The following is a 72,089-nucleotide window of genomic DNA, read 5'->3' as shown; positions in this document are numbered from 1 at the left end:
TCCCCCCCCCAACCTCTCTCTCTTCCCTCCCCCCCCACCCTCTCTCTCTTCCCTCCCCCCACCCTCTCTCTTCCCTCCCCCCCACCCTCTCTCTCTTCCCTCCCCCCCACCCTCTCTCTCTTCCCCTCCCCCCCACCCTCTCTCTCTTCCCTCCCCCCCACCCTCTCTCTCTTCCCTCCCCCCCACCCTCTCTCTCTTCCCTCCCCCCCTCGCCTTTGGTCCGGCCTGACTTACCCGAGCTCAGCTGACGCTGCAGCCCGCCGCCGCTCACCGGATCTCAGCTGCCGCTGCGGCCGATCTGTTACTCCAGGCCCCGCCATCCGCCTGCTCTCCGGGGCAAGGTAAGAGCCAGGCTCCGGCCCCACACCGCCAGGGATCAGCACCCGAGGAACCCGCCCAACGTGAACGAAGACCCTCCTTACCTGTCAGGCGTGCGCCGGGCCTCTTTCCCCGCGCATTCAGGAGACGCGAGCTGGTTTCACCTGCTCCTGCTGCGCGCGCACCCTGACCCTCGTGGCTGACGCCGCCCCGCCCCGCACTGCCGAGAGCCGCGCTCTCCGAGCCCCGCCCCCCCCCCGGCCGAGAGCCACGCTCTCCGAGCCCCGCCCCCCCCGGCCGAGAGCCCCGCTCTCCGAGCCCGCCCCCCCCAGCCGAGAGCCCCGCTCTCCAAGCACCAGCCGCCTCGCCCCGCTCTCCGAGCCCCGCCCCCCCCCACCGGCCGAGCCGGCTTGAATTCGCTGATTGCGGCTCTGGTTGCCGGGGTAACCCTTCCCGCTCACCAAGGCCGAGATCCGACGCCGCGTCTCACCTGCTCCTGCTGCGGCGCGCACCCTGACCCTCGTGGCTGACGCCGTTGCCCCGGGGTAACGTGACGGGGGGGGCGAGGAGCTTAGCAGAAGCCCTAGCTCGGGCCTGGCTGGGCACGAAAGTCCCAGGCTTTCAGGCCTAACAAAAAAACGGGAAAAGGTAGGAAAAAGAATGTTCAGTTTAGAAAAAATATTTACAAATGAATGAAGTTTTTTTTAAAACAATTTAATAAATTCAATTTTATTTTGCTGGAAATGTATATTTGAAAAGAAAGACGCAGAAAGCAGGAAAAAGAATGGAAGCAAGATGGCGGCCACTCACCTCGGTTCAGAACGATAAGGCCCGCCCACACACGCACCGATTGGTCGACCGGTCAGGTCACCGAAGCGTAGGATTGGTCAATCGTCGAGTCGCTCGACACTCAACTGTAGGATGGCACGCGCCAGGAACCCGCCGTACGATTGGTCGACCTCGATGTCACATGGTCGCTAATGAGATGCTAATGAGCGGAACGCTGAATGTTTTTTGGATACCACGGGCGCGATTTTTGTCCGGCCGAAACGTAAATACGCCTATGACCGGTCCGGAATCGCAAGCTTTCTTTTGAGGCGACGCGCGCGTCGGTACGCTCTATAACTTTCAAACGTATAGAACACGGACAGACAGACAGACAGACATCGGGACAGACAGACAGAAGAGCCACTTTATATATATAGATAGATAGATAGATTATAGACTCTAATAATTTCCTGACAACTGATATTAGGCTAACTGGTCTATAATTCCCTGGTTTCCCTCTCTCGCCATTCTTAAATAGCAGAGTGCCATGCGCAATTTTCCAATCTAAAGGAACGGTTCCTGAATTGAGAGAATTTTGGAAGATTAGAGTTAGGGCATCTGCAATGTGCTTACCTGCTTCCTTTAAAACCCTGGGATGGAAACCATCTGGTCCTGGGGATCTGTCACTCTTTAGTGCCATTATTTTCTTCATTACTGTTAATCTACTTATGTTAATTTTATTGAGTCCCTGTCCCTGATTCAATATTAGTTTCCTTGGGATTTCTGGCATGCTAGCCTCTTCCTCTACTGTAAATACTGACACAAAGTAATTATTCAACATGTCCACCATTTCCTTATTCAGAGTGACTGCTGTCAATGACCGGAAGCTGCGCAGAAGCATACTGCGCACTCCAACAACAGGAAGCACGATGCTTCTGCTTTTTTTTAAATGATCACGCTAATGAGCTCGCTCCCTTCCGGCTTCTTCACCAGCTCACTCCCTTCCTGGTTTCCCGGCTTCCTGCTTTTTCACCAGATCGCTCCCTTCCCGGCTTTTTCACCAGCTCGCTCCCTTCCCGGATTCCTGACTTTTTCACCAGCTCACTCCCTTCCCAGCTTTTTTACCAGCTCGCTCCCTTCCTGGATTCCCGACATTTTCACCAGCTCGCTCCCTTCCAGCTTTTTGACCAGCTCGCTCCCTTCCTGGATTCCCGACATTTTCACCAGCTCGCTCCCTTCCAGCTTTTTGACCAGCTCGCTCCCTTCCTGGATTCCCGACTTTTTCACCAGCTTGCTCCCTTCCAGCTTTTTCAACAGCTCGCTCCAGTCTCGGCTTTTTCAACAGCTCGCTCCCTTCCCGGCTTTTTCAACAGCTCGCTCCAGTCCGGCTTTTTCAACAGCTCGCTCCCTTCCCGGCTTTTTCAACAGCTCGCTCCAGTCCGGCTTTTTCAACAGCTCGCTCCCTTCCCGGCTTTTTCAACAGCTCGCTCCAGTCCGGCTTTTTCAACAGCTCGCTCCCTTCCCGGCTTTTTCACCAGCTCGCTCCTTTCCCAGCTTTTAAAATTTTTTTAACGAACCCGCTCCTGTGACGATCCGGCAGCGCGTATACGCAGACCGCTTCCGGTTTGTTGGCAGCAGTTGCGTCCTTCCTTATTATTGAGAATATCACCGCTTTCAGTTTTTAAGGGGCCAACATTGCTCCTGACTACCCTCTTTTTCCTAATATAATTGTAAAATTCTTTGTGCTGATTTTGATATCCCTTGCAAGTTTCTTTTCATACTCCCTTTTTGTAGCTCTTACTATCTGTTTTGTGACCCTTTGCTGTTCTTTGTATCTTTCCCATTTGCCGGGATCTGTGCTATTTTTTGCATTTTTGTATGCTTTCTCTTTTAGTTTTATGCGGTCCCTCACCTCTTTAGTCGGCCATGGCTATTTTTTTTGGCAAGTAGAGCTCTTGCCCCTCAAGGGTATAAACTGTTTCTGTATTACATTAATTTCTTTTTGAACATCTCCCACTGACCTTCTGTCATTTTACCATTAACAGATTTGCCCAGTTTACTGTGGACAGTCTCTGTCTCATCCCGTTGAAGTCGGCCTTTCCCAAATCTTGAATCTTAGTAGCTGCTTCACGTTTCTCCCTTTCAAACACTACATTGAACTTGATCATGTTATGATCGTTATTGGATAAATGTTCACGCACCATTAGGCTGTTAACTAAATCTAGCTCATTACTCATTACTAAATCTAATATGGCATGCCCCCTTGTTGCTTCTAGGACATATTGTTGTAGAAAACTATCCCGGACACACTCAAGAAATTCTCTACCTTTCTGACAGGCACTAGTCTGCTTATCCCAATCTATATAAAAGTTAAAATCCCCCATTAAAACCACTCTGCCTTTACTACATGCTTGTCTAATCTCTGCATTTATACAATCTAGCACTTCACAGCTGCTACCAGTGGGCCTATACACAACTCCCACTACAGTCTAAAATCCTTTCCTATTTCTTAATTCTACCCATAAAGTCTCGGGGGAACCGAGGGGAGATAAAGGAGGAGGTCCGCAGACACTGGCCGTGTCCAACAGGTACAATTGATACCTGTGAGGATAAGGAGAAAGACTGTGGGGAAGAAAGCCACAATGCTGACCTGGGCACCGTAGAGCAGGAGGCGTCCCAAGGGGAACACAAAAAGTTTTAACAATTATATTAGAAATAAGAGTTAACGTTTCAGGCCGATCAACTTTCATCAGAACTCACAACCTTCTGATGAAAGGTCATTGACCTGAAACGTTAACTCTGTTTCTCTCTCCACAGATATTGCCTGACCTGCTCAGTATTTCCAGCATTTTCTGTTTTTATTTCATCTGCAGTATTTTACTTTTGTACTTGTTGAATAATTACTTTGTGTCAGTCTCCACAGTAAAGGAAGAGAATAATATACCTGATATTCCAGGGAAATTAATAATGAATCAAGGACTGGAATGTAAGCAAGAAAACAGTATTAGAAAAAATAATGTCACTAAAGACTGACAAATCCCCAGGACCTGAAGGTTTCCACTCCAGGGTTTTAAAGAAAGTAGATGAGGAAATTGCAGATGCTTTAGCCATAATCTTCCAAAGCTCTCTCGATTCAGGAATTGTCCCTTTTAGATTGGAAAATTGCAAATGTCACTCCATTATTTAAGAAAGGTGAGAGAGAGAAACCAGAAAATTATAGACCTGTTGGTCTAACATCTGTTGTGGGGAAATTATTGGAATCTATAATTAAGGACAGAGTGACTGAGCACTTAGGAAAATTAGAGCTGATTAGAGAGAACCAACATGGGTAAAGGGTAAGTCACGTCTAACAAACCTAATAGAATTTTTTGAGGAAGTAACTAAAGTAGTCGACAGGAATGTAGTTCCTGAATGTTTCCCATGCCTCGGTTTCCAAAACTGGACAAGGTATTCAAGTTGCAGTCTGACCAGTGCACTGTAATGTTTACTTGTATTCTAATGTTTAAGCTGTGTAGCATTTCATTAGCATTATTGATTGCTGCTCTTCGTTGGTTGTATATTTAGTTTTGAGTCTACTGGGACCCCTAGTGGTGGCAAAAACAGGAAGGCAGATTATTATTTGAATGGCAATAGATTGGGAGAAGGGGAAGTGCAAAGAGACCTGGGTGTTCTTGTGCACCAGTCGCTGAAGGTAAGCATGCAGGTGCAGCAGGCGGTTAAGAAGGCAAATGGTATGTTGGCCTTCGTAGCAAGAGGGTTCGAGTACAGGAACAAGGATGTCTTGCTACAGTTGTACAGGGCCTTGGTGAGACTGCACCTTGAGTATTGTGTGCAGTTTTGGTCACCTTACCCGAGGAAGGACATTCTTGCCATGGAAGGAGTGCAGCGAAGATTCACCAGGCTGATACCTGGGATGGCAGGAATGACGTATGAGGAGAGATTGTGTCGATTGGGCTTATACTCACTGGAGTTTAGAAGATTGAGAGGGGATCTCATCGAAACCTATAAAATTCTGTCAGGCCTGGACAGACTAGATGCAGGAAGGATGTTTCTGATGGCCGGGGAGTCCAGAACCAGGGGTCATAGTCTAAGGATAAGGGGTAAGCCATTTAGGACGGAAATGAGGAGGAATTTCTTCACCCAGAGAGTGGTGAACCTGTGGAATTCTCTGCCACAGAGGGCGGTGGAGGCCAGTTCATTAAATATATTCAAGAAAGAGTTCACAGAATCACAGAATCTACAGTGCAGATAGAGGCCATTTCGGCCCATCGAGCCTGCACCGACACATATCCCACCCTATCCCCGTAACCCCACGTATTTAATCCCCTAACACTAAGGGTCAATTTATCATAGCCAAATCAACCTAACCTGCACATCTTTGGACTAGTTGGATATATTTCTTAAGGCTAAAGGGATCAAGGGATATGGGGAGAAGGCAGGGACAGGGTACTGAATTTGGATGATCAGCCATGATCTCATTGAGTGGCGGAGCAGGCTCGAAGGGCCGAATGGCCTACTCCTGCTCCTATCTTCTATGTTTCTATGTCTGCTTCAGCTTCAGCCTTAGTTTTCTCAACACCATTCATGGAGTATGTGTGTCACCTATTTTCCCTTCCTATTTGTAAAACTTTACACTTATCTGTATTAAATTTAAATTGTGATTGTTCTGCCTACTTATATATTTTGTCCAAATCATATTGTAGTTTCTAAGCTACCTCCTCTGATTCTTCTGCCCCTCATAGTTTGGTATCATCTGCCGATTTGATCACTTTGCATTGAGTTTCTGAATACAGGTAATGTATGTACATTAGAAACAGTTGTCGTCCCAACACCAAGCCCGAAATATGATTGATACACAAAATAGTCCCAAAAAATATGTCACATTTCATGCACATTTATCTATGATGTATTTAAAGTTTTGTGTAAGGCATACACTTCCTGTCTATTTCACACTTTACTTCCTGTATCAAGATTTTGTGTCACCTATGTGATATGCTTGGGTGTCATCTCTGGGTATTACTTTTAACCTGCATATAAAGACTGTAAGGTACTAGAGGGGCGAGCATCATTGGACTGAATGACCTTGTTTTGTCTTTGACTGTTCTTGTGTTCTAAGAAACTTCATAAAAAGAGTGATAGAGTCAGAGCCAAACATAGAGATAGCGAGATGACAATGACAGAAAGTGTGTCAGAGCCATACAGAGAGAAAGCCAGTGAAAGCAACTACAAAGACAGACAGAGCCAGTCAGAAAGAATTAGAATGAAACACAAACAGAAACAGTTACAGTAAGGGAGAGACTCAAGTTCTTTTTAATCCATAGGCATTGCCATGTTAACTCATTCATATAAAGTTTAAATACAGCTGGTTGAACTCCCATGCCAATGCTTAAGGACAAATTTTTTTTTAAATCCACTCTTTCTGTCTTCCTCTTTCTGCATGACTCTTGCCCACTTTCATTGTCATCTTTCTATGTGTCTAATGGAGTCATTTTCTATTTTTATGTTGGAAAGATGTCATGATTCATGGCGTGATTGTTGTATCTCAGTATTCATACTTTGTCGAGGCTCACACGTGAGAGATCATTTTCTGAGCCTGCACCATCGGTGGGAGCCTTGTTCACTGGTAACATGAAGTCTGAAAAAGCCTTACAACAACAACAACAACAACAACTTGTATTTATATAGCGCCTTTAACGTAGTAAAATGTCCCAAGGTGCTTCACAGGAGTATTATAAGACAAAAAATTTGACATTGAGCCACATAAGGAGAAATTAGGCAGATAACCAAAAGCTTGGTCAAAGAGGTAGGTTTTAAGGAGCATCTTAAAGGAGGAAAGAGAGGTAGAGAGGTGGAAAGGTTTAGGCAGGGAATTACAGAGCTTAGGGCCTAGGCAACGGAAGGCACGGCCACCAGTAGTAGAGCGATTATAATCAGGGATGCTCAAGAGGGCAGAATTAGAGGAGCGCAGATGCCTCGGGGGGTGGGGGTGCGGTGTTGTGGGGCTGAAGGAGATTACAAAGGTAGGGAGGGGCGAGGCCATGGAGGGATTTGAAAACAAGGACGAGAATTTTGAAATCGAGGCGTTGCTTAACCAGGAGCCAATGTAGGTCAGTGAGCACAGGGGTGATGGGTGAACAGGACTTGGTGCGGGTTAGGACACAGGCAACACAGTTTTGGATGACCTCAAGTTTACGTAGGGTGGAATGTGGGAGGCCAGCCAGCAGAGCGTTGGAATAGTCAAGTCTAGAGGTAACAAAGGCATGGGTGAGGGTTTCGGCAGCGGATGAGCCGAGGCAAGGGCGGAGACGGGCAATGTTACGGATGTGGAAATAGGCGGTCTTAGTTATGTGTGTCGGAAGCTCATTTCAGGGTCAAAAATGACATCTAGGTTGCAAATAGTGTGGTTCAGCTTCAGACAGATGTTAGGGAGAGGGATGGAGATAGTGGCTAGGGAACGGAGTTTGTGGCAGGGACCGAAAACAATGGCTTCGGTCTTCCCAATATTTAATTGGAGAAAATTTCTGCTCATCCAGAACTGGATGCCGGAGAAGCAGACTGACAATTTAGAGACCGTGGAGGGGTCGAGAGAAGTGGTGGTAAGGTAGAGCTGGGTGTCGTCAGCGTACATGTGGAAACTGATGCTGTGTTTTTGGATGATGTCACCAAGGGGCATGTAGATGAGAAATAGGAGGGGGCCAAGGATAGATCCTTGGGGGACTCCAGAGGTAACAATGCGGGAGCAGGACGAGAAGCCATTGCAGGTGATTCTCTGGCTACGATTAGATAGATAAGAATGGAACCAGGCGAGTGCAGTCCCACCCAGCTGGATGATGGTGGAGTGGCGTTGGAGGAGGATGGAGCGGTCAACTGTGTCAAAGGCTGCAGACAAGTAAAGAAGGACAAGGAGGGATAGTTTACATTTGTCATAGTCACAAAGGATGTCATTTGTGACTTTGATGAGAGCCGTTTTGGTTCTGTGTCGAGGCGGAAACCTCTTTGGAGGGATTCAAACATGGAGTTGCGGGAAAGATGGGCACGGATTTGGGAGGCGACGACACATTCAAGGACTTTGGAGAGGAAAGGGAGGTTGGAGATGGGGCAGTAGTTTGCAAGGACGGAAGGATCAGGGGTTGGTTTTTTGAGGAGGGGGTGATGACGGCAGATTTGAGGGCGAGGGGGACAGTACCTGAGGAGAGAGAACAGTTAACAATGTCAGCTAACATGGAAGCCAGAAAAGGAAGTTGGGTGGTCAGCAGGTGTGGGAATAGGGTCAAGGGAGCAGGAAGTGGGTCTCATGGACAAGATGAGTGCAGAGAGGTCATGAGGGGAGATCGGAGAGAAACCAGAGAAAGATGTGAGTTCAGGGCTAGGGCAGGGGGGAATCTTAGAGGAAGTTTGGCCTGGTGGGCTAGGGGAAGGAAGGGAAGTGGCAGAGGCAGCTGAATGAATGGCCTCAATCTTAGAGATAAAGAAGTCCATGAGCTCCTCACACTTGTTGTCGGAGGTGAGGGTGGAGGAAACAGGGAAGACAGTTAGCAGTAGAGAATGGAAGCCGGGGTTTATCTTTGCATTTCAGAATGATTCTGGAATTTTGACAGATGTTAGCAGGACCCAATAATGCATTATGTGGTCCAGCCAGATCTGGTGGTGAATGGCTAAACCAGTTGTCTGCCATATCCGTTAAAGTCTGCGTCCCTTGGACTTAAGGGAGCAAAGATGAGGGCTGTAGCAGGGAGAATGGCCAGGATTAGCGAGAGTAATTGTTCTAATAGGGACTAGGGCATCATAAGTGGTGGTGAGGGTGTGGTTGAGCAGATCAGTAGCTGCAGAAATGTTGTGGTGAATGGAGGGCCAAAGGCTGGACAGTTGGGATCTCGTAAGTGCAGTTGTAAGAGAGTTGGGAAAGAATTTTTTCCAGTGGCAGACACAGAAGCAAGTAGGGTTGCTCGGGGGTGGGGAGGGGGATGTGGGTGGAGAGCGATACGAGGAAGTGGTCAGAGATGGCCTTATCTGCGATTGACACGATGGGAGTAGCGAGGCCACGAGAGATGGCAAGGTTGAGGGGGTGGCCATGAATATGGGTCGGGAGTTTACATGGAGGGAGAGATTAAGAGAGGATAGGAGGCTAGTGAACTCAGAGGCGAGAGAGCATGATGAATTAAGATGGAGGTTGAAATCACCGAGGATGAGAAGTCGCTCGGTGCACAGGCTGAGGGAGGAAAGCAGTGAAGATATCTCAGTAATAAAATTTTTATGCTACTTGGGTGGGCGGTAGAGAATGAGAATTTTAAATGAGAGGTGAGAGGGGTGGAATAAGGTGAGGTGCTCAAAGGAGGAGAAAGTGCCAGAGGAGTAGGGGGACAGACCAAGGTGTGATTTGGTGATGAGAGCCATACTGCCACCACGGCAGTCTGGGCGGGGCAAGTGGTGGAAGGTATAGCCAGGTGGGGAGGCTTTATTTAAGGGTAAGGTGTCATCACCCCTCAGCCAAGTTTCCGTCAGGGCCATGATGTCGATGCAATCATCCACGATAAGCTCATGGATGGCAAGGGCCTTGTTCACAAATGAATGGACATTCTGGAGGGAGATGTGGAGAGGGTCGGTGATGGCTGACCCACTGCCAGTGTCCACAAGGTCAGCGCTGGGAGGGGTGAGTTGGACGGGGAGAAGATTGGCAAGATTAGTCCCCAGCGGGCGAGCTGGGCACGAAGGTCGGCGAGAGAGTAGGATGGGACAGTTGGGGTTGCTGCTCGTAAGGAGGCAGCGACGAGTGCCTTGATGGGCCCTTTGTAGGATGCCAAGAGAGGCACAGAGGGAAGCTGTAGGCTTATCTAAGAGGGAGTCAAGCCTGGGACAGCGGCAGGAGAGTAAGAAGGTCGAAGAGTAATGAAGGATTGGGGTGGGGAATTGGGAGGGCAGAGTATCCGAGAGAGGAGAGATGAAGGGTGGCATGACGACTGGAGAGAGCAGTCAAGGAGGGATAGAGAGAAAAGGAAAAGGGGAAGAAAAAAGTGGAAATAAAAGTGAACGGCTCGTGTCTGGAGCGGCAGCCAAAGTGCACACACGAATGTACACTGAGGAAAGCTCAGCTTATATAGGCCTGGTTATGTAGCAATTAATGGGATACATATTTCCTGGTAGCAGGGAGTAGGTTGGAGACAGTAGTAGGGAGACCAGAGTCAAAGTCAGAGTTCCCATGGAGGGACAAAGCTGACGTAAGCAGGATGGAGCCGGCACGGAGCATTGACGAACCGCTGTCTAAATTAAAAGACAGGTGTAGCAGGCGAGTGAAGTTATTTGAAGGGTAGAGAGCTGGAGGATGGAGGTTGTTGCCGTAGGAATGAGAATCGGTAGCGGTGCAGAGAGATGATGGTGAAATTGACGCAAGTTGGAAGTCACTTCAGATCAAAAGTCGCAGAGAAAGTGTAAAACCACAAGCCAGCGACCAGCAAAGCTGAAAAACCAGTAGAATGAGTCACCGGACAGCAACTGAAACAGCAGCTGCTAGCCAGAAGCCAACAAAGCTGAAAAACCAGTAGAACCAGTTCAGCAGAGAGACAGCCACAGTTTAAAAGTTATTTTTTAAATCTTTTAGCAGCAGAGTTAGAGACACAGCAGGTAGGTTTTACAGTGTAATCCAGTGTAGTCCAGTGCAGAAGCGTAGCGGTGTAATCAGTGTAGTTCAAAGCAGAAACATAGGCCGAGATTTTGCAGGGCGTTAGCAGGCGGGATCAGTGGTGGGTCAGGAGGGAAAATGTTTTTTTTTTGACAGCGGATCGGGAACCCGCTGTCAACCAGCCGCAACGCGCCTTTCCCAATGTTGCGTCTGTCAACGCTGGGCAGACCCGACCGGCAGCGGTGGGCGACCCAATTAAATTCATTAGCATCTAGTTGACAGATGCTTAACAGGCTTTTTTAAAATTACCTTTTGACTTTCACTGCATGACCATGGGAACTACACTTCTTTTTCTTTCGTATGGTAGTAGCAAAGCAAATCAGATGCCAGATATCCAGGCCAAAGCTTCTGGTGTAACAGTGTGGATATCTTGTAGACTGCCTGTGAATTTCCTCTGAGGGCAGTGCTTAATGATGTGCTCCAGGGTCTGATCAGGAGCTCCACAGTCGCATGATGGGGATGCTTTAATCTTCCATCTATGCAGAGGGTGGCAGCATCTACCATGACCAATTCTGAGGTGGTTGATGGTTGTCCACTGTTTGCGAGGAAGGTTTGATCCTTCAGGTTGTACTGTGGGGTCCTCCATAAGGAATCCATTCCGTATGTCACAGTTCTTCCAAGCATTTCACCATCGCTCATCAAGGCTGAGGGGAGATCGCTGAAGAGCGTGCAGGACTGTTTTCGGGCAGGTCACTGGTGTAAACGTTGGCTAACATGGGTGCCAGGACAGAACCCTGTGGGAGTCCATTGTTCAATATGCTATATCTGCTCTTCTGGGTGCCTGTGTAAGAAAGAAAGAAAGACTTGCATTTCATGACCACCGGACATCTCAAAGCGCTTTACAGTCAATGAAGAACTTTTGAAGTGGAGTCACTGTTGTACACACGGAAGCGTCGGTTGCTAAGCATGGAGTTGAGAAGATGGATCGTTGTTCTGCAGGATAAAATGGTGGAGAGCTTGAAAAGCAGTCCATGCTTCCTTACTGTGTCATACGCCGCTGACAGGTCCATGAGTGCTACTTGAGCTGGCGCTGGAAGCCTGCCCTGATGTGCGTTGGTAAAGCTACCAGTTGGTCACAGCAGTTACGGCCACTCCGGAAGCCCGCTTGCTCCTTAGGGATGGTTGGCTCAATGATAGGGGCTATTCTGTGGAGTAGTAGCCTCTCCAGCACTTTATAACAAGTGCAAAGTAAGGAGATTGGGCAGTAGCTGGAGGTTTCACAAGCATTCTTCCCCTGCTTCAGGAGGGCAATTATTTTAGTCTCCCTCCAAATAGATTAAATTTTACTGGTTATCAGTACCTCAGAGAAGAAGGAGGTCAACCATCTCTTCGCTTTGGGTCCCAGTGCTTTTAAGAATTCTGGGTAAACACCATCTGGACCAGCATCTTTTCCAGATTTGGTTGTCGACAGGGCTGCATTTAGTTCGTCCCAGGTGAATGGATCAGACATAGTTGACGATCTTGCTGTCGCCATCAAGTTTGTCGAAAGCTGCCGCTTCACCTGGCATCAAAATTCTTTGTCCACCAGAGCCTTTGATGTTTGTATCAAGTGGGATGCAATGGCGTCTGCTCTGATGGTCGTCCTGTGTTTATAGGTGGGGTTTGCCCCGCCAAGTTGACGGAGCAGGGCCCATGCTTTCCTGCTGGAGTGAGTGAAATTAGTCTTCTCCACAAGGCTCCTCCACCTTTCATGTCTTGCCGAGTTCAAGGACTCCAGCATTGTGGTGGCTGTGGCTGGAACCACACTGGTCGGGGACCACGGCTGTCAACCTGAGGCATGAGTTCCGTGGCCATTGCTCCAGCTGATTACTTGACAGCTTCAAATGTACAGTAAAAGCATCCACCTGACAGGCCATCACTTTCCTCAGCCACAAGCTGTTTCTCAGTCCATTTCCAACACAGATTCTGCAGGCTTTCCACTCTCCATCCACTCTCACCTCATTGGAAGAGCTCTCTCACCATTGACAGAATGCTTCTGTCATTTCTACTTCACCTGCCATCTATTCCATCAACATGGGTGCCCTTTATTCTGTCTCACCTTGGTCCTCAGAATCTGACCACGATCAGCCCCAACACCAGCAGCACCAGGCACACCAGCAGCACCAACAACACCACCAACCTTCTCCCCAATCACCTGATGCTGCACAGGACAGAGGGCATCGGCACCCGAGCGCATTGCTGCCCAGGAGGACAGGGATGGCCTCAGCATGGCCAGATTTACTTCACTTGATGCTGTACACCCTGGCTGCCACATGATGAGCCAGGTTTGCACCACCCAATGCCAACACCACAAAGTATAGTAATCTGGGATGTTATGATTAAGGTTATCCACCAGGTGGTGCTGTAGCTAGTGCTGCTGCTAGCTAAGGTCAGGGGGTTGCTTCCTGTCAAGGTCAGCAAAGGTAAAATGCCAGGATGCAGGCCTGTATGTTTGCTACGCAGTTGTTAATAAAGGACACAGACTAATTCTAATATCTCGCCTCTTCGAGTTCTTGTTTCACTACATGGATTTATCACATAAAGCATCCCCACAATGTCCAAGCCATTCCTTTCACACTCACCACCATTGCGGGGGGTACCGTTATGGCTCACCTTTCACTGCAACTCACTGAGCCACTTCCAAAGGTGCACACAAATCTATCCAAGAACAGAAATTGTTGAAAATAAAGGTTTCAATGTTTGACAGCACATTAAGAGAAACTTTATTGGATAAAACACCCAAGTGGCTACCCTTGTGTATGTTTTTAGTTGGTATGATTGCACTAGGATGAGGGTGAGTGTGAGAGATGGGGATGTGATAATGTAGATAGCGAGAGAGGGATCGGTGAAGGTGCAAGGTACGTTGATGTGAGTGAGGATGTGCAGGAGTAGGGTAGGGTAGGGAAGGTAGAGTGATGGGGATGTGATGAGTGGCACAGCAGGATGAAGGTGAGTGTGGCTTTGTACTAACATTTCATGATCTAATGAGATAATTGAAAGGTTTGCGCCACTGCACCCTGGTCCTCCTGACGACATCCCTGCTTGTGCCCTCCTGTGCAATGTGCAACCAGGCTGTGTTGGTCTCCTGGGGAGGTGTCTTCTGCCCATGGGAAGGGAAGAGAACCTTCCTGTGTGCTGTGACTCCCTCCATAAGTATATGGGGGGGTGTCACGGGAGAACCTGGGTGCAGCCCTGCACCTCTGTGCAGTGCTTGTCAGTGTTTGCAGCACTTCAGTGCTGTAGAACACTGACAGCACAAACGTCCAAGGTAAGGTGGCCGTGGTCCCTTAAAGGAAACCGGCTCAAGACGCGTCATGAATGACATCACCAGACCCGCTCCTTCTAATTGGGCCGGGAAACATGCCAGGTGGGCTTAGCAAGCCCCATTAAGATAAGTTCATTTTCCAGAGCAGGATGAAGCCAGCAGCGGGGCTGTGACCCGCCACCAACATCATTTGCCCCGGGCCCACCGAGGTAAGGAAAATCTCGGCCGTAGTCTAGATGTCCAGAGAAGTCCAGGAGATCAGAAAACAATTTGCGAAAAGAGTTCAGCAGCTTAAAATTTGAAGTGACTGAATAGCAGAGCAGAGTCACAGTAGCTGAGTCAAACAGTATAATCAGTAGAGCAGCGTAGTCCTGTTGGCAGAGGAATCCAGGTGATAGAAGTCAAATTTCAGCAGAGTTAAATAAGTATCCCATTAGATGAGGTACTGAAGGGCTACTCGCAGCCATTGAACCATTAGTCGCTATCTTAGGAAGTGGAAGAAAACAGAAGGAAGAAGAAAAAATCCCATCATACTAGAAATCTACAATCACACCACTTCCATTATTTTACTACTAATCTCTCTGACCCGATTGACAGCATCAGCTGGAGGCAGTAACAAGATTCCCAGTTATAAAGCCTGAAATCAAATCTCTCATAATTCTTATATTCCTAGCTATAAAATACTCTTTATTGTTATACTAATAGCTTCCAACAGAGGATGCTGCTCCATTATAGAATGAACATTAGGAATTGCAACTTTTAAACAAATACACCATAGACACTACGGTAAATTCAGGTCACTCTAACATGTATGATCATATCAACTGTGTAATTATAGGAGTAATATTCTGACTTTGTGCTCCCAGACAGGAGTCTCATTCGCTGGGAGCACATATCAAAATTTCGTACACGCGCTGTGCTTGATTTTCTGACCATTTAATATTCAGGAATGTGATTTCTTGCTTTGCAATGGCTGTTGATTGTTCATTGTTTGCTTTTTGGATGAATGGAATTTTAGTTTATAAAAAGGCAGGAATTTTTTTTTTTGAAATAATGAGGGCAATTTTAGCCTCCCAGGGTGGGTGGGGGCTTAAAAATAAAAACACGGGAAACCTGACGCCAAGCCGCCCACTTCTGGTTTTAATCGAGGCGGTTGGTGGCGGGCAACCAATCCGCTCTTGGGAGGCGATCGGCTGGCCCCACTTCGATTCCCCCACCCCTTGCGATTCTTGATTCCTCACCCCCACAATGTCAGATTCCTCCCCATTCCTGTGATGTCCAATTTCCCCACCCCCCATGTCCGATTACCCCACCCCCCAATGTCCGATTTCCCCCACCCCCCAATGTCCGATTTCCCCCACCCCCAATGTCCGATTTCCCCCACCCCCCAATGTCCGATTTCCCCCACCCCCATGTCCGATTCCCCACCCCCATGTCCGATTCCCCCACCCCCCATGTCCGATTCCCCCACCCCCCAATGTCCGATTTCCCCCACCCCCCAATGTCCGATTCCCCCACCCCCCAATGGCCGATTCCCCCACCCCCATGTCCGATTCCCCCACCCCCCAATGTCCGATTTCCCCCACCCCCCAATGTCCGATTCCCCCACCCCCCAATGTCCAATTCCCCCACCCCCCAATGGCCGATTCCCCCACCCCCATGTCCGATTCCCCCACCCCCCAATGTCCAATTCCCCCACCCCCATGTCCAATTTCCCCACCCCCCAATGTGATTCCCCCACCCCCAATGGCCGATTCCCCCACCCCCATGTCCGATTCCCCCACCCCCCAATGTCCGATTCCCTCACCCCACAAGTCCGATTCCCTCACCCCACAAGTCCGATTCCCCCACCCCCATGTCCGATTCCCCCACCCCCCAATGTCCGATTCCCCCACCCCATGTCCAATTTCCCCACCCCCAATGTGATTCCCCCACCCCCCCATGTCCGATTCCCCCACCCCATGTCCGATTCCCCCACCCCCCATGTCCAATTTCCCCACCCCCCATGTCCAATTTCCCCACCCCCCATATCCGATTCCCCCACCCCCCATGTCCGATTCCCCCACCCCCATGTCCGATTCCCCCACCCCCCATGTCCAATTTCCCCACCCCCAATGTCCAATTTCCCCACCCCCCATGTCCGATTCCCCCACCCCATGTCCAATTTCCCCACCCCCAATGTGATTCCCCCACCCCCCCATGTCCGATTCCCCCACCCCATGTCCGATTCCCCCACCCCCCATGTCCGATTCCCCCACCCCATGTCCGATTCCCCCACCCCCCATGTCCAATTTCCCCACCCCCCATGTCCAATTTCCCCACCCCCCATGTCCAATTTCCCCACCCCCCATATCCGATTCCCCCACCCCCCATGTCCGATTCCCCCACCCCCATGTCCAATTTCCCCACCCCCAATGTCCAATTTCCCCACCCCCCATATCCGATTCCCCCACCCCCCATGTCCGATTCCCCCACCCCCATGTCCAATTTCCCCACCCCCATATCCGATTCCCCCACCCCCCATGTCCGATTCCCCCACCCCCCATGTCCAATTTCCCCACCCCCATATCCGATTCCCCCACCCCCCATGTCCAATTTCCCCACCCCCCATATCCGATTCCCCCACCCCCAATGTCCAATTTCCCCACCCCCAATGTCCGATTCCCCCACCCCCCAATGTCTGATTCTCCCACCCCCCATGTCCAATTCCCCCACCCTCACGATGTCCGATTTCCCCGCCACCCCCGCGATGTCCGATTTCACTTACCCCCGCCCCACGATGGACTTACCTGGCATCTGCTCCCCGGTTGCTTTCCAGCCTGACAGCCAGGCTGTGAATCTGGCCGACAGACAGCCAGGCTGTGAATCTGGCCGACAGACAGCCAGGCTGTGAATCTGGCCGGCAGACAGCCAGGCTGTGAATCTGGCCGACAGACAGCCAGGCTGTGAATCTGGCCGGCAGACAGCCAGGCTGTGAATCTGGCCGGCAGACAGCCAGGCTGTGAATCTGGCCGGCAGACAGCCAGGCTGTGAATCTGGCCAGCTGTCTGGCAGGAAACTTGTTGCGATAATTTAAAACAGGTCCTTCCATTAAATTCGGCAGGATCTGCAGGAAACTCTTGCTTCCAGGTTTCCCAGCCGCAATCCTGCCCCCGCTGGTCTCTTCCCTCTTCCGAGTTATTATTGTGCCCAATATTTTTGTTTAGTTCTTAGTGAATGTCACAAGCAATCAAAAACGCTCCAATGTATTTTTTAAATAAAACTTGCCCTACATATACTTTTGTCCAACCCAGATGGAAAACATTTAGATAAATAGATAGATAAGTAGATAGATAGTCTGCCTATAGACTACAAAATAGAATAACTTGTAGACTTCTTGTTGACCACTTGGGTGCAGTTGTGTACTGTACATTTGTTTTACTAGAATTACAAATAAGAACATAAGAATTAGGAGCAGGAGTAGGTCATACAGCCCGTCGAGCCTGCTCTGCCATTCAATAAGATCATGGATGATCTTCGACCTCAACTCCAAATAGTCCATTATTAGTGCTAATTTACTTTACTTAAATGATGTTTGACATCATTAGTTTTTAACTTATATTTCCATAAAGCATTCTTTAAGTGCAGGGTTTGTTTCAGTTGCTTTAACCTTGCTTCTTTGTGTTCAGCTTTTTTAGGTGTGTGTGTCTGACTTTAAACTGCTGTCGAGAAGCCTAACCCGTCAAGCAAGCAACACAAATTCCGATGCGGCTGCATGTGATTTTTCAACTACTGAAATGAATGGTTAGAAAATTGTTTTCTGTACATGCTCAAACTTCCAATATGATATGCAAGACTCCCCACCGGAAGCAAGAAGCTGGAAAATTACCCTTGTAATGCCCGATGTTAGGAATCACAGGCAATCAACACAAAATGTGCAATAGGCAAATTCAATTCATTAATTTCATCATGTAATTTTTACTGATATATAGTATTTGAGATAGTGTTCAGTGCAGTACTGTGGGAGTGCTACATTGTTGAAGGTGCCATAATTTGAATGAGATTTGTAACTGAGGTGGTGTATGCCTATTACTGTGGTTCAAGTGGATGTTAGAGATCACATGGCCCGATTTGAAGACAGGGAGTTCTCCTGTTATCCTGGCCAATGATTTTCATACGATCAGAAACAGATTAACTGGTTATTCATGTAATTGCTCTTTTTGGGATCTTGCTGTACGCAGATAGGCCATCATGTTTCCCTAACTAACAACAGTTGCTTTATTTCAAAATAATTCATTTTGTGTGTGTGTGTGTGAAGCTTTCTGGAATGTTTGTGAGAAATGTGAAATGCTATATAAATGCAAATTTTTCTTTTATATTTACAGTCTTCATAAACGTTTCTTATAATCATACTATTTTACAAGAATCCACGTAAAAACCTTTTTAATGGCTTTTAGACAAACAGAGAAATTAAATTACATGGATTTTTGGATCGCACTGACCTGATGTTTAACCGAATGAAATATATTAACTATACATTTTTATTATTTACAATCCAGGCTTCCTAATCTTTCTTTTAACAGTTGACTCATAAAGAAGTTTCCAAACATTTTTAGTAAATATGATGCCTTTAATATTTTCTTGAAAGGATAGATCTTACAAGACCCTGTGCTGCCAGTGCAGCCTCTTGTGCAGCTCGTGCATAGCAAAAAATCATAACATATCAAAAAAGTATCGCATAGCAAAAAATCATTGCATAGGAAAAAAATCATAGCACAGCAAAAAATCATCTGCATGCTACCTGTGAATTTCAATGAACAGGTAATTGTAGGCAGTGTGTCTGTCATTTTCCTATATGCGCTGACTGTGCGCATGGCCTTGCAAAATTTACCTTTAAAAATAATCTTTAAAATTACCAGCCATACCAGCTTTCTAAATCAACCATAATTCAAATAGTGAAGACAGAATGAAAGGTTGTGCAGCTTCCTACCACCTTGGCTATACATTTCTTCACTTTTGTTCGTCGCTTACTCACTCTGACTCTTTGATCTGGCTCGATTGCCCGTACTCCCCTTTCCTTCTAGCTCACCACTTTCTGCTCACTTCTGTCACCTCTCGTCACTCCCATTTGCTACCCTGGATGACCATGCTTTTCCCCTTGCACCCTGCCTACCTCAACAAAAGCTCCTATGCCACATTCCTGAGCATGGCTCAGGAATCAGGATTCACAATCTAGTAATCCAATACCCACAATCTCCCTCTCCAGTACTCCCACACCCCAAGAACACCCTCCCACCCCACCACACCCTCACTCATGCCACCATCACTTTCTACTGCTCCCACATCCTTAGACCACCTTCTCAGCACTAACACTAATAAATAGATTTCATTCTCCCACTTGCTTACTTCTACACACCGCCTACCTACCTACAACCTGGAACATCTTTCTTAAAAGCTAGTTATAGATTTTGGACTTTATAAAATCTAAGACATAAAATTCACTGCACAGCTAAACAAATCTATAATTGCAATTGAGGCCACTGATTTACAATTCCCGTAAAAATATAGCGATAATCACATAACCTGAACCCAAGAATACTGCTACCATTCCCATAATACTTGGTGATAAAAGTGCAATGTCATTGAATCAATCAGTGTACATCAGTTGCCCTACTAATATATTGTACATTTTATAACATAAAGCAATTTATTCAGTGATTCAATGTGAGCAATACCACAGGAAATCCACGTAATTTATAAAAAATCTTTAACATGAGCTATATGTTTATGAAAAAGAGTGAATAATGACAGCTTGTATCAGACCCAAGACCAGATGGGTGCAGCTGCAGAAACCACACTTGCTAAAAGCTGTGCATATTCTGTCTTAACAGCAGTTGCAATCTGTGGACTCCTGAGTGAAGGAACCCAGAAGAGGTTACTCTCAGAGAAAGAGCTGACGCTAGATAAGGCTTTCAGCGTGGCAGTATCGTACGAAGCAGCAGCAAGGGGAGCTGTGGAAATACAGCAAAAGCCACAGGAATACGGCACCCACGAAATGACATGGGGATTTGAAAAATGTTATCGCTGCGGCAGAACAACCCATGACCAGAAGGACTGCTGGTCCAAGGACAAAATATGCAGGCAATGCGGAAAGATGGGACACATTGCATGAGTTTGCAGGTTTGGGAAGAAGACGAACGACAACAAAAAGGCTACTAAGGAACAGTACAGGAAAGTACAAAAGATGACGGACAGTAGTTCCGAAGACCAGATGAGCGATAGTGAATCCGGGAACAAGAGGCTAAGCTGTCTCAAACTTCACAACGTAATTGCAAAAGAGGACCACCGAACCATTTGGGTCACCCTCACGATAGCAGGGTCCCAAGTCAAAATGGAATTGGATACAGGATCAGCCCTGACCGTCATGAATCGACGAGACTACGAGCGGCTATTCTCACACATACCCTTGAAAGAAACATCCATTGTCTTGAAGACGTATACGGGGCAAAAAGTATACCCCAGAGGGAAAATAAGGGTGCCTGTCGAATACAACGGCAAGGAAATACAGAAATGGTATCTGTACATACTGCAAGATGGTGGACCACCGTTATTGGGACGTGAATGGATCAGAAAGATAAGTTTAGACTGGCACTCCATTCAGGCACTGACGGTGGCTGGTAAAAAGGATGACGACGTCACACCTGGGCGATTGACAAAAATCTTAGCTAACGCCAAAGAGGTATTTCAACAAGAACTGGGAACTCTTAAAGGCGTAACCGCCTCGATAAAAATAGAAGAGAATGCAATTCCCAAGTTTTTCAAAGCAAGACCGGTACCATATGCAATTCGCCCAGCCGTCGAGGCAGATCTGGAGAATCTGGAGAATGCAGGCATGTTATCTAAGGTAGACTGGAGTGAGTGGGTGACACCCATCATTCCTGTCATGAAGAAAACGTTAAACAATAAGTCTGAGGAGCCAAGGAAGGTTCGCATCTGTGGGGACTTCAAGGTGACGGTGAACCCAGTCCTTCACATAGTACAATATCCTCTCCCGAGGATAGAAGATATTTTCACCTCACTATCTGGAGGGAAGCGTTTTACAAAAATTGACCTAGCACAAGCATATTTGCAGATGGAGGTTGAAGAATCCTCTAGGAAGTATCTCACGATAAACACTCACAAAGGTCTTTACCAGTATAATCGACTGGTATTCGGAGTAGCATCAGCTCCGGCGATATGGCAAAGAGTGATGGAACAAGTCCTGCAAGGGATTCCGGGGACTCAGTGTTACTTGGACGACATCCTAGTGACAGGTGAAGATGACAGTGAACACCTTGCCAACCTAGAGCAGGTGCTCACTAGACTAAGAGAACATGGGCTACGAGCCATCGCCCCAAGTGCGAGTTTTTTAAGAAACAGATATCATATTGTGGTCACGTGATTGACGAAGAGGGGTTACATAAGTCCCCTGACAAAATTGAAGCGGTAGTTAAGGCTCCAGCGCCTGAAAATGTGTCGCAACTGAGGTCATTCCTCGGATTGGTGAATTATTACCATAAGTTTTTGCCGAATTTGTCCACAATTCTGCACCCACTGAACGCCCTACTACAAACTGGAGTAGCATGGAAATGGAGCGATGAATGTAAGCGGGCCTTTCAGAAGAGTAAAGACCTAATCACTTCAAGAGAAGTATTGGCTCACTACAACCCATCACTACCGATAAGACTGGCGTGTGGTGCGTCTCCCTACGGCATTGGAGCGGTACTGTCACGTAAATTCCTTGATGGTTCAGAGAGGCCGATAGCTTTTGCGTCACGCTCGTTAACTTCAGCCGAGCGTAACTACGCCCAGATTGACAGAGAGGCCCTCAGCCTGGTGTGGGGGGTGAAGAAGTTCAATCACTACCTGCACGGTCAGAAATTTACTCTACTAACTGATCATCAACCTCTTGTCTCCATTTTCAACCCTCAGAAGGGCGTCCCGATAATGACAGCACAACGGCTACAGAGGTGGTCCCTTTTCCTAGGGGCACACCAATATGACATCGAGTACAAAGGAACTAAACAGCATGGGAATGCTGATGGATTGTCGCGCCTACCGTTGCCGACGGTGGAAGAAGCACCTGCAGTGGATCCAGTGGAGATATTCCACTCGACCATAGTCGAATGTCTCCCTGTGACGAATGCAAACATAGAAAAGGAAACACGAAATGACCCGACACTCTCCTGGGTCTATGATTTAACGGTGAAGGGATGGCCAGCACATGGCGAACCACTGTTGCCAGCATTCTCGCCGAGAAGAGAACAGCTGTCAGTGTGCAGAGGAACCTTGATGTGTGGATCCAGAGTAGTAATTCCACCCAAATTGAAGGATAGAGTGCTCAATGAGCTTCATGAGGGTCATCTGGGAGGGGTAAAAATGAAGAACTTAGCCAGAGCGTTTGTGTGGTGGCCAGGAATCGATAGAGAAATCGAAGAGATGACCAAGAGCTGTACAGGATGCCAGAAGGTCCAAAACGCCCCACCACAAGCCCCTCTACATCCATGGGAGTGGCCCTCATCTCCATGGCAAAGGGTGCACATTGATTTTGCTGGTCCATTTATGGACTCGATGTTTTTAATTGCGGTGGATGCACATTCAAAGTGGCCAGAGGTAATAAAAATGTCCTCAACCACCACAGAAAAATCTATCACAGTCGTACGAACCATATTCGCCAGAAATGGACTGCCTGAACAGATTTGCTCCGACAATGGACCACAGTTTGTGTCTGAAGAGTTCCGGAGGTTCTTAAAGAACAATGGTGTTAAGCATTACACATCCACCCCATATCATCCAGCCACCAATGGATTGGCTGAGAGGTTCGTTAAAACATTCAAGAAGGCTATCAAGGCAATGTGTAATGAAGACATACCCCTACAACACAAGGTGGATAACTTCTTGTTTGCCTACCGGAATGCGACACATGCGGTTACCAACCAAACTCCAGCCATGATGTTCTTCAATCGAAGACTACGATGCCGCTTGGATTTGGTTAAGCCAAACATCAGAAGAGATGTGGAGAACAGGCAGTTTCAGAATATGAATGAAAGGCCGACCAGGAGTTTTAAGATAGGTCAACCAGTTTTGGCCCGGGACTACCGCACAGAGAAATGGCAGCCAGGAACGATCTGTACATGGCAAGGACCTCTAATGTATACCGTGGACGTTGGAGAGAGCATTGTAAGACGCCATGCTGACCAGATTCTAGAGTCACTGGAAAACGTCAATTCCACACCACGATCCGATACACCTGGTGATGAAACCGAAGTACCAATTGCATGTACCTCAGAATCGGTGATATTGGAAGCAGACGAACCAAACAACGACGTTGATCCCGAATCAACTTTGCCAGAAGAACCTGATACCCCAAAGAGGCATTATCCAGACAGAATCAGGAAGCCTCCTCAAAGACTGAACTTATAATTGCTTAACTTCAGCTAATGTATCTAGCAACTGTAATTGTAAATATGTTATTTAATTATTAATCGAATGTTATGTACTGTTTAGCTAAAAGGGGAGGAATTGCAGTGTATGTACTTTGCAGAAGGAACTACATTCTGCAGCCCCTGTATACTGCAGTACCAGTAGTGACCACCCCTGTATATAAGCCTGTGTAGTAACTTTTGCATAGTAGTTCCAGTTTGTCTCCACTCAGTAAAGACCTGTTATAACCAACTCCTGCAGTCCGTATCTCAATTACACACGGACATAATAAATACCTTGCCCCCAATCCCATGTGCCTTAACTTTACACGCTAATCTCTTATGCGGGACCTTATCGAAAGCCTTCTGAAAGTCCAAATACACCACATCCACTGGTTCTCCCTTATCTATTTTACCAGTTACATCCTCAAAAAATTCCAGTAGATTAGTCAAGCACGATTTACCTTTTGTAAATCCATGTTGACTTTGTCCGATCCTGTCACTGTTTTCCAAGTGCTCTGCTATTACATCTTTTATAATGGACTCTAGCATTTTCCCCACTACCGATGTCAGGCTTACCGGTCACATGTCTTTTCACTCATAGGTGTTTCTTCAACTTTCAGCATCTCAAGATTACTTTTCTGCTTGTACAACAAGATGACACCAGAAGGGCAAAAGCCCAACCTGGAGAAAGTACTAATACAAAAGCAAAATGCCAGATGCTGGAAATCTGAAATAAAAACAGAAAATATTGGAAATTCTTAGCAGGTCAGGCAACATCTCTGGAGAGAGAAACAGAGTTAACGTTTCAGATCGATAACCTTTCATCAGAACTAGAGAAAGTTAGAGATGTAACATGCTTTAAGCAAGTACAAAGGCAGGAAAAGGGGCGGGGGGGAGGAAAGAACAAAAGGGAAGGTCTGTGATCGGGTGGAAGGCAGGAGAGATTGAATGACAAAAGGGATGATGGTGCAAGGCAAAAGGGAGTGGTAATGGGACAAGTAAAGATACAAAAGATGGGTCTCCTGCACTCTTGTGTCTTCTAGCCCCACAAACAAAAGTAAAAGAACTTACCTGGAGGCCTCTTCAGCTTCCCAATCTTCTTCACGCTGACATCATCAAATCCCGATTTGCAGATGTGGACAATGACCTCGCCAACTTTAACCAGGCAGATTAGCCGCCTGCCAGAAGCATCGATTAAAATTAGAAACAGGCGGTTTTCTGGCGGGTAACTAGTGGGGGGCGGGGGCGGAGTGGTAATTTTAACTGCCCACCTGCCAGTTAACGCTAGTGGGCAGGGTTAAAATCCCCTCCCCCAGAGTTGTCAGGTGAAGCTGGGTCAAAGGACAGAGGATAATTGGACCAGGGTGTGCAGATATAATTCAGCCCGCATTTTAAAATCATACATGCTGGGCTTATTATAACATAATACTTTGATTTGATATTATTTGTAGTTATAAATAGAAAAACATTCAAATTTTGGAAGCAGAGCAGTAGAGTTGGTTGGAGCAGAAGAATTTCTCTGCAGCACAGGCTGAGGAGATGGGGATGAAAAACTCAGATGCTATAGTGCCACCACTGGTGGAAGCATGTAATTACTGTGTGACAAGTTTGCATCGGGAATTTCATTGGCCTGTAATTTGTGGTCAGCGGCAAAGCGAAGGCGTTCGCCGCTGGCCCCGAAGTAAGCTTCCCACAAAGATCTCACGATCTCTGTGGTGAGAAGTTTGGCTTTTCCGATGTTCAGTTGAGATCAGCGTAAGTTAATGGGGAACCCCTAATGCGAGCTGCTGTGATATCAACAAGCTGTCTAAGCGGCCAATCCCAATGCAGAATTCTCACAGACTGGGAACCAGGAAGTGAGTAAGCTCCTTTTATTCTAACTTTTTAAAAATGTTATAGAGAGCAAAACAAAGATTGGGGCTCTCACATGGGGAAAAGGCAAACCAGAAATGAAGATGAACAAACTTAAAAACATTTTTTTTTAAATTTCTTAAGAAATTACATTTTTATTAAAATGGATAAATTTGACACTCCACAAAATTTAAATTAGTTTTTCCAGGGCCATAACATTTGTTTACCAGTCAATACGCTGTTAAATTCCTAGTTACACCTAATCCAAAAAGGTTTAACTTTTAATGGGGTATTTAACAGCAATATTACCGTGGAAGAGCCAAAGTTTTTGTGAGTTTCACTGATTTCACAGATTACACTGGGGGGCGGGGGGGGGCGGGGGGGACGCGGTATGGTGGAGGGGAGCACAGCCAGTGTCGAAGCAGTGAATGACTGACTGCAACTTCAGGACTTCCGCATTAGGAATCGCATGCGCTAAATCCTGAAGTTGCAGTCAGTTTCAAAGGGGTAATAACGCTGTTTGTTCACTGTTATTACCCACTGCAAATTCCGGGCCATTATAAATGTGGATATAGGAAATTATAGTGGGAAAAAGTGGACATAAAAGTGTGACAAAAACATAACAGTAATTAAGGTTTTACAGACAGCAGCTACGTGCAGATGTAAGATTTTTAATTAATTATAGATACGGATAATAACATATTTAAAAAGTATGAAGTTTCTAAACTAAATAATTAAACAACATGTAGACAGGGTCATTGTTCTTCAGCAAGTTGCTGATGGGTGGTGTGTGCGTGTGTGCACATTCAGTGCAGTGGTGCAGCCAAAAGACAAATAGTGTGATCTACCAAACTGTAAATATCGGAGGCCATTCGATCAGACAGTGAGCACAGTACTTCCTGCTGATGTTAGCTTCTTTAAGTTTGGTTAAGCAGTAAAATGCTGCAGATGTTGCAGCAATTATTAATAAGCATTGTTATGCACTATCTACCAAAGAGTACTTCTTCAAAAAATTTTCGTAAGATAAGATAGTGCTGTAATATGTGCGGATTTTAGCCCTACCAGTAGAAATGTTATATCTGTGATTCCCGCGCTGCCAACTGTTGTGTATGTAACCTGTTCCACCTTAAGAGAGCTTAAGCCTGTTCCACCTTAAGAGATGTACTACTTTCTCAGGCTGCTGTAGACGTAATACCGGGGGTGAACACACCGGTATATAAGCACTGTGCAGTAATCTTGTATTCAGTATAGTCCCTACCTCCAACCAGTAAAGACCTGTTTTTATTGTTACTCATTAGTCTGTTTTAATTAACTAAATAATTCACAGACTTAACACTGGCGACGAGTCAGGTTCTTACCCTGCGGCAGTTATTCCACGGCGGTTGAAGAGAGGTTTCAAACCTCACCACTCACCACCCCACTGGAAGTGACAGGCATTAGGACCCTGAAGCCTCCATCAGCTTGTGAACCGGAGCAGAAGACAGGACTGGGGAAGAGAGAGGTATAGGGCGATAGCGATCGGCAGATAAGGGCCGGGCCGCTTTCAAGTGCGAGGCGCAGCCGGGCCATCGATCGCATCCGCTGATAAGGGCCGCACTCGGGGGCTGAAGGGAGACGGCGTCGGGGGACGGGTGAAGACCGCCAAGCGCGGGAAAACCGCCATTTTGTGGGCGGAGGACGACGGCAAGAGCGGGAAGCCGCCATCTTTGATAACAAGTAAAGAAAATAAAATCTGAGAAATTGCAAATCTACAATGCCTAAACACGGGAATATTAGCACCTTTGATAGTGACCTCGAAGATTGGGCCATATATGTTGAAAGAGTAAAAAATTATTGTAAGGCCAATAAAATTCGTGACCAAGATAAAGCTCTAACATTATTAAATTTAATGGGTGTGAAGACATACGGGCAATTGAAACACCTGTTATCACCAGATGAACCGGCGGATAAGACGTTCGATGAGATTGTTACTGTCCTGAAAGATCATCTAAACCCCACGCCGCTGATGCTAGCGGAACGATTTAAATTTTACGACAGAAGGCAGCTACAGCATGAAAGCAATGCTGAATATTTGCTGGAATTGCGTAAATTAGCGAAATATTGCCAGTTTGGAACGGGACTGACAGAGGCACTTTGAGACAAATTTGTGTGTGGTTTATTTAAACAGGATACACAAAAGCGACTGCTCGAGGAGAATGAGCTGACGCTTGAGAAGGCGGTCACTATGGCAGCAGCACACGAAGCCACAGCGAGAGGCACGGCAGTAATGCAGCTACGGTCACCGGAGCTCAGTGCACACAAATTGGGTGTGAGTTCTGGCAAATGTTATCGTTGTGGAAAGACAACGCATGATCAGAACCAGTGTTGGTTTAAAAACCAAGAATGTAGAACTTGTGGTAGGCTTGGACATATAGCTAGAGTATGCAGGTCAGCGAAGAAGACCAGCAACAAGAAGTCACCGCAAGGGAAATACGCAAAGGTACACAAGGTGGCCGAACAGGAGTCCGATTCAGACGCAAGCAGTATTGAACTGGCTAGCTTAAGGGTACTCAACGTTGGTAAGGGTGCAGACCTCCAGACAATTTGGGTTACTCTTCAGATAGAAGGAGTCCAAGTAAAAATGGAATTGGACACTGGATCGGCATTGTCGGTCATGAATAAGAAAGATTACAGAAGGTTATTCCAACATATTCCCCTACAGGATACGGAGATTATATTGACAACCTACACGGGGCAGAGAGTGTACCCCATCGGGACAATAAAGGTTGCAGTGGCCAACAACGGCGAAGGAAGTCAAATAATGGACTTATATGTGCTACCGGAGGGAGGTCCACCACTACTAGGCCGGGAGTGGTTTAGAAACATAAATATGGACTGGCATTCGCTAAAAGCCATAAAGAGTGAGAACTCGGTGCAGATAATCAGCCCAGACTCTAGAACTGATGATGGTAAGACCAACCCATGTGCAAAAGACAAAGTTTCAGCACAGAATTCCACTGAGCAACAACAACATAGTTTAACAGAGAATTCTGAGTCTGTCAAGTCTACTGATATGCACATTTTTGAGGGACACTGGGCTCGAACTCAACTCCATTTCAAACTACAACAGCAATTAGAACAAATGATTCGCCGTTTTGAGCAAGAGATGAATGAAATAAAAAAGTTCTTTGTTACAGAGTGGGAGAATCTGGAAAGTCAACAGAAGCAACTGATGGAGAAAATGGAGCAGGAGCACACCAACCATCTGCGCGAGGAGGCCGAACGAATCAAAGCTGATTCAGGTTCTGAAGGTGCGTGCCATAATCTGGTGTCAGAAGAGTTAACGGTCAGCCAACTCCTTCATATGCTGAGGGACAAGACTCTGAAATGGGAAAAACTTGAACACGAGCTGCGATCTTCAAAGGAAAAGGGTTCGGAGCTCTCAAAAGTCATTGAGATGGCTGATGTGACGACACAGACTGAAACGACTGCAACAGAGCAGCCATTGGATGCCAAAAGTACGCTGACTCACGTCAACGTAGAACAACAGACCGCTGAAACAGCTGCTCCGGTAGAGGGATTGCATAGTCCGATCAATCAATCTCCAAAGGAAGTTGAAGTATTAAAATCACAAATGAGGTCACTAGTAAACGACTTGCTGAAAGCCCAGAAAAAGCTGGATGCAGAGGTACACATGAAGAAGTCTCTTCAGGAAAGATGTCTGGATTTGGAACAAGAGCTGGCTAACGTCCAGCTGGGTATGGAGGAAATAGACGACCCTCTCACTGGTCTAGCTCAGGACGACACCGAATATTACCATGACCTGGTGGACGACACCGAATATTACGATGTCCTGTCCTGCCCAGCTTGTAACTTCGACTCCCAAAGTGCAGAAATCATGGAGGAGCACCAAAAGTCTACGGAACATCGGGAGAAGCTGGCTCTACGACGGAAACAGGAGGAAGAGAAGGAGGAACTGCGCATGCAGTTGGCAGCTGTGGCAGCTGACAATGGAGCCCAGAGAGTCTCCAAGAAGCAGAAAAGGAAAAGTAAAAACAGAAGATGACCCATCTGAACCATTATCACCTCTACCAGATCACACACGTGGTCCCTCCGAACGGAGCCAAATCAGTTCGGAAGTTCAAGCTGTTAAATCCATGAAAGGACTATTGAATGAGTAACGTGAACCGACTACACCACAGAGATTGAATCTGTGAACTGTTTTCCGCAGAGACTGAATCTGTTATATGTTACGTTAAACATGAAGTTATATATGTATATATGTTATTACGTTATGTTAAATGGGGGGGATGACTATAAAGCTAAGAAGGGAGGAGTGTTGTGTATGTAACCTGTTCCACCTTAAGAGAGCTTAAGCCTGTTCCACCTTAAGAGATGTACTACTTTCTCAGGCTGCTGTAGACGTAATACCGGGGGTGAACACACCGGTATATAAGCACTGTGCAGTAATCTTGTATTCAGTATAGTCCCTACCTCCAACCAGTAAAGACCTGTTTTTATTGTTACTCATTAGTCTGTTTTAATTAACTAAATAATTCACAGACTTAACACCAACCAGTAGCCTAGATGGCAAAAGATCAATCTCACTTTCTGTATTTTGACATTTGTAAACATTCATTAACTGAATCGATTGATTTACTAAGCTTGGGACAGATAATGCTCTGTGTGGACCAAAGCGGACTGCAACTGGCAGTAAATCCATTTCTCAAATGTTGTTATTTTGCTCTTCTGACAGTACCTAGCATACATCAGTGGGTCAATGCCAACCAAATTTGGAGGGCGGTGGTCATTTTCTATAGCCATCGCTAGCATTTTGGATAGAGTAGAAATTTTTGAGCAGCAGATAGGGATTCAGTCTTTAAATGAGTTGGTCCACGAAAAAAAGTGTGAAAGCTGCTGGATCATGGTAAAAATCAAAGTGGCTCGTCATCGTCCTTAAGGGAAGGGAACATGCTTCTACCCCTACCTGCTCTGACCTACACGTGACTCCAGTCCCATACTACATAGGTGACTCTTAATGCCCTTTAAAGTGGCCTAGTAAGCAACTCAGTTATAAAGCAATTGCTAGCTAGGGATGGAAAATAAATACAGTCCACAGCCTAAGAACAAATTAAAAAAACAACTCTCCTTCCACCTTTACCATATAGCCAACCGGCCAGCTGTGGGGCCCGGACTCGGTCACATTCACTAGGAGCAGTGCCTTTTGCTTTATTTTTTAAAAAATCAGTGCAAAAATAAGGCCAGTCTCTCACTGTCTTATCTGCACTAGTGTTTATAAAAAAAATTGGATCCAGTAGAGCTCTGAGGAAAGCGTGAATCCTGTCAGAATAAATGATACCAGATAATAATAAAATGTCTGCTGGTGATCCACCCAGAATGGAGTCCAAGCCCCTGTCTTGGACTTGCTTCTGCACAGAGCGGGATTAAACGGAGTGGACTTGAACAGAGTGTTTTAGTTGGGAATTTGGAAAGAGTGAGAATTTCTGGTATGTATTGGGTAGAAGCTGTAAAAAGTGAAATTTAGTTTAAGATTTTGATTTTAACCTAGTACTTTAAAAACTGTAGTTAACAGAAGCTGCCTACCAGTGGCAGTTAACTGTCAGTCAGCTGTAAGTGTTTGTCTTGAATAGGCGCTAATCACCAGGAGCAGGAGAGCTGAGACAGCACTTGTAAATTGGGATAGGCTCCTAGGGGGGAAAATTCGGTTGCTTTGAGCCTCCTGTTAGTGCCCTAAGAGGTTGCTAACAGGGCGCAAAGCAACTGGCACCCGGGTGCGGCGACGTATGCGCCGCTCGCGAAATTGACTAAACATTTTGCGGCAGCACTAAACACTACCGCCACGATCTACTGCGCCCGCAGATCGTGATGTCAGTCGAGCGTGCAATGCCCCAATAGCGCCCCGGACTGTATATTGAGTGGCACCCCCGCCTTACCACCTGCCGCTAGCAACGACAGGTTGAGGGGAGCGTTTTGCAGTCGCGAAGGGACTGGGGGAGCGCTATTTAAAGGCGACCACTTCCTGCATTTTTTTGTCGACGACATTTTTGCACCATGCATTCTGACAGAGAGGGAGACTTCTGGAGAGATTCAATGCTGTGTGAAGGAGTTTTGGGTACTGAGCAGCACTTTGCAGGTTCATTTTGATTTGACCTTCCTTGCATCAATTTAGAAGAGACTATGGGTGCTGCACTCTGAGCTCTTTCCCTGGGCCTCGCCATTGTTCTTTCCAGCAGATTTGATGTACAGGTCTCTCCAGGCCTAGATTCAGGGCTGCAATGGGCAGGGTGTGGATGGAGAGCAAGATCGACCCCCCCCACTTTAAGAACTGGCCAGCGCCAGTGTGTCTGTGTTCCATTGCTGACTGACATCACATGAGCTTTGCCAGCGCTCTGAGGTAGCGCCTCGCTCCTCGGCGTTAGCGCCTTAAGACAGATGTGTAGCGCCTGGTTTAGCGCTCCAATCACCTCCAGGGGCAATAGAAGCCAAGTTTGCAGTCGGAGGCAATAATTAGCGCCAGGCGCTAAGCATTGTGCCCGGCCGATAATTGCGCCCCAAACGGGGTGATACGGAATTTCTCCCCCCTAGTGTATAAAGGTAAACATTTCTGCAGAGCACAGTGCGGTCTGCACAGAGCGGGATTAAACAGAGTGGACTTGAACAGAGTGTTTTATTTGAGAATTTGGAAACAGTGGGAAGTCTGAGAAGAGGGGGAAGGAGTTGTTGCTTTTTGTCTACACTACTTGGAGTGCTTTGTGTTACAGGTAGATATTTAATTTCAGTACCCTTAACTTAATCTAGATCAAGTAATTTGTCAAGAAACTACATTGTAAACTAAGTTACCTAATTACAAATGTAATTAAATTTAATTAAATAAAACAAGGTCATATAGGGATGGCAGTGCAGGTGGTGTGCCGCAACTGCATCATGTGGGAGTTTGTGGAGAACATTGTGATCCCGGACAACCACGTTTGCAGTAAGTGCTTGCATCTTCAGCTTAGAGTTTTTGAGCTGGAGTCTGAGGTGCAGACATTGCGGGGCATCAGGGATTTTTTTTTTATTCGCTTATGGGATCTGGGCGTCGCTGGCAAGGCCAGCATTTATTGCCCATCCCTAGTTACCCTCGAGAAGGTGGTGGTGAGCCGCCTTCTTGAACCGCTGCAGTCCGAGTGGTGAAGGTACTCCCACAGTGCTGTTAGGTAGGAAGTTCCAGGATTTTACCCAGTGACGATGAAGGATCGGCGATATACTTCTAAGTTAGGATGGTGTGTGACTTGGAGGGGAACTTGGAGGTGGTGATGTTCCTATGCGCCTGCTGCCCTTGTCCTTCTAGGTGGAAGAGGTCACGGGTTTGGGAGGTGCTGCCGAAGAAACCTTGGCGAGTTGCTGCAGTGCATCTTGTAGATAGTACACACTGCAGCCACGGTACGCCGATGGTGGAGGGAGTGAATGTTTAAGGTGGTGGATGGGGTGCCAATCAAACGGGCTGCTTTGTCCTATATGGTATCGAGCTTCTTCAGTGTTGTTGCAGCTGCACTCATCCAGGCAAGTGGAGAGTATTACGTTGGAGGGAAGGTCATTGATGAAGCAGCTGAAGATGGTTGTGCCTAGGACACTGCCCTGAGGAACTCTTGCAGCGATGTCCTGGGGCTGTGATGATTGACCTTCAATCACCACAACCATCTTCCTTTGTGCTAGGTATGACTCCAGCCAGTGGAGCATTTTCCCCCTGATTCCCATTGACTTCAGTTTTACTAGGGCTCCTTGATGCCACACTCGGTCAAATTCTGCCTTGATGTCAAAGGCAGTCACTCTCACCTCACCTCTGGAATTCAGATCTTTCGTCCATGTTTGGACCAAGGCTGTAATGAGGTCGGGAGCTGAGTGGTCTTGGCGGAACCCAAACTGGGCATCAGTGAGCAGGTTATTGGTGAGTAAGTGCCGCTTGATAGCACTGTCGATGACACCCTCCATCACTTTGTTGATGATTGAGAGTAGACTGATGGGGCAGTAATTGGCCGGGTTGGATTTGTCCTGCTTTTTGTGGACAGGACATATCTGGGCAGTTTTCCACATTGTCAGATAGATGCCAGTGTTGTAGCTGTACTGGAACAGCTTGGCTAGAGAGGAGAGTTACCTGGACACTTTGATCCAGGAGGCAGTCACGCCCCTTAAGTTAGGTAGTGGTACAGGTCTGGTTCGTGGTCAGGGACAGGAGGGTGTGACTGCAGCTGAGGCAGGTAAGGGGACCCCAGGTGCACTGCTGGAGGAGCCTCAGCCTTTGCCCTTGTCCAACAGGTGTGAGGTTCTGAAATAACAACAGAAAATGCTGGAAGCTGTTATTATTTTAGATTACCAGCATCCACAGTATTTTGCTAAGTTATGAGGTTCTTGCTGCCTGTGTGGATGAGGGAAAAGCCTGCAGGATGGATGAGCAAGCTGACCATGGTGCAGGAGGTCATTCAAGTGGGGGGAGTGAAAGGGAATGTAGTTGTGGTAGGGGACAGTATAGTCAGGGGGATAGATACTGTTCTCTGCAACCGTGACTGAGAGTTCCGTAGGTTGTGTTGCCTGCCAAGGTTAAAGACATCTCCTTGCGGTTGGAGAAGAACTTGGAGTGGGAGGGGGAGGATCCGGCTGTCATGGTCCACCTAGGAACCAATGACATAGGTAGAACTAGGAATGAGGTTCTGCTGAGGGAGTTTGAGGAGCTAGGATCCAAATTAAAAAGCAGAACCTCAAAGGTAATAATCTCTGGATTGTTACCTGAACCACATGCAAATTGGCATAGGGAGAAACAGATTAGAGGTTTAATTGCGTGGCTCAAAGAGTGGTGTGGGAGGAAGGGGTTTCAGTTCATGGGGTACTGGCACCAGTACTGGGGAAAGAGGGAGCTGTTCCATTGGGACGGGCTCCACTTAAACCGGGCTGGGACCAGTGGCCTGGCGAACCGAATAACTAGGGCAGTAGATAGGGCTTTAAACTGAAGAAGGAGGGGTGGGAGGATTCAGGAAAGAATAAATTTAAAAGCAGCGAGAGAAATATCAAGGTTCTAGAGCAGAGTAGAGTTTTGGGTAAAATTAAGCAGAGTGGGTCAGGAAGGGACAGTGAGAATAACAAAGGTAATAAGGCATCAGTGACTAAATTGACATCAGGGAAAGATAGAAATAAGTCAAAACTAAAAGCACTATATCTGAATGCACGAAGCATTCGCAACAAAATAGATGAATTAATAGCATAGATAGAAATGAACAGGTTTGATCTAATAGCCATAACGGAAACGTGTTTGCGAAGTGGCCAAGGTTGGGAACGAAGTATTCCAGGATACATAACTTTTAGAAGGGATAGGCAAAATGGAAAAGGAGGAGGGGTAGCCCTGATAATAAAGGATGGGATAAAGACAGTAGAGAGAAAGGATCTGAGCTCCGAAAATCAAGAAGTAGAATCAGTTTGGGTGGAGATAAGAAACAGCAAGGGGCAGAAAACATGGTGGGAGTTGTTTATAGGCCCCCAAACAGTAGTTATAATGTAGGGCAGAGTATAAAACAGGAAATTAGAGGTGCATGTAACAAGGGTAATACAGTAATCATGGGGGACTTTAATCCACATATAGGCTGGGCAAACCAAATTTGCATTAATAGTGTGGAGGACGAATTCATGGAATGTATGCAAGATAGTTTTCTAGATCAGTATGTTGAGGAACCAACTAGGGAACAGGCTATTTTAGGTCTAGTATTGTGCAATGAGAAAGGGTTAATTAATAACCTTGTAGTAAAGGGGCCTTTAGGGAAGAGTGACCATAATATCATATAATTTTATATTGACTTGTTTATAGAATGTTTCCTGCCCCACAAGAGGGGAGAACACTCTGGATCAAGTCTACATGAGCATTGTAGATGCTTATAAGGCCATTCCCTGCCCCCACCTTGGGAAGTCTGACCACCTCTCCCTGTTCCTAGCCCCGGCATACAAACCGCTCATCAAAAGAGTGAGAACATCAGTGAGATCAGTGAAAGTATGGCCAGAGGGGGCAGTCTTGGAGCTTCAGGATTGCTTCGAACGCACTGATTGGGGCATGTTTGCCCATAATGACATCGAGGAATACGCATCCACAGTGCTATTCTACATTAACAGTTGCGTCGAGGTCGTCACGACCCATAAAAATATCAGGACATACCCCAACCAGAAACCCTGGATGAACGGAGAGCTCCGCTCGCTGTTGAAAGCACGCGACGCAGCATTTAAATCTGGCGACGCGGCGGCTTACAGTGCAGCTAGGACCAACCTAAAAAAGGGTATCAGGACTGCCAAAAGGAAACAGACACTGCGGATAGAGGATCATTTCCACAACAACTCGGACCCCCGGTGCATGTGGCAAGGCATCCAGTCCATCACTGACTACAAGAGCAAAAATACCAGCCCCCTGGTTAGCGATGCCTCCCTTCAGGAGGAGCTTAACAACTTCTATGCTCGCTTCGACAGGGACAACAGGGAGCCGGCTACCAAAGCCTTGCCACCCCCGGAAGACCAGGTGCTCACTCTGTCGACCTCCGACGTAAGGGGTGTTCTACGCGGAGTGAACACACGAAAGGCTGCTGGACCGGATAGCATCCCTGGACGGGTACTCAAGGAATGTGCTGATCAGCTGGCTGATGTCTTCACCGCCATCTTCAATCTGTCATTGGCCCAGGCAGTAGTCCCTACATGCTTCAAGACCGCTACCATTATTCCTGTGCCAAAGCAAACGGCTGTGACGTGCCTGAACGACTATCGACCTGTCGCACTCACACCCATCATAATGAAGTGTTTCGAGAGACTGGTCCTGGCTCACATCAAAGCCAGTGTTCCCGCCTCTCTTGACCAACACCAGTTTGCCTATCGTGCAAACAGATCAACGGAGGATGCAATCACAACTGCTCTACACTCTGCACTGAATCACTTAGATGGTAAAGAGACCTACTTCAGAATGCTGTTCATAGACTACAGCTCAGCATTCAACACTATCGTCCCCAACAAGCTGGCCACCAAACTCCACACTCTTGGCCTGAACACTTCCCTCTGCAACTGGACCCTGGACTTCCTAACAAACAGACCCCAGTCTGTCAAATTAGGTAACCACACCTCCCCCCCCCCGACCCTGAACACAGGGGCCCCAAAAGGATGTGTGCTGAGCCTCCTCCTCTACTCCCTCTTCACCCACGACTGTGTGGCTGTTCATGGTTCCAACACCATCATCAAGTTTGCGGATGATACCACGGTAGTAGGCCAGATCACCAACAACGATGAGTCAGCCTACAGGGAGGAGGTCCAGCATCTCGTGAAGTGGTGCGCCGATAACAACCTGGCCCTTAACATCAAGAAAACCAAAGAAATCATTGTGGACTTCAGGAAGTCTAAAGGTGGAAGTCACACCCCCATCCACATCCATGGGGCTGTGGTGGAAAGGGTGGACAGCTTTAAGTTCCTCGGAGTCCACATCACGGAAGACCTCTCCTGGTCCCTCAATACCTCCTCCCTGGTGAAGAAGGCCCAGCAGCGCCTATATTTCCCAAGGAGGCTGAAGGGATGTAACCTGTCACCCCTGATCCTCTCTAACTTTTACCGCTGCACAATAGAGAGCATCCTGACGTACTGTATCACAGTATGGTATGGCAGCTGTAGCTACTATGACCGGAAAGCCCTGCAGCGGGTAGTCAAAACTGCCCAACGCATTACCGGCACCCGGCTACCGACCATAGAGCACATATACCAGAAACGCTGTTTACGGAGGTCACGGACCATCACCAAAGACCCTACCCACCCCAGCCACAGCCTGTTCACCCTCCTGCCATCTGGGAGACGCTACAGATGCATTCGCACCCAAACGACCAGATTTAGGAACAGCTTCTTTCCCAGGGCTGTCATCCTACTGAACTCCACAAATAAACTCTAAAGCCTGCACATCTGCCAATGTACTTTATTATGGTTATGTTTATGTTAATGTATTACAAGCCAAATGAATGTTGAATGTTTAAATGTCTTAATCTAAATGTACACTCTCGGGAGCCGCAAGTCTACATTTCGTTGTACTGCACTTGTGCACTAACAATGACAATAAAGTTGATTATGATTATGATTATGATTATGAAAGTGATTTAGTTAAATCCAAAACTAGGGTCTTAAATCTAAACAAAGCAAACTACATAGGTATGAGGGGCGAGTTGGCTAAGGTAGATTGGGAAACTACATTAAAAGGTATGATGGTAGACAAGCAATATATAATTTATAACAAATATACATTCCTTTAAGGCACAAAAACCCCACAGGAAAAGTGGTCCAACCGTGGCTATCAAGAGAAGTTAAAGATAATATTAGATCAAAGGAAGAGGCTTATAATGTTGCCAAAAAGAGTAGTAAGCCTGAGGATTGGGAGGATTTTAGAATTCAGCAAAGGAGGACCAAGAAGTTGATAAAGAAAGGGAAAATAGAATATGAGAGTGTGATATCCGAGTGGTAAGGTCAGAAACTGAGAGAAGCGAGATATTAGGAACAAAACCCAACTGTTTATTTACACGGTGTAGCAGAGAGACATAGCTCTTACAAGCTGGAGCAAGGTACATAATTCTTACTGCATGAGCCAAGATGGAGGATGAACCTCTGAGTCATACCCATAATGCAATGCCACATTACCGTATAAACTGGTGTACCAGGACATTGAATACATGACCCATTACCTTAAATACTGGTGAATGTGAACCCTTAATATTTGGCTCCATCTGGTGGATAACTTAAACATTACATCCCAGATTACTATATCCCTCCCCTCTTAAGTTGAACATTAATTTCTTAACAACATTCTTAAAAAGTCCCATAAGGAAACTCCTTTAACGATAGTCCATACTGAACGAATCTAGCAGGTCGTTATCAATCTCTCTGGCGGCTTGTGAGACGTTGGTGAACATCTTAGAGTCAAGTCCCTGCTTGGTTGTGGTAGAGCCACCTGCTGCTCCTGAGCAGTACTCAGAGTATCTGACTCTGCTACGATGGTTTCCTCTTGACGAAGGGGTCCAGGTGGAACTGGCTCTGTTCGTGGTGGTGGTACCACCGATGCATTTGGATAACTGGGGGCCAACTTGTCCTCCAACATCTCCTCTGGAACCTCCATTTCGACTTCCCCTTGTCTGGTCAGTATCTGATCTACATGTCTGCGTACTACCTGACCAGTTCCCACCATGACCGTATATGATACTGGACCGGTCATTGAGTCTATGACGCCAGGAATCCATTTTGGACCATAACTGAAATTCCTGGTAAGGACCGCATCTCCTTCTCCAAAACTGCGGCTCTTTATCCTTCTGTCATGGTTCTCCTTTTGTTTGATTTGTCGGTTTTCCACCTTCTTTTTTAGGTCTGGGTGAACCAGGTCAAGAGTGGAGCGTAGTCAACGTCCTAACAACAGCTCAGCAGGAGAGAGTCCTGTGGTAGATTGAGGTGTTATTCTGTAGCTGAACAGAACTCGCGACACCTTGGCTGCCAAACTCCCTTCCGCACTTTTTTTCATCATCTCCTTAAATGTTTGTACGGCTCTCTCCGCAAGTCCATTTGAAGATGGATGATATGGAGCTGAGGTCACGTGCACTATGCCATTGTTTCTCATGAACGCTTTTATTTCTGTACTCACAAAACACGTGGCATTGTCACTTACTGCGATCTCCGGTAGCTCTTGATTACTAAAACTCCTACGCAGGCAGTCTATAGTAACAGTAGATGAAGCAGAATTTACAGGATAAACATCTATCCATTTGGAATGGGCATCAATGATTATGAGGAACATCTTTCCCATGAATGGACCCGCATAATCTACATGTAATCTTCTCCATGGTTTATCCGGCCACTCCCAGGGGTGGAGAGTAGCCGCTGCTGGTGCCTTCCTGTGTACTTGACAAGTGCTGCATGTCTTGACTAGATTTTCTATCTCCTCATCTAGCTTTGGCCACCACAAGTAACTCCTTGCCAAGGCTTTCATATGTGAAACTCCAGGATGACACTGATGTAGTTGCCCTAGGATAGACTGTTGTGCTGGCTGTGGAATAATCACTCGTGCTCCCCACAACACACAACCATCCTGCACACTCAGCTCTGTCTTCCTGACACTGTAAGGTGTGAAATCAGTCCCTTCCGGATGCTGTGGCCAACCCCTCATCACATATTCTCGGACTCTAGACAGTACTGGATCTTTACCGGTCCATGTCCTTACTTGTTCTGCGGTCACAATTGCCGTGTCCGTGTCCTCCAACATCAAAGCTCTGTCTTCTGGAGCTGCACGGATAGGTGTACCTGGCAGTGGAAGACGGCTCAAGGCATCTGCGTTCCCATGGTACTTGCCCGCCTTGTAAACAATGACATACTCATATGCCCTCAACGTCACTGCCCACCTCTGGATCCGGGGTGACACCATCTGTGGTACTGCTTTCATTTCATTAAAAAGAGATAGAAGAGGTTTATGATCGGTGCATATGGTGAATTTCCTGCCATATATGTACTTGTGAAACCTCCGTAACCCAAACATTACTGCTAACCCCTCTTTATCTAACTGGGAATAGTTTTTTTCCGCTGGTGTCAGAGTTCGAGACATAAACCCTATTGGTCTTTCTGTTCCACCTTCCAAGCTGTGTGAAAGAACTGCCCCACCCCGTAAGGTGAAGCATCACAAGAGAGAATGATGTCTTTCTCTGCATTGTAGTGAACCAGCACATCCGAGGACAGCATCAGTTTCTTGGACTGTTCAAATGAAACCCTCTGTTCCTCTTCCCACTGCCACTGTGTCTCCTTGTGCAGAAGTTTGTGAAGAGGTGCTAACACTGTTGCCAAGTTTGGTAAAAATCTGTTATAATAGTTTAGCAGTCCCAGGTAAGCTTTTAACTCAGTCACATTTGTAGGAGCTGGGGCCTCCTGCAGTGCTTGTACCTTCTCCTTGATTGGATGGAGCCCGGTGGCGTCCACTCTGTGTCCCAGGAACACGGCCTCATTCCCCAGGAAAGTGCACTTACTCCTCTTGAGTCGTAACCCAGCCTTATCCAATCTTTGTAGTACCTCTCTCAGAGTGCTCAGATGCTCCTGGTCGGTTCTTCTCATCACCAGAATGTCATCCAGATAGATTGAAACATGTGGGATCCCTTGCAGTACACCCTCGATAGGCCTCTGGAAAATAGCTGGACTAGATGACACCGAATGGTAAGCGGTTATAGGTAAACAAACACTTGTGTGTATTTATGGTTACATATTTCTTGGATTCCTCATCTAGTGTAATCTGCAAGTATGCATGACTCATATCCAGCTTCATGAATTTCTTCCCTCTAGCCAGGTTCGCAAAGAGATCCTTCGTTTTGGGAATAGGATACTGTTCTAGTTTAGACACCCTATTTACTGTCAATTTATAACCTCCACAGAGTCTTACCGAATTGTCCGGTTTTAAAACAGGTACAATGGGAGCTGCCCATTCTGAACATTTCACGGGTTCCAGTATGTTCTCCCCCAAAAGACGGTCAAGCTCAGCCTCTACCTTCGGTTTCATGGCATACGGCACATGTCGTTGTTTAAAAAACCTTGGCAGTGCCTCCTTGTCTACATAAATCTTAGCTGGGGGGCCATTAAATGTGCCAAGTTCTTCCTTGAACACGTTCTCATGTTCAATCAACACTTCTTGCAAAGACAATTGTTTGCCTCCCTCTATTTGATTTATTGCTCCCCAATCTAATTTAAGTTCTTGTATCCAGCCCCGACCTAACAGGTTTGGTCCGGAACCCGATACTACAACTACAGGTAGCTGTTCCACGGTGTCCCTGTGTTGCACAGTTACAGTAGCTGTACCCAATGTCGCCACTTGTTCACCGGTATATGTTTTAAGCTGCATAGAGCAAGACTTTAACTCTGGAACTTTTGCACGGTACCACAATTTTGAGTACTCCTCCCTATTCATTATGGTCACACCGCATCCTGTATCCACTTCAAAGTTGACCTTAGAGTCATTTACTGTCAGTTGCAAAGTGATAGGATCCACTTTTGGAATGTTCTCTACCATACTATGCATTATGAACATGTCGTCTTCTTTCTCAGCTTCTCCGCTGATGTGATGTGCTCCCTGTTTATTTACATGGTGTAGCAGAGAGACATAGCTCTTACAAGCTGGAGCAAGGTACATAATTCTTACTGCATGAGCCAAGATGGAGGATGAACCTCTGAGTCATACCCATAATGCAATGCCACATTACCGTATAAACTGGTGTACCAGGACATTTAATACATGACCCATTACCTTAAATACTGGTGAATGTGAACCCTTAATATTTGGCTCCATCTGGTGGATAACTTAAACATTACATCCCAGATTACTATAGAGAGTAAACTAGCGAGAGATAAAAACAGACTGTAAAAGCTTTTATAGGTATGTAAAAAGGAAAAGATTAGCGAAAGTAAATGTGGGTCCCTTACAGGCTGAGACAGGAGAAATTATAATGGGGAATAAGGAAATGGCTGAGAAATTAAACAAATACTTTGGCTGTGAATTTGCCAGCGCTCAGAGGGCGGTTTTGGAGGCGGGTCCGCTGTCAAAATAGCAAAGATTGACAGCGGGTAGGAAACCCGCTGTCAACCCGCCTCCACGTGAGCCTCCCAGGTGTTGGGTCTGTCAGTGGAGAACTGACCCGACACCAAGAGGTGGGGAGTACAATTGAGCTAGTTAAATGGCTTGGTAAGAGCTAATTTAATACTATCTTGAGGCTTCCTTCCAATTTTACATTCTCCCCCACAGGTTACCCGTTGCTTGGTGAACACGCCAGCTCAACTTGCCGTGATTTGAGTCTGATGTTTCTGATAAGCTGACAGCTGCAGAAGTGGTATAAAGGATGCCATGTTGCAGATGGTCAGTTTCAGAGCACCGAAACTGTTGGTTACTTCATTTGTACTACATATAGAGATTTCTTTAGCTTGCAAGTGTTTAGAGTCAACTATATGTCCAGTGCCACCTCATTAGAACATCTTCTCTCACCATTGACAGATCGCTTCTGTCATCTCACCTGCCATCTATTGCAGCAACATCGGTGCCCTTGAAAAAATCAGACCTTGGTTCTCTGAATCCCTCCACGATCAGCCCCAACACCAACATCACTAGGCACACCAACAACATCACCAACCTTCTCCGTCATCACCCGATGCTGCACAGGACACAGGGCATCAACCCCTGACAATATTGCTGCCCAGGAGGCCAGCAATGGCATCACCATGGCCAGATTTCCTTCACTTGACGCGCCAGGTTGACACCATCCCACACCAGCACCGTGAAGCATCCCTTTAATGTCCAAGCCATTCCTTGCACACTCATCACTATAGCGGGAGGCGGGGGGGAAGTTATGTCTGAACATTCACTGGAACTCAGTAGGACACTTCTCAAGGTGCTCTCAGATCTGTCCAATAAGGGGCAGTATTGGAAAAATAGATTTCACTGTATGACAACACATTACCAGAAACTTCACATGGACATTGGCTAAACCTCTCAAGTGCCTACCCTTGTGTGTTGTTAGTTGGTATGCTTGCAGTAGGATGAGGGTGAGTGTGAGGGGTGGCTAGTGAGATGGGGAAGTGATATAGTAGATAGAGAGGGTTGGGTGGAGGTGCAAGGTAAGTTGGTGTGAGTAAGGATGTGCAGGAGAAGGGTATGGAAGGCAGAATGATGTGGATGTGTTGAGTGGCACAGCAGGGTGAGTTTGAGTGTGGCTTTGCAGTAACGTTTCGTGATCCACAGAGATCATTGAAAGGTTGGTGCCACTGCAGCCAGGGACCCCTGATGACATCCCTGCTTTTACCCTCCTGTGCAATGTGCAACCAGGCTGCGTTGGTGTCCTGGGGGGGGGGTCTCTTCCGCTCTTGGAAGGGAAGAGAACCTCCCTGCATGCTGTGACTCCCTCCATAAGCATATGGAGGGAGTCATTTGAGAGCCTGGATGCAGGCATCCACCTTTGTGCAGTGTTTGTCAGTGTTTGCAGCACCTCAATGCTGTCAAACACTGACAGAACAACTGTCAAACTCAATGTGGCCGTGGTCCCTTTAAGGAAACCGGCTGATGACGCGTCATCAAATAACGTCATCAGACCCGCTTCCTGTTAATTGGCCGGGAAGCCCGCAGGGCGGGCTTAACAAGGCCAATCAAGGGAAAATCCCTTTGACAGAGCGGCTGCAGCCAGGATCGTGACTGGAACCCGGAAACCAGCTCTCCCACCACCATCCTGACACCGATGATAAAACCACAGCCTTTGTGTCTGTCTTCACGGGAGAAGACGCAAAAAACTTCCCGGAAATAGTGGAGAACCAAGGCTCTAGCGAGAATGAGGAACTGAAAGAAATTAGTATTAGTAAAAAAATTGTACTGGAGAAATTAATGGGACTGAAAGCCAATAAATCTCTCGGACCTGATGGCCTGCATCCTAAGGTTTTGAAAGAGGTGGCTATAGAGATAGTGGATGCATTGGTTGTCATTTTCCAAAATTCCATAGATTCTGGCAAATGTAACCCCACAATTTAAGAAAGGCGGCTTGGAGAAAACGGGGAACCACAGACGAGTTAGCCTGACATCAGTAGTAGGGAAAATGCTAGAATCTATTATTAAGGATGTGGTAACAGGGCACTTAGAAAATAATAATAGGATTGGGCAGAGTCAACACGGATTTATGAAAGGAAAATCGTGTTTGACAAATCTGTTAGAGTTTTTTCAGGTTGTAACTCGCAAAATAGATAAGGGGGAACCAGTGGATGTGGTGTATTTGGATTTTCAGAAGGCATTCGATAACGTGCCACACAAGAGGTTATTAAACAAAATTAGGGCTTATGGGATTGGGGGTAATATACTAGCATGGATTGAGGATTGGTTAACGGACAGAAAACAGAGAGTAGGAATAAATGGGTCATTTTCGGGTTGGCAGGCTGTAACTAGTGGGGTATCGCAAGGATCAGTGCTTGGCCTCAGCTATTCATAATCTACATCAATGATTTGGATGAGGGGACCAAATGTAATATATCCAAGTTTGCTGATGATACAAAGCTGGGTGGGAATGTAAGTTGTGAGGAGGATGCAAGGAGGCTTCAAGGGGATATAGACAGGCTAAGTGAGTGGGCAAGAACATGGCAAATGGAATATAAAGTGGAGAAATGTGAAGTTATCCACTTTGGTAGGAAAAGTAGAAAAGCAGAGTATTTTTTAAATGGTGAGAGATTGGGAAATGTTGGTGTTCAGAGGCACCTGGGTGTCCTTGTACACGAATCACTGAAAGTTAACATGCAGGTACAGCAAGCAACTAAGAAAGCAAATGGTATGTTGGCCTTTATTACAAGAGGATTTGAATATAAGAGTAAAGACATCTTACTGCAATTATATAGGGCCCTGGTGAGACCACACCTGGAGTATTGTGTACAGTTTTGGTCTCCTTACCTAAGGAAGGATATACTTGCCATAGAGGGAGTGCAACGAAGGTTCACCAGACTGATTCCTGGGATCGGGGGATTGTCCTATGAGGAGAGATTGAGTAGACTAGGCCTATATTCTCTAGAGTTTAGAAGAATGAGAGGTGATCTCATTGAAACATACAAAATTCTTACAGGACTTGACAGGGTAGATGCAGGGAGGATGTTTCCCCTGGCTGGGGAGTCTAGAACCAGGGGTCACAGTCTCAGAATAAGGGGTCGGCCATTTAGGACTGAGATGAGGAGAAATTTCTTCACTCAGAGGGTGGTGAATCTTTGGAATTCTCTACCCCAGAGGGCTGTGGAGGTTCAGTCATTGAGTACATTCAAGACAGAGATCGATAGATTTTTGAATATTAAGGGAATCAAGGGATATGGGGATAGTGCAGGAAAGTGGAGATGAGGTAGAAGATCAGGCATGATCTTATTGAATGGCGGAGCAGGCTCGAAGAGCCAAATGGCCGACTCCTGCTCCTATTTCTTATGTTCTGATGTTCTTCCTTTGTGGGTTACTCATTTAAAATTATCTCCAAAACCAGAAAGATCAACTCCGAAGACAAGCCAACCCACATTGCTCATAGGCTCATTGTAACAGCCGGGTGCAAAGTGACTGGAGTCTTGGAGCAGGTTGTCTGCCTGCCCTCTTGGTTGGTGAATGACGGATGCTGCAGGGAGGTCAAAAGTAAAGGAGAAAATAAGTTGTAAAAACAAGACATAATATAAATACAAAAAAATGAGGATGCAATTCAGCTTTAAAATCTAACGAGGTGTTTCAAAGTTTTTGAATTGGTGAATCTATGTATATGTTTGCACATACAATCGCCAACATATGTCACTTGAAATCTGGACTTTTGATTGCGATTAAATGAAGCATTTTAAAATTATATAAATAGATAGCCACATGGACAGATGGTTAGACAAGACAATGTCCAACATAAGCACCTCAGCTTCTAGTATTACCGAATTAAAAATGGAATCGGGTTTTCTATTTTGGATAGTGGCTGGTTAATGATATGATACACCATTTTGACCTATTATGTTTATATATTACCCGCTGTACCTCTTTGAACCACAACTCTTAAGACAATGCAAAGGAAATTATTTGTATACTGGATTACTTAAATATTTGTAAATATTAGGCGGCACAATGCATTCTATATATGGAAAACAATTTGAAAAGCTAAAGTTCTAATAATATATTTTCTGAGAATATGCAGACAAGGCAATCACAGACAGTTATTTTAAGTAATTGCCTGTAATTCTGGTCCACTGTTGTGTGATTAAATATTTCTGTTGCCTTGAACTGACAAAGCTTTCTTGAACTGAAGCCAGATAAATGGTCTGCTCATGTACTGCACAGCTTTCATTCCACCCTCTGGGCTTTGTCATATATTTTAAAGGGGTACTGTCTTCATGAAAAAGAGTTTTGCCATTTCTGTTCTATTTGGGGAAGAGAAGGAACCAAGAAAACTGCACTCCACTTTTGTTATGTGAACTTCATGCACAAATAGCATTTTGACACCATTTAAGACATTAAGGGAAATTTGCCTAGATCTGCACCCAGGCGTTCTGCAGAGGTCACTCTGGCCATTGTGGCTGTGCTGGCTCTTTGCCAGAGCAGTCCGAATCTAATCCTATTTCCCTGCCTTCTACCCAATACCCTGTATTTTTCTCTGATAGACAGGTTTGGGAAATATGTGAAAATATGCTGAGAAAGGAAAGACGTAGATGAGAATATCTCTGTGAATAGAAAAAGTTTATTAGTATATTCTTTAATTTTATTGTTAAAATATTGTGATGAGGAGGTCAAATATAAATGTGGCTTAAATACAAAGTAGTCTCTTCTTCTCTTAGGCAGTCCCTTGGAACTGAGGATGACTTGCTTCCATACTAAAAATGAGTTCTCAGGTGACTGATGAGTCCAATGCGGGACCTACAGTCTCTGTCACAGGTGGGGCAGACAGTGGTTGAAGGGGCGGGTGGGTGGGTTGCTTGGGTTGACGTGCGCTCCTTCCACTGTTTGCGCTTGGCTTCCGCTTGCTCCCGGCAAAGAGACTCGAGGTGTTCGGCGCCATCCCGGATGCTTCTCCTCCACTTTGTGCGGTCTTGGGCCAGGAATTCCCAGGTGTCGGTGGGGGTGTTGCACTTTTTCAAGGAGGCTTTGAGGGTGTCCTTGAAGCGTTTCCTCTGCCCACCTGCCGTGTCGGAGCTCCGAGTAGAGTGCTTGTTTTGGGAGTCTTGTATCGGGCATGCGGACGATGTGGCCTATCCATCGGAGCTGATCGAGCGTGGTCAAAGCTTCGATGCTGGGGATGTTGGCCTGAGCGAGAACACTGATGTTGGTGTGCCTATCCTGCCAATGGATTTGCAGGATCTTGCGGAGGCAGCGTTGGTGGTACCTCTCCAGTGCTTTGAGGTGCCTGCTGTACATGGTCCATGTCTCTGAAGTATACAGGAGGGTGGGTATCACTACTGCTCTGTAGACCATGAGCTTGATGCCGGGTTTGAGGTCCTAGTCTTCAAACACTCTCTTCCTCAGGCGACCGAAGGCTGCACTAGCCCACTGAAGGCGGTGTTGGACTTTGTCATCAACGTCTGCCCTTGTTGACAGTAGGCTCCCGAGGTATGGAAAGTGGTCCACGTTGTCCAAGGCTTCGTCATGGATTTTGATAATCGGGGAGCAGTACTGTGTGGCGGGGGCAGGTTGGTAGAGGACCTTTGTCTTACGGATGTTTAGGTAAGGCCCATGCTCTCGTACGCTTCGGTGAAGGTATTGATGATGGTTTAGAGTTCGGCCTCAGAGTGTACGTCGACGCAAGCGTCGTCTGCATACTGTAATTCGATGACAGAGGATGGAACGACCTTGGATCTGGACTGGAGGCGATGGAAGTTGAACAGTTTCCCGTTTGTTCTGTAGATTAGCTCCACTTCAGCGGGGAGCTTACTGAGGGTGAGATGGAGCATTGCAGCCAGGAAGATTGAGAAGATCGTTGGTGAGATGACACAGCCTTGCTTGACCCCGGCCCATACGTGAATTGGGTCTGTGGTGGATCCATTGATCAGGATCACGGCTTGCATGTCGTCATGAAGCAGGCGGAGGATGGTGACAAACATTTGAGGGCAGCCGAATTTGAGGAGGACACTCCATAATCCCTCACGGTTGACGGTGTCTAAGGCCTTTGTGAGGTCAAAGAGGGCCATGTACAGCGGCTGGTGCTGTTCCCTGCATTTCTCTTGTAGTTGACGCGCGGTGAAGATCATGTCCATTGTGCCGTTTAGTGGGCGGAATCCACATTGCGACTCTGGGAGGAGCTCTTTAGCCACTGGGAGAAGCCGATTGAGGAGGATTCTTGCGATGACTTTCCCTGTGGCAGACAACAGGGAGACTCCTCTGTAATTACCGCAATCGGACTTGTCACCTTTATTGAAGATGGTCACGATTATGGCATCTCTGAGATTCCCTGGCATGCTCTCCTCCTTCCAAATAAGAGAAATGAGTTCATGTATTCGCGCCAATAGTGCTTCTCCGCCATGTTTTAGCGCCTCGGCGGGGATTCCATCTGCGCCTGAGGCCTTGTTGTTCTTCAGTTGTCGGATGGCCTTTTCAACCTCATGCCGGGCTTGGGTTGTGCTGAGGTGGTGGTGGGTAGCATGCTGCGGGATGGAGTTGAGGACACTCGCGTCGAAGAAAGAGTCTCAGTTAAGGAGATCTTTGAAGTGCTCCTTCCAGCAGGCACTGACTGCCTCTCTGTCCTTGATGAGTACCTCTCCGTTCTTGGCCCGCAGTGGGGTAGGACCTTGAGTGCTTGGACCGTAGGTGGTCTTAGTAGTAATAGCAGTGTGTGTACAGTACAAAGCAGAAAAACATGGCACAGCTGTTTGAAAGTATAGGTGAGATTTTCCATTTCCATACACCAGTATGCAAGTGCGCCAGGCATGGGGGAATGTGGCTATGCATCTATCTGGCAGAAATATGTCAGGAGCATGCTGCCCAGTGTTTTCCGACCAGGAAGTGTTGAGGGAGCAGGAGGCTCATATTGCTGGACTGCAAAATCACATTAGATCTTTAAAAAGTATGTTAGTGGAGGAGACAGTGAGGTCTATGCCCCACATTTTCCTTTGGTTTGCTCCACCAGCATTACGACTTCACTGTGTATAAACAGGCACAGTGCCAAGAAAAGCGACTTCTTGGTATTCCTAGAACTGTAGGTTTTGCAAGTGATTGAGAACTAGGTATTTTGCCACTATGGTTTCCTTTTGTTGCATTTATGTAGGTGTATTATGTTTTGTGCATTTTAGAATAATTTTGCCTTTTACTATTTCTATTTTCACCACCTACCATTAAAGGGGGTTTCACTGTAATTTGCAATAGCCTCCACTGGTAGGAAGGACATTAGTTTTGTAATTCCCCTTGCTCTCAGGGAGCTCGAGGACTAGCAAGAATTCAAGGGGAATACTCAGAGGGAAGCCTGCTTGCACCTGAGGTGGGCTGCACAGACCTACCATTGCTCAAGTAGGTGTCCCAAAACCTTGCCACATCTACTTGGGAATGTCAGATAAGTTGTGCCGTCACCAACTAGCTTGACCATGGTGTCCTTTCTCCAGTAATAAAAACAGAAAATGCTGGAAATGCTCAGCAGGTCAGGCAGCATCTGTGAAGAGAGAAATGTTACTGTCTCAGGTCGAAGACCTTTCATCCTGTTGCCGATATTGCTGTAACCTTTCTTTAATTCAGGCATCCTAACAATCCTGCACCTGTTTTATATGGTTGCTGAGTGACCAAAGCGCTGTTGGGGCACTAAGACCGCATAATGGGCCTGTCACCTCATTACTATGTTTTTGAGGCCTTAATGAGCTAGTTCCCACCTGGTGTGCAGGCCTTCAGCACCACATGCTCTTTCCCAACACATCACAGTACGCTATGCACAACAGGTGCACCTCAGGCCTGAGCACCTGATAATATGGGTCACTTGCGCAATGGGCCTTAATGTGCCTACAGACAAGACTGAGCTTGGTTAACCATCTTTAAAAGTTTTCAGGTGCACAAGGCTTTTCATCCAGCAAAGCACTGATTGAAACAATCTGGAAAAGAAAGTACATAAGAATCCCTTATTCAGCTAAAAGCATCTGCATACCTACATTGCAAAAGGTCATATAAGCCAACAATTATGTTTTTAAGGAAGCTTTTTTAACATTCTAAAACCTGAGATAGATACGTTTCATATTATTTTACCAACTATTGTTTATACTCTAGATTATATTATACGACACCAAATTCCCGCAAAGCCTTCACCTTCCTTAACGCTTTGCTGCTGCAGAGAATACAGATTGTTTTTGACAAAAATGGAGCAGCTGGCAATACAGTTCCTTGTTCCATACATAAGTGGCAGAACTGGATCGTAGCATCAGGCAAGAAGTCATAAAAACAGTGGGAGGCATTTTTGGGTGCATTATTTGATTTCTGCTGCATTTTCAGGTGGTTCTTTTTCATTGTTCCAAGATATAATTGTGAGCTGTAACAGCTCCTTAAATCCAGAAATCTCATGGTTCTCTTGCATGAAGATAGTCATTGCTTATGTGGTTTGATCAGGGAATCAGCCCTCTAGTTCCAAGTAATGAGACAGAACTGAGAATACATAATGGTCCTTCCTTCCACCTAATTAATGATATATAGTCCGTGAGGTAGAATTTCCACAGTGGTTCACCAATCTTCTGTAACTTTGGTGAATGATCGAGAGAACCCTCATGGACATTACTGGCACATGTATATAAAGGACAGTAAATTTGACCAATGTTCTCCAACCTCCCCAGATGTCCAGTTTCTCTCCAGAGGATATTGGCCCAGAAATTCCATTCGCAGGCCTCCCGCGGGTGGAGGGCTGCGATCTGGAAAAATCTGCGCCTGGACCGGAGGGCTCCCGGGAGGTGCAGAGTTCCGTTGCTGGGCCTCTCCAAACTGCCGGTGCACAGGGCCCACGTATCCCAGAGGCGCAGGCAGTTCGCAGTGTCCCTGGGATTACGTGGCCCATGGGGAGCCAATAAGAGAAGGGAATCTCCATTCATACATTTGACAGGAAGACCTGTCAAATATATGTATAGAGATCACCCCAAAACATAGTAAAACTTCAAATAATTTTTTTTTTAAATCACATTTTTAAAATGACTTTAAATTACATAAATTAAGTATTTTAAACAAAAAATTTATTTTTGGAAAAAAAAATTAAAGTTTTTACCAGGCGCAAGAATTGTAAGTGTTTTCTGCGGGCGAAGGGTCTCCAAAAAACAGAACTCTCCACCCGCAGAGGCCCTGCTCTAGCACAGCCAGAGGATCTGTCAAGAGCTTTCTTGACAGATCGGAAATGCCAGTTTCCAGCGCATGCACAGTGCATGCCTAAAACCGGCATTTCCGTTGGCCCTACGGGTGAGTACACAGCGCGTACCCACCCGTAGGGATTGGAATTTCTGCCTCATTATTCTTTAAATTGAGGAACCAAAGTTCAGGCCTAAGGCTCACAGTGCAGGACTATACCAAAGTTGAAAAGTGTAAACCAGAGCATGAGGTAAATCAGGAGCTAGTGATTAGGTTACTCCAGGCATATATATATTGGCTGTGTTTTGGAAAAAGATAAAGGAAATTGAGCAAAAAAAACCCAAAATATGCAGTTTTGCTTGAGAAGGTTATGGTTACTTTCACATGTTTCTGGCTGGTTAGTGGTTCACGAAGAACCTGCAGCATTCAGTTTAATGTGGATAGAAGAGGCATTGGAGTATATTTTATGAGTGACTGAAGCATCTATTGGATACAGAGGCCAGCATGTCCTATTCACTGCTGCACAATTTCAATCCATCAAAATTAAAATGGACAGAAAACCATGCAGAGCAAATAGGATGTGCTGACCTTTATGGTGAATTCCTAATATATGCCGAAAGTTCTAAGCCATAAAACTTACTGCATTGTTCCACACCAAGAGCTTCAGCCAAAGAGTTCAAATTTCTGCACACGTTTACCCTGATATATCATTGGACAAATGGAACGGACGTTGTGGAACTGAGGCATATAGCTCACGGTTCAACCCCTGATCTGTACTGAGTTAGCTGATCTCAGCTGGGTTGGCATTGGGGCTCTAAAATTGGCCTCAGGACTCTAGACTAAGGAAAAGAATTGGAGGGAATTGCTTTCCCATGATCCCTTCTGGAAAGTGCACATTGGATATAGGTTGGGGACAGGATCAAGCTTTATTGTGAGACCTTAAAAGCTGAATAATGAGTCAACAATTACTTTATAGGCTCTCATGTTAAGAAAATGACCATTTGTGTGAGATACTGGAGATTGCTAGGCACGCTAAATTTTGAGTGCTTCACTTCCAGCACTCAAAGCTTGATGGGCGCATCGATTACAGCATCACTGGAAAATCAGGAACACCACACATCAGGAGCATTAATCTCCATGCCTAATTCTCCAATATTTGCTCCAATCAAGTGAGGGTGGGAGAGGAGCCTCACAAAATTTACCCTCATTTTCCAGCGCCAACATTGCCAAGACTTGTGATTTTGTGAATGGTTTATTGATTTTGCACTGTGGTTTTACTGTGTACGATACATGGGGATGGGCGGGAGAAAAAGCGTCACTCTCCCTGTTCTGTCCTGGTGACCCACATGCATTAAAATAATTGTGCAAAAGAATGAAATTGCAATTGTTGCAATAAAAGAAAGAAAGAACTTGCATTACAGAGTGTCTTTCATGACCTCAGGATATCCAAAAGTACTTTACAACCAATGAAGTACTTTTAAACTGTGGTCACTTTTGTAATGTAAGGAAATGCAGCAGACAATTTGTGCACAGCAATGTCCCATAAACAGCAACGAAATAATAGCCAGATAGTCTGTTTTAGTGCTGTTGGTTGAGGGATAAATGTTGGCCAGGACACCGGGGGTACTCCTTTGTTCTTCATATAGTGCCATGGGATCTTTTACGTCCACCTGAGAGGGCAGATGGGCCTCAGTTTAACTTCATATTCGAAAGACGGCACCGCCGACAGTGCGGCAGTCCCTCAGTACTGCACTGAAATGCCAACCTAGATTGTGGCCTCAAGTCTCTGGAGTGGGACTTGAATGGAAGAAAATGGAGGAAGGAGAATGGGCTAAAGACAAAAGCATAGCCAAGGGGGAACAAATATTTGCACATGGTGAGAGAGAAAGCATGGTAATGAGTACTCCAAAGCCATATAAAATCACGGCCCCAGTAACAGGTGCTCCCCCTCTGAACTATAAAAGGGAAAGCAAAAATAGGCAATGCTGATGACTCATTATTGTTGATTTTTAATGCTTATCAAGACAAGGACTGTCATTATTGAAGAATGGAACCGTTTTCCACTTTTGGTACTCAATACCATTATCAGGCAATCCAAGTTAGATACAGCAGAGGCCAAGTATTAGGAATAATTTTTTGACTTTGCACTCCGAGCAGGGGGGTTCACCCATCCGGAATGCATTTTGCAAATTTTGGGCATGCACCAACGTATGGCCAAATTTTTAATATGTGATTCCGGTGGGTGAGACTCCCCACTCATAACATGAAATCAAAAATGGCTGTTATAGAGTTAAGCTCTATATGGTTCAATATTGGCCCATAATGTCCCTTAACTTCTACTCCAGAAGAGCATGACTTATTTCACTGGTGTGCTGTTTCTATTTCCTATACCAGCCATCCTTCTTGTGCTAACTGAAGGCAGTTTTTCTTTGCTGTGGACTCATGTACTCATGTTGACTTGGATTTTGGTTTAATCTATGCCAACAGCTAGCAAAGAGAGGACACTTTAATCCTATCAGTCTGGGCTGGGTTAGAGGTCAGATTCCAGAAGTGAAAGGCCAGCATGTCAACTCATAAGGGATAATTTTCTGAGTTTGTGCTCGCTGGAAACACATTAGAAATTCTGGTTTGTGTTTCACGCAATTTTCAACTATTAAAAATAATAGCGTGCAGGAACCTAAATTTCTGATGGGCATTTCCGGTGGCGAGGCTCCTCACTGGTAGCAGAAAGTCAGTAATTTATACGTACAATGCTGCTTAGTTCCCTTCTCCACCTACTTTTGCAAGTTAGACAGGCATTTGGGGCTTTTAAAACTCACTGGACCCTAGGAATGGAGGAAGGGAAAACATGGAAAAATGAGGACCCAAGGGAAAGTTGTAAGAACTTTGGAAGAATTACTACTTGATAATGAAGCCCTTAGTCAAAGCTAGTGAGTAGCCCTGCTTTAGAGGATGAAACTATATCACGGAGAAAAATAATGTACTGTGTGCTGACAAGTATTGGCACTGTGTCAACACTTGAAACTCCCACAGAACCAAGTCTTCTTTTGTTTTTCCTGGCCTGGATTCAACTTGCTCATCTCATTGCATAGCCTCAGAACTCGGGTACTTTTTTACATTGTTCATTCAAGTACAGGGGTCAACTCGAACTTTACCAGCCTGCCCATGACATTAAACAGTTCTGTCACCAGGTACTGTAGGGTAACCAGAGTTTGGCTCTGTGTTCACAAATAATTGCCTGTACTTGGCAGTCTTGTTTCAGACACCACACTTTGAAAGACTTCAGCTTTGTTTGGTATTGCATGTTCTTCTACTGAGTTATGCAGTTTCTAAAGTATGCAAGCCACAGAATTTGAAACATTACGATGTGAATGTACTCTACAGACAGAACATTTAACCCATGCATTCCCTCCAAAAGCTAACAGTTTGGTAATTTTGTATTCCTCCCCCCTCCAACATTCATGTGATCCATTTTGGTTACTGTAGTGTATGTACCTTTAAGAGAGAACTACTTTTACAGCTCCTGTATACTGTAGTACCGGCAGTGACCACACCTGTATATAAGCCTTGAGCAGGCATCTGTACTGTTAGTTTTTAGTCTACCCTCATCCAGTAAACACCTGTTGATTGTTGATCTGCAGTCTCCGTCTATTTATTGAAGAACACCATACCTTAAGATTCACGGATTCAGCAGTGGCGACGAGGTCGATTCGAATCTACCTGCAACTCTGCATTTCCTCCCAAGGATTCGCTCCGGGAGGACAGTGGAAGAAAGTCGAGGCCAGAAGCACGGGCGTCGACCACGAGCAACCGCCCAGTCATCCGGCAGAGAGTGAACATCGCAGGGGTGGCTGTTGAGAGCTGGGCTTGGTTCTCCAGCCACAACGATCCAGCAACAGGCTGGCAACAGGTACAGCGCAGACCCTTCCCGGACAGCGGCGGCTGGAGCCGACCGACGGCACAGAAAAAGCCGAGCAGCGTCGATGGGGTAAGAGAGAGGGTAAAGCGCACAGGGCGCAGCCGGGGGTTGAAGACGGAGCGGCGTCGACGGAAAACAAAAAGAGAGAGAGGGTAAAGCACAGCCGGGGTTCAGGACCGAGTGGCGGCAATGAGAGAGGCTCACAGGAGAACGCGTAGAGCGCAGCCAGGGCTCAAGGGCTGAGCAGCATCTGCGGGGAAAGAAAGGAAGCGCGGGAGATGCCATTTGAGCCGCGGAGAAGAAGGGAGAGCGCGGGAGACGCCATTTTTGAAGCCGCAGCGGAGAAGAAGGGCGAGCGCGGGAAGATAGGAAAGCACGGGAGACGCCATTTTAGCCAGTCTAACCACACCCAGGGATGCCGAAGAGTGGCAGTGTCACAGCGTTCGACAATGAAGTCGAAGATTGGGCGACATATGTGGAACGCATTGAGGTGTACTGCAAGGCGAATGAAGTGCCAGATGCCAGGAAAGCACCGGTTTTGTTGAATTCCATGGGTGCAAAAACGTATGGCTTACTGCGAAACCTAGTAACCCCAGAGAAGCCAGTGGATAAGGATTTCGAAAGCATAGTGGAAATCCTACAGGACCACTTAAACCCCACACCGTTGCTGATATCAGAAAGATTTAAGGTCCACAAAAGGAACCAGCATAAAGACGAAAGTAATGCTGAGTATTTAACGGAACTGCGCAAGCTATCGAAACACTGCCAGTTTGGAATGGGATTAGCAGATACGTTAAGGGACAAGTTTGTGTGTGGGCTTCAAAGTGAAGGAACCCAGAAACGGCTTCTATCAGAAAAGGATCTTACGCTGGACAAGGCTTTCAGCATGGCAGTATCACACGAAGCAGCCGCACGGGGCGCTGCAGAGATACAATGGAGACCGCAAGAATATGGCACCAATGAAATGTCATATGGAGCAGGGAAGTGTTATCGCTGCGGCAGAACAACACACGACCAGAAGGATTGTTGGTTCAAGGACCAAGTGTGCAGACAGTGTGGAAAAGCAGGACACATAGCAAGAGTCTGCAGGTCAGGGAAGAAAACCAGCAGCAAGAAATCTCCACAGGAGAAGTACAAAAAGGTATATAAGGTGACGGAGAGTAGTTCAGACGAACAGAAAAGTGACACAGACTCCGGAAGCAAGGAGCTGGGTTGTCTGAAACTACATAATGTAATCAAAATGGAGGATCACCAGACTATCTGTGTCACGCTCAAGATAGATGGAGTCCAAGTGAAAATGGAATTGGACACAGGATCAGCCCTAACAGTCATAAACCGAAGGGACTACAAGCGGCTAATCTCACATATACCCTTGAAAGCTACAGAGATTGTCTTGAAGACGTACACAGGGCAAAAAGTCTACCCCAAAGGAAAAATAAGGGTGAACGTGATATACAACGGCCAGGAAATACCAGAAATGGACCTATATGTATTGCCAGATGGAGGACCACCACTACTAGGACGTGAATGGATCCGGAAGATGCAATTAGATTGGCATTCCATACAGGCACTGAAGGTTGAGGCCAAAAAGGATGACGACGTCACACCTGGACGACTGTCAAAAATGCTAACTGACGCACAAGAAGTGTTCCAGGAGGGACTCGGAACACTAAAAGGCATAACAGCGACGATTGGAACGTTCAGGAGTACTGTCCAAAGTGGACTGGAGCGAGTGGGCTACACCCATTGTTCCTGTAATGAAGAGGTCGTTGAGTAATACGCCTGGGGAACCAAAGAAGGTTCGCATCTGTAGGGACTTTAAGGTGACAGTGAACCCAGTCCTTCACACTGTACAATATCCGCTTCCGCGGATTGAAGATATTTTCGCCTCGCTATCTGGAGGAAAACGCTTCACTAAGATTGATCTGGCCCAGGCGTACCTGCAAATGGAGGTAGAAGAAGCCTCGAGACAATACCTCACGATCAACACTCACAAAGGTCTCTACCAATACAACCGGCTGGTGTTCGGGGTAGCATCGGCTCCGGCTATTTGGCAAAGGGCAATGGATCAAGTCCTGCAAGGGATTCCAGGGACCCAGTGTAATTTGGATGACATCCTGGTCACGGGCAAAAATGACAGTGATCACCTCGCCAACCTGGAGAAGGTGCTCACTAGATTGAAGGAATATGGGCTACGAGCTAATTGCCACAAGTGCGAGTTTTTCCAGAAGCAGATCTCGTATTGTGGCCACGTTATTGATGAAGAGGGGTTACATAAGTCCCCTGAAAAGATTGAGGCAGTAGTCAAGGCTCCAGCACCGGAAAATGTGTCACAACTGAGGTCGTTCCTCGGGCTGGTGAACTACTACCATAAATTCTTACCAAATTTGTCTACAGTATTACACCCACTGAACACCCTACTGCAAACGGGGGTACCATGGAAGTGGAATGACGAATGTAAACAAGCTTTCCAGAAGTGCAAAGAATTGATCACATCAAAAGAGGTGTTGGCCCATTTCAACCCAGCACTACCAATTCGGTTGGCGTGTGATGCATCACCCTATGGTATTGGAGCGGTGCTGTCGCACAAATTCCCAGACGGGTTGGAGAGGCCAGTAGCTTTTGCGTCTCGGTCACTAACCTCAGCCAAGCGCAACTATGCCCAGATTGACAGGGAGGCCCTCAGCCTAGTATGGGGAGTAAAAAAATTCAACCACTATCTGCATGGGCAGAAGTTCACCTTGCTGACTGACCACCAACCACTTGTCTCCATCTTTAATCCAAAGAAGGGCGTTCCGGTGATGACTGCACAACGGCTACAAAGATGGTCCCTTTTTCTAGGGGCGAACCATTATGAAATAAAGTATAAGGGCACGAAACAGCATGGAAACGCTGATGGGCTATCACGCCTGCCACTGCCTACTGCGGAGGAAGCACCAGCAGTGGATCCTGTCGAAATATTTTATTCGTCGATAATTGAACGCTTGCCAGTAACTAACGCGGATATAGAGAAGGAGACCCGAAATGATCCGACACTGTCTCGGGTATATGATTTGACGGTGAAGGGATGGCCAACACATGGCGACTCACTGTTGCTAGCATTCTCATCCAGAAGAGAACAGCTGTCAGTATGCCAGGGGACAGTGATGTGTGGATCCCGAGTGGTAATTCCACCCAAGTTAAGGGAGAGAGTGCTCAATGAGCTTCACGAAGGCCATCTGGGAGGGGTGAAAATGAAAAGCCTTGCTAGGGCTTATGTGTGGTGTCCGGGGATCGATCAACAAATCGAGGACCTAACAAAGAGCTGCTCAGGATACCAGAAGGTCCAAAATGCACCACCACATGCCCCTCTACACCCATGGGAGTGGCCCTCCTCTCCATGGCAACGGGTGCATATTGATTTTGCTGGTCCATTCATGGACTCAATGTTCTTAATAGCAGTGGATGCGCACTCGAAATGGCCTGAGGTGATCAAAATGTCCTCCACCACTACGGAGAAAACTATTGCAGTCCTACGGACCATATTTGCCAGGAACGGCTTGCCAGAGCAGATTTGCTCTGATAATGGACCACAGTTTGTGTCCGAAAAGTTTCGGAAATTTATGAGAAGTAATGGGGTAAGGCATTACACATCCGCCCCGTATCATCCAGCCACAAATGGATTGGCTGAGAGGTTCGTACAAACCTTTAAAAAGGCAGTAAGGGCCATGTGCGATGATGACATTCCACTACAGCATAAGGTGGACAATTTCCTGTTAGCCTACAGAAATGCGACACATGCAGTTACCAACCAGACCCCGGCCATGATGTTCTTTAACCGAAGGTTGAGATCTCGTCTGGATTTGCTCAGACCAAATGTGCGAAGAAATGTTGAGAATAAGCAATTCCAGCACATCAATGAGAAGCCGACAAGGAGCTTCAATGTAGGACAACCAGTCTTGGCCCGCGACTACTGAACAGAGAAATGGCAACCCGGAATGATATGCACACAGCAGGGGCCACTAATGTACACAGTGGATGTCGGGGAGAACATTGTGAGACGCCATGTCGACCAGATCCTAACGTCACAGGAACGAGTCAACCCCATGTCTCGCGTTCCTGGGGATGAACCCGACATACCGGTAGCATCTACCCCAGAAACAGTAGCAGCGGAAACTAATGAACTAACCGATGACAGGGGCCAGAATCGCCTCCGCACCAAGAACAAGACACTCAGGAAAGGCGCTATCCAGAAAGGATCAGGAAGCCGCCCCAAAGACTGAATCTATAAATGGACTATTTCAGTTAATGTGCATGTTAAAGTGTTAACTGTTATTTGAATGTTATGGTACTGTTAATCTAAAAGGGGAGGAATTGTAGTGTATGTACCTTTAAGAGAGAACTACTTTTACAGCTCCTGTATACTGTATTACTGGCAGTGACCACACCTGTATATAAGCCTTGAGCAGGCATCTGTACTGTTAGTTTTTAGACTACCCTCATCCAGTAAACACCTGTTGATTGTTGATCTGCAGTCTCCGTCTATTTATTGAAGAACACCATACCTTAAGATTCACGGATTCAACAGTTACCATTTTGAGTTACTTCAGTTGAGACACTACCCTCCATTTCTTATGATCCAGCCAGTTGTCGTGGTGCATATAGGTACCAATGATATAGGTTAAAAACTGGGATGAGCTCTTAAAAGCTGAATATAGGGAGTTAGGAGGTAAATTAAAAAATAGGACCTCAAAGGTAGTAATCTCAGGATTGCTACCAGTGCCATGTGCTAGTCAGAGTAGAAATAGAAGGATATTTCAGATGAATACGTGGCTAGAGGAATGGTGCAAGGGGGAGGGATTCAAATTCTTGGGACATTGGAACCGGTTCTGGGGGAGGTGGGACCAGTACAAACTGGACGGTTTGCACCTGGGCAGGACCGGGACCGATGTGCTAGGGGGAGTGTTTGCTAGTGTTGTTGGGGAGAGTTTAAACTAAAATGGCAGGGGCTTGGGAACCTGTGCAGGGAGACAGAGGAAAGGGAAGCAAGGATAGAAGCAAAAGACAGGAAGGACAAAAGCAAAAGTGGCAGTCAGAGAAATCAAGGGTTTAAATCAAACATGGCCACAGTAAATAATAATTCTAAAAGGTCTAAGAGTGTTAAAAAAACAAGCCTGAAGGCTTTGTGTCTTAATGCGAGGAGAATTCGTAATAAGGTGGATGAATTAGCTGCGCAAATAGATGTAAACAGATATGATATAATTGGGATTACGGAGACATGGCTCCAGGGTGACCAAGGCTGGGAATTCAACATCCAGGGGTATTCAATATTCAGGAAAGACAGGCAAAAAGGAAAAGGAGGTGGGGTAGCATTGCTGGTTAAAGAGGAGATTAACACAATAGTAAGGAAGGATATTAGCTCTGATGATGTGGAATCTGTATGGATAGAGCTGAGAAATACCAAAGGGCAGAAAACGTTAGTGGGAGCTGTATACAGAGCCCCAAACTGTAATGCTGAGGTTGGGGATGGCATTAAATGGGAAATTAGAGATGCGTGTAATAAGGGCACAGCAGTTATCATGGGTGACTTTAATCTACATATAGATTGGGCTCACCAAATTAGTAACAATACTGTGGAGGAGGAATTCTTGGAGTGTATACGGTTTCCTGGACCAATATGTCAAGGAACCAACTAGAGATCAGGCCATCTTAGACTGGGTATTATGTAATGAGAAAGGATTAATTAGCAATCTTGTTGTGCGAGGCCCCTTGGGGCAGAGCGATCATAATATGATAGAATTGTTCATTAAGATGGAGAGTGAAGTATTTGACTCAGAGACTAGGGTCCTGAATTTAAATAAAGGAAACTACGATGGTATGAGGCGCGAGTTGGCTAGGATGGATTGGGGAATGTTACTTAAAGGGTTGACGGTGGATAAGCAATGGCAAACATTTAAAGATCGCATGGATGAACTACAGAATTTGTTCATCCCTGTTTGCCATTAAAATAAAACAAAAAAGGTGTCTCAACCGTGGCTAACAAGGGAAATTAGGGATCGCATAAGATCCAAGGAGAGGACATATAAATTGGCCAGAAAATGCAGCATAACTGAGGATTGTGAGCAGTTTAGGATTCAGCAAAAGAGGACAAAGGGATTAATTAAGAGGGGGAAAATAGAGTATGAGAGTAAGCTTTCAGGGAACATATAAACTGACTGTGAAAGCTTCTATAGATATGTGAAGAGAAAAAGATTGGTGAAGTCAAGCGTAGGTCCCTTGCAGTCAGAATCAGGGGAATTTATAATGTCGAACAAAGAAATGGCAGACCAATTGACATAAAAAAACTACTAGGCACTTGTTCTGAGTATTAAACAAGGCTTTAATCAACTGTTTCACAACATGGAGGTATAGTTGTCCTTCACTAGTTCCTGTTTACAAAATGTCCTGAGCAAACTGGGCCTGTGCCTGAATATTTATACTCTCCCTGGACAGCGCCACCAGTAGGCCGCTCAGTATTATTCCATAAGTCATTTCTACATGAATGGCAAGATTCATGTCATTCTTCCCGCCTGAGGGATTGGAAGTCCGGCGACTTCCTTCTAGCGAATTAGTCGGACTACAAATAGCCGCAGTCGTTTGGACCTCCGCTTGTGGCAGGAAGGCACGTCCACTCAGACCGTGTCTTGGTTGCTGGGTCGCTTGGTTCGTACCGGTGGGCTGGCAGGGCCCGTGTCGCTTGATTGACCTGAGGGGGACTGGGGAGATCGTGACTCCGGGTGCGGGTCCCCACAGGCGCAGAGCTGGCTTCATCCTGCTCTGTAGCTGGTGATTGACCGGCATCCTGGCTTCAGGTGGCCATCCTGCGGAGAGCGTTCTGTTCCCCAGGTTGATCCAGCAGAGTAGCTGGCAGATTCCTTGATGTCCCAGGTAGGACGTCATCCTCGGAGGAGCGCAGAGTATCGGCGTCGTTCATACGGATCTATCGATTGGGTCCGTGGGACCAGTTGGACAGGGAGCCAGATCCCGAAGTGAAACTGTGGACTCCCGGCCATCAGAGTACCGCACGAACGCGGATATAGGATTGACATCCGTTAGTTGCACTTTGTTGATGAGGGGATCACTCTTGGAGGATCGGATGAATCTTCGGAGCAGCACAGGCCCGGGAGCTGCCAACCATGATGGTAGGGACGTCCCATGAGTGGAGCGACGCTGGAACCCGAAGAATCATTCGGGAGGAGTAACATTGGTGGATGTAGAAAGAAGAGACCTGATGGAATGCAACGCATCAGGGAGCATAGTTTCCCACTGCTGGTCTGGTAGATTGCGTGACCTCAGTGTAAGATGAACAGCGTTCCAAATGATAGCATTGTATCTCTCAACCTGTCCGTTTCCAATAGGATGATACAGTGTCATTTTACTTGTGGCGATTCCCCGTTGGGAAAGATAACTTTTGAGTTCGCTTGACATGAAGGAGGGACCCCGATCAGAGTGGATGAAATTGGCCATACCGCAAAGGGAAAAGACCTGATCGAGGCATTTGATCACTGTGGAAGTAAGCATATTGGGACAGGGGAAAGCAAAAGGAATGCGTGAATATTCGTCCACCATAGTAAGCAAGTAGGTGTTTCGCGTTGAGGAAGGCAATGGCCCTTTAAATTCAATGCTGAGTCGCTGCATAGGCTGTGTAGCGTGTATGAGCGAGCCATCTGATGGATGGAAGAATTGCGGTTTTAATTCCGCGCAAATTCTACAAGTGGAGCACATTGTTTTCACGTCTTCCGTAGAAAATGGGAGGTTTTTAGATCACACAAAGTGCAACATATGGGTAACACCAAGATGGCATAAGTCAGTATGAAGATCCGCAAGAGTCGAAGTTGACATGGAAGAGCAGAATGCACGCGTGGGGGTAACCAGGGCCACATTTTCTTTGCCGGGTCGATAATGTATGGTGTAGCCAAAGGCAGCCAATTCCATCCTCCAGAGCTGTATTTTGTTATTCTTGATCTTAGTGCGTTTCCGGTTATCCAGCATAAAGGCCACGGAGCGCTGATCGGTTATAAGCGTGAAATGACAACGAGCGAGAAAATTACTCCATTTACGTACTGCTTCAATGATGGCCGTAGCCTCCTTCTCGACAGGAGGATAATGGAGCTAGCTACCCTGCAAAGTTCTGGACAGAAATGCAACGGGTCGACCACCTTGATTTAAGGTAGCCGAGATCGCCACCTCCAATGCATTGCACTCGACCACGAAAGGGAGATTTTCATCGATGGAATGAAGCATGGCTTTTTCCAGTTGTTGCTTGAGGAGGTCGAAAGCTGAAATAGCCGTTGCCTCCAACGGAAATGACTTCGCATGAAGCAGGGGTTGGATCTTGTCGGAAAAGTGGGGTATCCACTTCGCATAATAGGCGAACATGCCGAGGGCCCGACGAAGAGAGCCGAGATTCGTAGGAGGAGGGAGCTCCTGAAGTGGACGAAGTCGCTCCGGATCTGGTTTGATGACACCATTGCCCACCCAGTAGCCAAGGATGTTGACTGATGGTACTGATTTCACAGATTTGGACTCATTTAAGGTTAAGTTGCGACGACGGAGAACGCCAAGAAATTTCTGGAGATTGGCATCATGCTCCTTCTGGTCATGACCAGCAATGGTGATATTATCCAGATATGGAAAGGTGTCCGTTAAGTTCTCCTGTTTGACTAGGCTGTCCATTGCCTGTTGAAAGACGGGCACCCCTTTGGTGACCCCAAATAGAAGGCGACAAAACTGGTAAAGCTGACCATTGGCCTCAAAGGCCGTATACTTTTTGTCAGAGTCCTTTAACGGTACTTGGTGGTATGCGCTCTTTAAGTCAAAAGTTGAAAATACCTTGTAGTTGACAAGGTTATTGACCATGTCATCGATGCGTGGTAGTGGGTAGGCATCCAGGTCGGTATACTGGTTAATAGTTTGCGAGTAATCGATGCAAAGACGTTTCTTGTGTTGCTTCAGAGGATTTTTAACAACGATGACTTGAGCCCGCCAGAAAGATGAACATGGCTCAATGATACCATCAGCTAGAAGGCGAGAGATCTCTGCCTTGATAAAGGATAGATCATCTTGGCTGAAACATCGTGATTTAGTGACTATGGGCTTACATCGGGGGAAAAGATTGGCAAACAAGGAGGGCTCGTCGAGCGAAGCCGCCGAAAGCGCACAAAACGGTACTTTGGAAATAGTAAGCTCCGGCTTTGACCCTCCAAACTCGAAAGTGAGTCTTTTGTGTTGTTTCTGGAAATCCTGTCCCAGGAGCACATCACTGCATAGGTTTTTGAGCACCCCGAGCCGGGTGGAGAAATAAGTGCGGCCATTGAGAATAAGGTCGACAAGACAAAAGCCGGAAGAGTTGGTGGTCAGTGTCGTCAGAGCCATTGCAATTTCCCTGTCCGAGGGTTAAATACGCAGTTTTAACTTGCTGACAGCCTGTTCACTGATGAAGCTGTCAGAGCTGCATGAGTCGATTAGTGCACTCAAAATGTGTCCATTTACTGAAACCTTCGTGGCTGCATGGGACAGGCTTTGGGGAAAACAGCTGTGATGGGAGGAGGAGCAGTTTGACCCTTGACAGCTGTAACCTTAGTAGTGGCTCTTGGGTGAGGAGCAGTTTTATAGATAGCAGCTGTAAAATTAATAGTGGCTCTTGGGGGAGGAGCAGTTTTATAGATAGCTGCTGCAAAACTAACAGGGGCTCTTGACTGGTATACCTTAGAAAAGTGACCTTTCTTACTAACAGAGGCTCTTGACTGGCATACCTTAGAAAAGTGACCTTTCTTACTGCAATGATTGCAGATTGCATTACGAGCAGGACAAATTTTCTATAGTGGAATGCACCTCCACAGAAGAAACGCTTCCTTCTAGATTGCCAAGATGCCGCTAGGGCAGGGTCGTCATCAGTGAGGGCTTTTAGGGTAGGGTCATCATCAGCTAAGATAGAGTCGTCATCAGTGAGGGCTTCTGCCCGAGGCCCATCGGAGGAGTCACCAAAAGTGATAGCAGCAGTCCGTGCACGTGGTAAATGATAGGCATCTGCATTTTTTTTGCGAAGTCCAGAGAACATGCCTGGTCATATGGCAGCTTGTAACTTGAGGGTTTTATTCTCCAACAGATGCTGGCGTATGAAGGGAGACACAATTCAGTTAATAAAGGAATCACGAATTAACTCCTTCTGGTACTGCTCAGCCGAGACAGCTTTGAGATTACAATCCTTGATGAGCTTGCAAAGCTTTTGAAGGAATTCGTCAAGTGATACCCCGGGTTGTTGTCGAGTTGTGGCCAGTAGATGCCGAGCAAAAATTTTGTTTGGGACCTTAACATATAGTTGCTGTAGTATTTGGATAGCGGAGTCATAGTCTACACAGTCTTTGATATAGTCAAACACATGAGGGAATACATAATTGGCAAGTATCTCTAACTTATCAGGAACACTCTCACCACACACCCTGAGAAAGTTGCTGAAGGTACGATACCAGTGTTTCCATACCTTAGCAGTTGTAGGTGAAGTCGGGTCCAGGTCAAGACAGGTGGGTCGGAGTAGTTTCTCCATGATGGATTGATTACTACCTCTGGTTCCCTTCTACCATTTGAGTTGTAGCCGTCTGTTCCCAAAACCACTCAGAGCGTGAAGCAGGTTCAGTTGATTAAATTGACATAAGAAAACTACTAGGCATTTCGTCTGAGCATTAAACAAGGCTTTAATCAACTCTTTCACAACATGGAGGTCTAGTTGTCCTTCACTAGTTCCTGTTTACAAAATGTCCTGAGCAAGCTGGGCCCGTGCCCGAGTGTTTATACTCTCCTTTGACAGCTCCACCAGCAGGCCGCTCAGTATTTTTCCATAAGTCATTTCTACATGAATGGCAAGATTCATGTTACCAATTAAATACATACTTTGGTTCTGTCTTCACAAAGGAGGACACAAATAACCTCCCAGAGATGTCGGGGAACATAGGTTCTAATGAGAGGGAGGAACTGAATGAAATCAGTATTTGTAGGGAAATGGTGTTAGGGAAATTGACGGGATTGAAGGCCGATAAATCCCCGGGGCCTGATAATCTACATCCTAGGGCACTTAAGGAAGTGGCCCTAGAAATAGTAGACGCATTGCTGGTCGTCTTCCAAAATTCTATAGACTCTGGAATGGTTCCCATGGATTGGAGGGTAGCTAATGTAACCCCACTATTCAATAAAGGTGGTAGAGAGAAAACGGGGAATTATAGACCGGTAAGCCTGACATCGGTAGTGGGGAAAATGCTAGAGTCCATTATAAAAGATGTACTAGCAGAGCACTTGGAAAGCAGTGACAGGATCGGACAAAGTCAACATGGATTTACAAAAGGTAAATCATGCTTGACTAATCTACTGGAATTTTTTGAGGATGTAACTGGTAGAATAGATAAGGGAGAACCAGTGGATGTGGTGTATTTGGACTTTCAGAAGGCTTTCGATAAGGTCCTGCATAAGAGATTAGTGTGTAATGTTAAAGCACATGGGATTGGGGGTAAGGTACTGACTTGGATAGAGAACTGGTTGGCAGACAGAAAGCAAAGAGTTGGAATAAATGGGTCTTTCTCCGAGTGGCAGGCAGTGACTAGCGGGGGTACCGCAGGGGTCGGTGCTGGGACCCCAGCTATTCACAATATATATTAATGCTCTAGACGAGGGAAGTAGATGTAATATCTCCAAGTTTGCAGACGACACAAAGCTGGGTGGGCGTGTGTGCTGTGAGGAGGATGCAGAGAAACTCCAGTATGATTTGGACAGGTTGGGTGATTGGGCAGATGCAGTATAATGTGGATAAATGCGAGGTTATCCACTTTGGTGGCAAAAACAGGAAGGCAGATTATTATCTGAATGGCAATAGATTGGGAGAAGGGTAAGTGCAACGAGACCTGGGTGTCCTTGTGCACCAGTCGCTGAAGGTAAGCATGCAGGTGCAGCAGGCGGTTAAGAAGGCAAATGGTATGTTGGCCTTCATAGCGAGAGGATTCGAGTACAGGAGCAAGGATGTCTTGCTGCAGTTGTACAGGGCCTTGGTGAGACCACACCTCAAGTATTGTATGCAGTTTTGGTCGCCTTATCTGAGGAAGAATGTTCTTGCCATGGAGGGAGTGCAGCGAAGATTCACCAGACTGATACCTGGGATGGCAGGAATGATGTATGAGGAGAGATTGGGTTGATTGGGCTTATATTCGCTAGAGTTCAGAAGAATGAGAGGGGATCTCATTGAATCTTTTAAAATTCTAACAGGACTAGACAGACTAGATGCAGGAAGGATGTTCCTGATGGCGGGGCAGTCCAGAACCAGGAGTCACAGTCTAAAGATAAGGGGTAAGCCATTTAGGACAGAGATGAGGAGGAATTTCTTCACCCAGAGAGTGGTGAACCTGTGGAATTCTCTACCACAGAAGGCAGTTGAGGCCAATTCATTAAATATATTCAAGAAGGAATTAGATATATTTCTTAAGGCTAAAGGGATCAAGGGATATGGGGAGAAGGCAGGGACAGGGTACTGAATTTGGATGATCAACCATGATCTCATTAAATGGCAGAGCAGGTTTGAGGGGCCGAATGGCCTACTCCTACTCCTATCTTCTATGTATCTATATTTCTATGAACATACAAAATTAACAGGCAGGAAAGGACCAGCTGGTCCATCAAGCCTGTCCCACACCATGATGGCTAAACACTTCTTCCCTCCCCCTCAGAAGCCTTAATATATAAAACATAATAAAGAAGGTTAAGGATTGTGCTGATATAATGAACTACAATGGCCATACCTGTAAAATAATTAGAAAAAATATATATATTTCTAAGTAAAAACAAGTTTACAAACTCACTGCAGGGTCGTCATCATATTTCTGTAACACTTGCTTAGTGTCAGCACCCAACATCCTCGGCTGCTCATTCCTTTTAATAAGAAGTTATGTGAGCAGAGGCTAGATAAAGGTTTCTTGTTTCTGTGCTTAGTCTGAGAAATGCAGCAGCAATACTGCTCCTGATTGGGAAACCAGCCACAAATCTTTTGACATATATAACTGTTTGAAAATTTACTAGCAGATCACCTGCTCATGGGTAGTCTGGGCTCTGGAGCAGGGTTGTGACAGTTAGCTGCTAACCTGGCCCGTGACTTCCTGTTGCAATTTCACTTTATTTTTACCACTTCAAAATGCAAATTAGTGATATGGTGAGAGGTCTTTAACAATAAGCAAACTGAATTTGATTTTTTAAAGTTCTATCTCAAGATTTGGGCTTCACTAGCAAGACTGGCATTTATTGCCCGTCCCTTGATGCTCTGCGAAGCTGGTGGTGATGGTGGGCCGCCTTCTTGAATCGCTGCAATCCGTGTGGTGAAAGTACTCTCACAATGCTATCTTGTTACTTCTTGTAGCAGTTTGATACAACTGAGTGGCTTTCTAAATCACTTCAGTTAAGAGTCAGCCACGTTGGTGTGGGACTGGAATCACATGTAGGCCTGACCGGATAAGGACGGCAGGTTTCCTTTCCTAAGGAACATTAGTGAACCAGTTGGGTTATTCAACAATCTGACAGCTTCATGGTCACTTACTAATACCAGCATTTTTTAATTTCCAGATTTTAAAAACGGAATTATGTTGGTATGTGACCGACTGGGTTATTTCCGATTGGTTGCGGTTTGACTTGTCCTGTGGCTGGGCAAATCCAGGTAATTGTAGCTATTTATAAACTGCTGTGTCAGGAATCTCCTCTTTGGGGTAGAATTCTGGTGGCACAGGGCTTCCGCTAACCTTTCCAGATGTGCCCCAATCCCGATCCATTCCCTGAGTTGGGAATCATTCGCTATGCACAGTGGGGATACCACTGCAGTAACAGAAGAGGGTGTGATGGATCTTAAAGGGCCAGAAGTGTCCCAAAGATCAGATCAGCTGTTCCACTGAAGGCCTCAGCCAAGACTGCTACAGGGCTCTCTCCCAGCATGATGAGACATCAAGGCCTTTACTACTGATTCCCAGGGTCGACCACCATCTTCCACAGAAAATGGCGGTATTTGGTTGCAGACAGGAAGATAATCCCCTGAAGACTCGGGGCCCCTGGTGTTGTGTCTCCTTGTGTTCTTTATACTGTACTAGCTGGGGGAGCCCAGCTTTGCCAGGGCTGTTTTGGGCCAGGCGGTTTAAATCGAGTCCCAGGCTTTGGGGCCTCTCTGTGTCCCTCTGTGAATCTGCTGCCGGGCAACATTTTAAATCGAGTCCCAGGCTTTTGGGCCCTGTCTCTGTGTCCCTCTCTCAATCTGCTGCCGGGCAACATTTCTACCTTTTAATACCTTGAAAGATGAAAGTGAAAGTACTTATAAAACGTTTTTGGTAAATCTTATGTTATTTTTAAAAGAGATACTAACTTTTTCAAAGCTGCATCAGCAGATTTTGAGCTGGAAGTAAATGGGGTTTTTAGCATGAGGCAATGGCTGCCAGATCCCTGAGATGAAAACGATTAGTCCCGCCCACAGACGCAGCGATTGGCTAACCATCAGGCGACTGAACTGTAGGATTGGTCAATCGTGACGGCACAGGATTGGTCGAACCTTGACGTCAGTCACTCAATGCTAATTAGCAGATAATGAGTTTAATTTTGAAGGTTTTTTGCATAAGGCGTGAACAATTTTCGTCCGACCGAAAAGTAAATACGCTTACGACCGTCCTGGAACCGTAAGCTTTCTTTAGAGGTAACGCACGCGTAGGTACGCTCTATAACTTTCGAGTGCATAGCCGGACAGACGCACACCGGAGGACAGACAGACAGATCGATCCTTTTATTATATACTAGCTGAAGTGCCCGGCGGTGCCAAGGCTTTTTCAAGGGCATGTTGTTGTTGGAAGAGAGAGAGAGAGAGCGACTGGGGGGGAGAGAGAGAGAGAGAGAGAGAGAGAGAGAGAGCGACTGGGGGGGGAGAGAGAGAGAGCGCGACTGGGGGGGAAGAGAGAGAGCGACTGGGGGGTAGAGAGAGAGCGACTGGGGGGAAGAGAGAGAGAGACTGGGGGGAAGAGAGAGAGCACGGATGGGGGGAAGGGGGGGAAGAGAGGGCGGGGGGGAAGAGAGGGCGGGGGGAAGAGAGGGCGGGGGGAGGGGGGAAGAGAGGGCGGGGGGGAAGGGGGGGAAGAGAGGGCGGGGGGAAGGGGGGGAAGAGAGGGCGGGGGGGAAGGGGGGGAAGAGAGGGCGGGGGGGAAGGGAGGGCGGGGGGGAAGGGGGGAAGGGAGGGGGGCAGGGGGGAAGGGAGGGCGGGGCAGGGGAGGGCGGGGCAGGGGGGAGGGAGGTGGGAGGGCGGGGGGAAGGGAGGGCGGGGGGAAGGGAGGGGGGAAGGGAGGGCGGGGGGAGGGCGGTGGGGGGAAGGGAGGGCGGGGGGGAAGGTGGCGGGGGGAAGGGGGGGCAGGGGGAAGGGGAGGGGGCGGAAGTGGGGGCGGGGGGGAAGGGAGGGCGGGGGAGGGAGGGCGGGGGAGGGGGCAGGGGGGAAGGGGAGGGGAAGGGGGGGAGTGGGAGGGGAAGGGAGGGGAAGGGGGAAGGGGGGGCAGGGGGGAAGGGGGAGGAAGGGGGGAGGGGGAGGGGAAGGGAGGGGAAGGGAGGGGAAGGGGGAGGAGGGGAAGGGAGGGGAAGGGGGGAGGGAGGAAGGGAGGGCTTGAGGCTGAGAGACGGCCACGGCCACGCCCGGTTGCCGGGGTAACCCTGCCGCGCCGCCCCGCCCTCCCGAGAGCTCCGCGCTCTCGAAGCCCCAGCCGCCCCGCACTCCCGAGAGCCCCACTCTCCGAGCCCGCCCCGCACTCCCGAGAGCCCCGCTCTCCAAGCCCCAGCCGCCCCGCACTCCCGTTGCCGGGGTAACCCTTCCCGCTCACCAAGGCCGAGATCCGCACTCTCGAGAGCCCCGCACCCCCCCGCCCGAGCCGAGCGCAGAACAGAGTCTCACCTGCTCCTGCTGCGCGCGCACCCTGACCCTCGTGGCTGACACCGTTGCCCCGGGTAACGTGACACCGGGGGGGGGTGGCGAGGAGCTTAGCAGCAGCCCAATTACTTAGCTCGGGCCTGGCTGGGCAAGAAAGGCCCAGGCTTTCAGGCCTAAGAAAAAAACGGGGAAAGGTAGGAAAAAGAATCTTCAGGTTAGATAAAATATTTACAAATGAGTGATTTATTTTAAAACAATTTAATAAATTCAATTTTATTTTGCTGGAAATGTATATTTGAAAAGAAAGACGCAGAAAGCAGGAAAAAGAATGGAAGCAAGATGGCGGCTACTCACCTCGGTTCAGAACGATAAGGCCCGCCCACACACGCACCGATTGGTCGACCGTCAGGTGACCAAAGCGTAGGATTGGTCAATCGTCCCGTCACTCGACCGTAGGAGGGCCCGGCCGCACGCAGCAGCAAGCCGGCGTACAAATGGTCGACCTCGAGGTCACTCTGTCGCTAATGAGCGGATAATGAGATGCTAATGAGCGGAATGTTGAAGGTTTTTCGGATACCGCGGGCGCAATTTTCGTCCGTCCGAAACGTAAATACGCTTAAGACCGTTTTGGAAAGGTAAGCTTTCTTTCGACGTAACGCACGCGTAGGTACGCCCTGTAACTTTTGAGCGCATAGCCGGACAGACGCACACATGCAGACGGACAGACAGAAGGACAGACAGATCGAACGATTTATATATATAGATATAGACTAGCTGGAGTGCCCGGCGGTGCCGAGGCTTTTTCGAGGGCATGTTGTTGTTGGAAGAGAGAGAGAGAGCGACTGGGGGGGAAGAGAGAGAGCAACTGCGGGGGGAAGAGAGAGAGCGACTGGGGGGAAGAGAGAGAGAGACTGGGGGGAAGAGAGAGAGCGACTGGGGGGAAGAGAGAGAGCGACTGGGGGGAAGAGAGAGAGCGACTGGGGGGAAGAGAGAGCGCGACTGGGGGAAAGAGAGAGCGCGACTGGGGGGAAGAGAGAGCGCGACTGGGGGAAAGAGAGAGAGCGACTGGGGGGAAGAGGGAGAGCGACGGGGGAAGAGAGAGCGTGACTGAGGGGAAGAGAGAGAGCGACTTGGGGGGAAGAGA

Source organism: Somniosus microcephalus, chromosome 8 (genome assembly GCF_052327205.1).
Source record: "Somniosus microcephalus isolate GS21.2 chromosome 8, FLI_Smic_1.0, whole genome shotgun sequence".
Taxonomy (NCBI): Eukaryota; Metazoa; Chordata; class Chondrichthyes; order Squaliformes; family Somniosidae; genus Somniosus; species Somniosus microcephalus.
The sequence above is the reverse complement of the archived record's forward strand: the minus strand, read 5'-3'. Positions refer to the sequence as shown.